The 72089-nt window shown below is 37.1% G+C and overlaps 1 long non-coding RNA gene across 1 annotated transcript; it reads right to left on the bottom strand.

Moving 5' to 3' along the window:
• Positions 1-42907: 42907 nt before the first annotated feature.
• LOC146758707 (uncharacterized) lies at positions 42908-58587 on the bottom strand. Its single transcript, XR_014933906.1, has 2 exons — positions 58511-58587; positions 42908-44098 (listed from the first exon to the last, which is right to left on the bottom strand). It is a non-coding gene; the product is annotated as an uncharacterized LOC146758707 (long non-coding RNA).
• Between the last annotated feature and the right edge of the window lie 13502 nt (positions 58588-72089).

Below are 72089 nucleotides of genomic sequence, written 5' to 3'. Positions count from 1 at the left end.
AATTCCAGATGAAATATATGAGAAGGCCTGAGTTAAACCTGGGGGCTGCACCATTTTTAAAGATTGTCCTAAGGAGAAATTAATAGGTCTTATTATTTATAGTGCTGATGATGATTTGCCTGAAATATTCTGAATTGTCAGCTTGGAAGGATCTCTGTACACTTTTGTTAGCTAATCTAAGACAGATTGCAGTCAGAAACCATATCTAAATTTATTAAGAAAATTAATAGACCATTTAAATTTTACTAGAATTGGGCTGAGACACAATAAGCATTTACACCAGCAGATATTCATTATCTGTAACATTGACCCAGAGCCCATATGCGTAATGAGAAATTGACATCTAGATTCAAACTGAGGCAATAGTACTAATAGCACCAGTCAAAATCATTAGGAAAAAAGACTAATATTATACATCTGTCATATTTTATTTTTCATATTAATCCCTTTATGAATATTATAGACTGCAAAGTCAAGGTTTGAGGTTTTGCGTTTACTCAATGCAGGATTTTTCTTCCATTTCTGTTCTGTAAACTTCTGTATTAAACTTCTGCCCTGGCAAGGCAGTATATGTCAGTAACAACAAACTGTGCAGGCCTTTTCTTTTGTTTTGTTTCCGTAAGTCTTTATTCACTTCTGTACCAGTAGTATGTGTGCAACTCCATGAGGCAGAGATCTCTAATCCTACTGAGCAATTATTCCATTGCCAGAGGAATGTTAATGATGTTTTACCACCTAAGAGGGGGATGAAAGGAAAGCATTGCGACACCTGAGCGTGTGTAATTTAAACGTAATAAAATCACAATATGAGTTCTAAGTAGGGAAATTAGCACCACTAATTAGAGCTTGCTGATTTTTGCTGAAAGCTTTTCTTTAAATTTATATATATATTGGGAGCTATTGGTAGCAGGTGAGCAGTTGGACTGGATGATCTTTTAGGTCTTTTCCAACCTTGATGATTCTATTATATATATTTATGATTCTATTATATATATTTAAATACGTGCATCTAGCAGATTCAAATGTCAGAAGAAAATTACCTCATGGCAAGCATACTCAAATTAATGGCTGGTACCAACTTCAGATCTATCTCTGCCCATCAGCTTTTTGTTGCATAGTTTGACATGGACATCTAAGAGTCCTTGTTATAAAAGAAAGTGAACCTATTTTTGCTTATTTTTTCTCTCTTGAAAAAATATGCAATGTGGAATGGACCAAACCATCCTAATCAGAGTGTTGTACAGGTAGGGTGAGATATTAGAATACTTATGTTACATGTGCTGCTCTCATACAAACATGCTCTTTCTTTTTTTTCTTTTTAAGGAACAAATTATCAATTAAGTATAAAAATCTCCTTTGCTGCCATAGGAAGTGCTTAAGGTTACTAACTGCATGTGTGACATAAATGCTGTAGAGCATTTTAATTAGATCCTTTCACCAGAACTCCTGACCTTCTGTGTAGCACATTAATGTATTTTACTAATTATAAATGCAATTAAAAAGTACTGAAATAAAATTAGGCTGGTCTATCTAGTTTACATTAAACACTTTCAGATTGTGCAGATTTTAAAAGTTTATTTTTCTTCCTCTCTTTCATTCCTTCATTCTTTTTTTTTATTGTTTCACTCATTCTTTCTCTTTTTTCCTTTCTCCCTCTTTCATGCTTAAATATCAGGAAAATATTGTCTCTCTTGTAACAGCTGGAAAACATCCCTGTAGAAAAGGAGATTTCCTTTATTCACAGTATATGAGTTAATTTTCTAGGCAGTAATATTCTTAGCTACCACTAGGATGACTCATGCAGTAGAACCCATATGTGCATTGCATGCAATGGTGGCTAATGCAGTAGGTGTGTGTGTTTCTTCATTTCATTTTCTCTTATAGCAGCCGTGTCCAGCACGTGGACTGTGTGAGGCCTGGCCCAGCTTGCACTGTGGCCATCCCTGCCTTATAACATCATCTTCTTGCTGAGTGGCCCAGCCCTGGGCACACAACCATCACTCAGCACCAACCGAGTATTAGTGCACTATTAATGCCAGCTGGGCTGAAATCAGAGCACAGGGTTAACAGTGCAGCGCTAACTCAAGTTATGGCAAATAAGTTTATGTATCTTGATGCATTGGCTAAAGGCAATCTTGTGAACAGCAAAAAATATGCAGCTGTGCTTTCTGTTTAGAGGAAGGAATTTGAGAATAGGTTATAAGAGTACTGAAAAAAATCATCAGTTTTTTTGTTTACTGCAATCAAAAATGATTGTATCTCTTTACCTGACTTTTCTAAGCCCTCTTTTAACCAGAGAGCAATATCCCTCACCTCGCAGACATGCTTTACTCATGTCATTGCTTTTGGCAGCATGCACATTTGTGCACAACAGTTTTCAAGCACAGAAAGAATGAAATTTCATCAAAAATCTCTGATGAGCAACTTGAGCTCACTGTAAATTGCATCATTGCTCATGCTGGATGCATGAGCTTCACAAAAACAGGATCATATGTCCCACTTGATTTATACTGTTGTTGCTTACTTATTAGAATAAGACTTGTTATTTATATACATTAACTATATTTTATGGGGGCTGCTCTGAAAGTAATGCCTCCTGTATTATGCTGTTTGCCCATGATGTCAGATGTGGATGCTGGTGGGATGGAATCAGAGGTTGAACCTTCTCACCAATATCCTGCTGTTCTGGTGCAATGTGACAGATGGCAGCAGAGGGGCACTCTGACATAATGGTGTCTGACGTGGGAGTGCAGGTGAAGCAAATACATATCACTGAATTCCTTCATGAGCTAAAAATGGCTCTCAGTGATCTTCATCAATGCTTGTTGAATGCTTATAGAGACCAAACAGTGGCTGTGAGCAGAATGAGGCAGTAGTGGTGCATTTCAGCAGTGGCCACAGCAATAGTGGGTCATCTTTGTTGGTTCAGGGGCAAAATGTTTTTAGTCATTAAAATAGTTTGCCTGTTTTCTCTTTTAAATCTCTGTTTAAATAACGTTATGAAGAGACTTTTAGATACAAAATGTTTGATTTTTTTAATTTTTTTTATTTTTTATTTTTATTTCCCATTATTGCTGGTCGAGCATCTAAAATGGTTGCAGGCAATGTGCAGGGAAAATAAAAAACACAATCCTTACCCGAAGGGATTTGATCTAATGTTAGATGGTTGCAGAAATGGAGGCTAGCGCTAAGCCATGAAGTGAGATAGAGAGGAAGAGTCTTAAAGTAGGAAAAAATGTCAAGCTACAGTGAGATTTTAGTTCATGTTGTTTATCCTTAATACGTTTTCTGTAAAAAATAAATAAAAGGATTAAGTTCTAATAAATGTGGATTTTAATACAAGTTCACTGTTTTTATTCACTGAAAAATGAAACAAAAGTGCTTCAGCTTTTTGTCCTGTTGTATCCTTTGCCTAAGGAAGCAATAATAAGTAATTGAGAGGAAATAAATTCTGAATATATCACAGCATTAGAATAACTGAAGAAATTTGGTGTTCCTTTCATGTCCAATATCCTGCACTAAGAGCTTGCTGTTTTTTTTCTGCATTGTTATGTTTAGATTGTGTGCATGTGTCTGCTCTGTTTGAGTCTGATACGTAGGATATGGATGTAGAAAACTGAGCATAATGCTTTGCACTCTGTTATTTTTCAAAATTCTATAAGGTAGTACTAACTTACCATTTTGATGGTCCTTTGGCTGTTTCTTAGATTTACAAGACTTTGAGAATTAAAAGGACCAACATTTGAAATTGTAAGAAGAACATTTTGTTGCTGATCACGTAGAAAGTTTACTCTCCCTTTTTTTTTTTCTTTTGGCAGCAGGAAGCACTGTGATAACGTAAAACAATGATCTCTCAGTTAGAATAACTTTTACCTTTTAATGGGATGCCATCTACTTATCTCTGTTTCCATGAGGACCATGGATGGTTTCCAGGAGTAATTTCTGTCGTTAAAACTCTAAGCATCTCCCCTCTCTATAGCAACAAAAATGTCTCACTAGTTCAGTATATAATAGATATTTTGAAGTAAATAGCTCTCAGTGGCAAAGTTTGGAACTACACAAATTCAGACATTTATCTAAAATTTGTTTTATCTTATGGCAAAGTCCAAAAAGAGTTTGCCTTTATTTTTCCAACCCAAAAAAGTGGCTGAGGTTTTTGGTTGTTTTTTTTTTTTTTTTTCCCTAACATTGACATTCTCAAAGCTTTAAAATCCATTTCTCCCTCCAGAACTACAGACCAATGTGTAAAAAGAACATAGAGGTGACACTGAGATTATCCTTCAGTTTCTCTAAGATACATACCTGATTATTAACTCCTGCTTGGTGGAAAGGCAGAGAGGAGTTTATATGAGATAAAAAAAACCTGCAGTAATAGCTGCGCTGGAAGTTAACTTAGACTTTACTAGAATTTGGACCCCTGGGACCTGGTTATTAGCTGGTATAAATTGGCACAACTCTATTCATTTCAATTAGGTCACACAATTTACACAAACTGAAGATATGGACCATTATTTCTTCATGCCTTTTCTATCAATGACTCCAGGTATGTGATTATGAATACAAGAATGCTCATTAAAGTTAATGCTGTGTGCTTAAAACCATGAACCTAATGTTAAGCTGGTATTTAAGTGCTCTGTGGTATCAACATCAGAATGTGGAGCTGCCTGGTGACAGCTAAAATGTTGTTATAGCAATTCTTTAAAAATGAATCTTCATTTATAGTGAGCACCCTTCCTGTCAGTCAACATACAGCCGGCTGGATTAACTGTTGTTTGCAATATCATCCTCTGTCTCAAACTATTTCTTAACTTGTGTTATGGATGTAGAAATAAGGGGAGAATTCAACTAACAGTTTCTTTATCATTAGCTTGTCTTACTTAATTGGATTTGTCTTAATTCAAAGCGGAACTCTGAAATTCTCTTTCAAATCCTGTCTTACTGAAACTCATTAAAACCTTAAACAAAAAATATCACCTTGGTAGCTCACATAATCCTGTAGGTAGAATATCTATATATATAAATATTTACATAAATGACAGCAGTTGCTATCTTTACTTTGTTAGTAGATATACATATAAGAGAATATACACTACAGTGAGACATAGGATTAATCTGGTTTTTTTCGCATTATTAAAGCAGAGCACATCATGCAGTGCTCAATGAGTCGGGCAGTAGCAGCCCAGGCAATGTCCTGAGATTCAATGAAGGTTGAAAGACCTTTCTAGAAATGTGTGTGTCTGTGATGGTTATGCAGGCAACTTAGTGGACCTGAACTCCATGTTGCTGTAGTGCTCCTGGTATCTGTAGCCTAACTGGCTTAAATTAAGCTTTGGTATGCCCTTAGGACTGCAGCCATACTTCTGACAACAACCAGCATCCACAGCATAACATGATGTGTATGGTATTTCTCATTAGGACTGGAATGAATTTGCAAAGCAAACCAATGACCAGGAGCCCATTCTCTTCAAACACGTAATTTTACAAGCAATTATGATTATTGTCATCTAATAAATTAGATTCATATAATCTTTTATGAATTATCTGCATTATCTTCAGCTCTTCTTTGCTCGCTAATCTTTGTGGCATTCACCCTCACATTTCTGTGACTGAGTCTCGCTTTGCCAGAAACAAACTCTTAGCAGGTGTTTTCATCGTGACATTAATAATAAGAATTGACATGCTCTAAATGAGGAATCCCTTGTTGTGCCTGGTAGCACTGATGGATATTTGGGGAAATTGACAGCTTCTGAAAAATGTTTCTGCCATTACCAGCACTTCTCTGACAGATTTTTAATGGCTCTGATAGAACTCTGAATAACTTGAGTACTTTTGCAGATGAAGTGGAAAGTGTTGAAATATGCTGCTTTAACACTTGTGAAAGTTAGAGAAGAAATATGGGCCAATTCTGAATTTTGCTTCGAAATCGTGATCATTTTTCTTTTCCCCTGCAAATAGTTTTTCCTCTACAAAACCTAAAAGATAGGGATGGATTAAATAAGAAGGCAAGCATTTGTTGTGGTACACCGGAACTGAGCTACACAGCTCCTGCTAACCCTAGTGGGAATCAAAAGGCTCTGTCTCTTGTAATCTAGATGGAAATATCCTCCTTCTTGCCAGAGATCAATTGCACTATGTATGACCTGTTTTCACAGCGTCTCATTCAGAATGGGAGTCATTTTTATGACCTTGTATGAGATGAACTATGAGAAAGGAAGAACAGATACAATGAGACCCTGAGGAGAAAAAACAAAACCCATCAAATAAAGATATTAGCTAAAAAAGGGAGAGAAAATAGAGAAGAAAAGTTATAAAGGATGGTGCATTACTCATGCTGGGAGTTCCAATGAAATGTAATTGCAGTTGAATCACAAGTGACTTCAGAAGTTCGATGTGATGCTGCAAAAAAACCCAACATCATTATGAAGACAATAACGTGTAGAATTCAGGTTCTGAGAATTCATAAAATTCAAATAATTTTACCATAAGAATATTATAACTCATTTTCAAACTTTAAGGAGACAGGAATAAGATAACTGCTTGTATTTTTTTCTTAACGAAGCTGCACATTGTGTACATAAACCTGAGATACTTATAGAGATGGTGCTATCAGAAAACCTCTTTTTAAAGTTAGCTACACCTACGTGTCTAAAGCACGTTCATGTTTTAATACCAGTCAATACTGAAAGAATTATTAATATTTAATATTACCAGTATTAAATGTATTCAAAAGCTGTATGAAGAATAAAGTCCCAAACTTTAGGCTACAGATAACAGTGATAAGCAAGAGAAAAGAAGCATCGACATTGAAATTTCCAGTTCTTTATTCTAACAAGAAGACATAATTGGTGTTGTATCTCCAATAGAGTCTGTTGTGAGATTATATCATTTTTCATCCTATCATGGTGGCTGAAGGTACACATACACCATTTTCATTTATGCCACTCTCTTCTCTCTCTGCAAAGACAGATCAGCTAGAAGCTTATGAAAGACATTGACATCAATCCAGTTTATCAGTCTGCCACCCAGTCCTGCATTAGGATGACTTCTGAATCAATTTATCCTTGCAGTTATATAAGCAGGTGTTTTAAGTTTGGCCTCGTTGCAAACAAACAGCTTATTGATGCAAGAACAAAGCCAATATTCCTGAAAATCTGCATGCCAGACTTGCACATCTCATTGATAGCAAGCACTCAATCCAGACCGTAGTGAAAGTCCCCACTGTGGGGGGTGAAGAGCCATTGTCTGTTGAAGGAGTTGGATTTAGACAAGATATTTAGTAAGATATTGAACACCCCTTTGAGCAGATTTTAACAGGGAATGGCAACAGCACTATAGAGCCAAACTCTACAGTAGTAACCACTTCAGGGCCTAAGTTACCATAGATGAGGTACCAGTATTTATGTTTTTCCATCTTAAATAAGCGAGGCTTTCCTTTGACCGCTGGAGGCATTTCATTTCTAAAATGCAGTAGAAGTACCAGTTGCTAGCGTGTAATCAGATTCCAATTCCTAAATTTCCACTTTAGCAGTGATATCTTTGGTTCTTATTTGAAAGATTTCAGTTCTAATAATTTCTCCTGTGGATATTCATTGGGATTTTATTTTACTGAGAAGTGGAATGCAGCAACATGTAAAGAAAAACATTTTCCATACGTTTATTTATTTCCTTTCAGAATATTTTCCAGAACTGGCCTTATCGTATCTGTTTCTTGTTTTTCTTCCAGTCATAAATAACTGCTGAAGACTGATGTGTTTATTTTGTCAAACCATGGCCGTTGTGTTGAGGACACGTTAAATCATCCTCAGACTCTTATTTGCAGCCAATTCTGAAAGTAACAGAGTAGTGACATAAAATTACTTCATTCTGCAGAGCTTTTATATTGGCCGGAGTCTCTGAAGTCTCTACTACTTTATATCAGGACATTAATGCTAAAACAGTGACAGCAGCGATGAAAGTCCATATTGAACTGCTTCGCAGACAACTCAGGGTTTGCTTAAGGTGCTAAGATTAAAAAAAAATGAGAGAATATTTTCCTATTGTGTTTTCCATCTATTTATTCAGATTTAAAGCCTATTTATATCTTACTAATAGTATTCAAATAATTTGTTGTGATCAAAAGAGGAAAATGATTGTAACAGTTACTACGAATACAGTCTATGTATATGTCTACATACATATGTGTGTATATTTGTGCTTTATCTTTGCTGCTGTTAAATAATTTGACTTTTTTTTTTTTAAATTAGATGCAAACAAATTTCACTGTTTATAATTGTCTACTGTTGTGAAAAGAAAAAGCCACTTTGAAACTTTAGCTTGTTATATGTTATACACAGTTGTAATGCATCTCCAGTCAGTAGCACATCAGCCCAGCATTTGCAGTGTATCTCCTTCTATTAATAAATTGACAAGGCTGCATCACTGATTTATTGCACGTAATTAGCAATGACTTATTGATATGTGTCTAAGAGTAATATCTCTATGAATTACATGCAAGGTGTGTTCCAATATTGTTTGGTGCTCACTCTAATGTAAATTGCAGAAATCAATTTGTAATTCTCAACTCTCTTCTTTCTCAGATGTCTGAGGAACAAGATGAGCTTTCCCAGTGGTTTTAAAAGTCTGAGCTCGATTATATCATGTTTGGAATGAACTGCAGAACACTTAGGGAAATCATTTAGATTCCATCTAATACTACAGTCCTTAAGTCAAGCTGTTTTTAGGCCAAGAATCATCTCCTGAGGGATGAATGCATTGCAGGTGCTAGAGAGTCATTTGTCCCGAGGTCTGGAAACAGGAAAAGATGATATGCTGCAGATTCTTTTTGTTGTATATGAATAATACATTTAAATTATCTTTCTTACCGTGACTTCAATCTCTTCTTTCAAGGGAAGTAACTAAAATGTTAAGGATCTTATTTAGTAATGCTGGTGGGAATATTAGTAATAACGCTTTGGTGTTTCTTGTGGGAAGTGGGACTGAACAGTGAATTATATAGAAAGCAGAAATAGGAAATTAAGCATGGTGAACATTGAAGTCAGTGTAATCTTGTTAGAAAAGTTATCCTTTATCCACTTGTGATAGAGAAGCCAAAGCAATGGACAGTTTGGTGGATTACTTTGAGCCATGAAATATGAAATATATCAGCAGCGTAAAAATGAAATTTTGATGTGAAGAAGCAATCAGTAACAATATATATGAGCAGGTGTCATGTTTGTAAGTTTAGGAAGTGGTTGAATTTGTAAGTTGGAGGTGGTTGTTGTTGATTTGTAGACTTTGAAGCTTTCTTTCTATTTTCTTAATGCACACGAATTCTAGATTAGAACACGCAAAGAGAAGAGCATATGCAGTACTGTAAATTGAGGTAATTAAAGAAGGTGAAAATGATAACTGTTTTGACAATGAATGAAGTGAACTTTTATAAGTATTTGATTGGCTACAGAAAGGTGTCTTTTTGAGAAAATAGATTTGGATTTCTCTTTTGTACGAATTGTGCAGGAAGTTGCATTGCAGGGACGACAGTGCAGTCCACCAGTGCACTTCGTGCAGCCAGCTGGCTTTCATTTGGTAATGGAAGGGCTGTAGTCAAACCATGACCCTGTGGTATGTTCAGCAGCGTGGTACCAAATCTGATTGAATCATTAAATTCTTTTTCAAGGGTCACTGTTAGTTTTGAGAATTAGACTGAACGGGGAGGAAATGTTTAAAATGAGTGTTTTGTGATTGGGGAAATAAACCAAACAAAGCAAATAAGAAATCATTTCAGCATCAGTTAATTCATTAGGCTGTTTGTTCTAAATGTTCTGAAAAAGAAGAAAAATCGAGAAGAAGTTTTTTGTTGTTGTTGTTTTTCCTCCTTTTTTAAGGTAGTAGAAATTTTAATTTAGCAAGGCATAAAAATAATGTTCCAGGAGAGCAGTTGCTGCTGTCCTACTAAATCATTGTTTGTTGGGTTCTGAAACCATTCTGAGTGACACAGTGCCCCTTTCTGCCTGAAACTGCCTCAGAGGGGTTTAAGTGGATCAGACAGTTAGACGAGCCAGTCCAGATCCATCACTTATCTGACATCAGTTTCTTACTTGGAGAAAACCTTGATCTCATTTACAGCAGTTAAGCTTTATCCCATAGCTCAAGCTTTTCTGACTGACAGTTTTAACAAAACCTCCATAAAAATTCTGGAAGTGTGTGATCCATCATCACTGGAATCATAGAATCACAGAATGGCTTTGGTTGGAAGGGACCTTAAGGACCATCTGGTTCCACTGCCCTGCCGTGGGCTAAGAGGCACCTCTACAAGTAAGTGCCAAATAAATTTGAGTTTCATTGGACTTTTAAGCCCATTTATAACTTCTGCAGTCATCTGCTTTGGGGAATGACTTTCTAAATGAATTTTGCTGTTCTGAATGATTCAAATAAAACTGTGCAATTGTGTAAAAGCACTTAAATGTTGCTCAGCTTCTTGTGGAAGTTGGCACGCACCTACAAGCATTTATTTACTACAGCTCTTGTATGCTCTGCTTGTCAGATAATTTTAAGTAGAGATGTATCCTTAAATGTGCAAAAGCTTCTGTTCTGTCACCATAAGAAGTGCTTTTGTGTGATGGATGGTAGGAGTGCTGTGTACACTGTGTTTTCATTGCAAGTTTCTGGGTAGTTCAGCTCCATGGCTCCCCTGCTATGGCCAAAGCCGTGGCCCCGTGCCATCTGGGCAGATGGGCAGGAATACAAGTAGCCAAGAATCTGTGGTGTCACCACGCAGGTCTCAGAGCGTGCAGCTGTACCAACTAAAGAGTTGCTTGTCCAGAATGCTTGGGCAGGCGAGCTGTAATTGCACCATGGCCATTCTCACTCTCTCCTGTGGGGTGACCTTAGGGATGTGGTAATGATACAGTGGCAGAGTCTGCAACTCAGTGCCTAATTGCAGACGTCTGTGCTACTCATCAATTTTATTTATTTATTTATTTATTAGCAGTTTTTTTTATTTTTTTCATTATATTTTTCTCCTGTCTTGTGACTCAGGAACTTACTGTTCACAGCTCAGGAGTTTAAAATTAAAACCCTGGATGCTGCTTTATTTTCTTTTTATCTCACAGCTGTGTGCTCAAATATGAATCAGTGCCCTGGAAAAGAGGAGGCTCAGGGGGATCTCATCAATGTCCATAAATACCTGAAGGGAGGGTGCAAAGAGAAGGGAGCCAAGCCTCCTTTCAGCATCTCCTGGCACTGGGCACAACCTCGAGCACAGCAGTTCCCTCTGCCCATCAGGAGCTCTGGCACAGGCTGCCCAGAGGCTGTGGGGTCTCCTCCATGGAGCTCTCGCTGCCTGTAGGGCTGGGCTCTGCTGGGGCAGAGGGAACCTGAGGTGCCTCTAACTTCAACCATTCCATAACCTGTAATTCTATGAAAGAAAATAATGTATATGATATACTGTGTGTGAATGGGGGGACTATTTGCCACAGTGTCTTCCAGTTCCACTGAAGTGATGCTAAATGCAGCTCACCACTTTCACTATCATTTTTACTCAAACAGTGTGTGCAGTATTTGTGGAGTAATTATATGTAAGACTATTTATCGTAAACAATTTATAGTTGCAGCTATTTTCTAACTCTTAATTGTGCACTGTTACAAGGGAATGCAGAAAGTGAAAAGGTACTGGCATTCAGCAGCGTACAATCCCAGGCTCTTGCAGAAATATTTCGCTTCTTTCATCCCATGTGCTTCTGGTGGAGTTTGGAGCTCTTCAGTTTTATGGATGATGGCCGTTGTCCATGAGAGCTTGAAGATGTCTATATAAAGTGACAGAATCTGCAGCACTCAGATAATCAGGAGAGAGGAAGAGAGATTAAGTTAAATTCTAACAAGATTTTTTTCTTATGTCTCATCACTTCCTATTTTCATCATAACAACTTATTCAGATTAAAAAAGGAAGTCTTCATGTTAGGTTTACTGCTATCTTTTGGTTCAGCAAGAGGTTATGTGACTAGGCACTGCTAGTCTTTTCCTGTTCTTAGGTAATCATTTTTGTCCATGAGGCCCAGGAGATTGGTGCGAGTGATGGAATTCTTTGGGCTCTCATTTCAGCCCAATGCCATATGCATGCAAATGGGAAATAATTTTCTTTCATACAGCCCTAATTCCCAGTCTGTGTTTACATGCTCTTTGGGGAGAGGACAACTACAAAGCTGAAGAAAAAGAGCTTAGCTTTTACAAGATCTGTGTCATCGGGGTGATGGCAGAGCCACTTGTTGCATTAATAACAATAATGACAATGAGAAGAGGCAGTATGAATCTAGCAACAACATTCAGCCATTTTGCTAATGAAAAATCTTGACTCTTTACAATTGTGCCAGACACAAATATACATAATTTCCTTATATCCAGAGATAGCAAGGGCATAAAATATTCAGCACACTGAGAACTGTGGAGTTCTGGATAAAAAATTCTCATGAAAAGAAAATCAAAGGTCTTTTTGGTTTCATTCATCACAGCGTTTTAACTGATCAGCTTTTGTTAAGGCACAGTCCACTTGGCTTGCAGAAGAGCTCTGTGTTACGGGCTGTATTAACTGCAGTCCTCTTCCAGTTTATTTATGAAATATCAGGAAAAGTGCAACTGTTATGAAATCATTCAAAGCAGCAAAACATTGACAGTCAAGTCAGATTCAGATCCTGTATTTTGTGATTTGGTTACTGTGATTTATTACAGATGCTCCATCCCTGGCAGTGCTCAAGGCTAGGCTAGGCTGGATAAGACTTTGGGCAACCCAGTCTGGTGGCAGGTGTCTCTGCCCATGGTGTGGGGGAGCTGGAACTGAATGGGCACTAAGATCCCTTCCAAGCTGTTCTATCATTCTGCATTCTGTTTCTAGTGCTATCCTCTCTATATCTTCTCATTGAATTAAATTCAACACAAGGTGCCAACACACGACAGTAAGAGAATTGGTCCAGAAAATAATTCATTGTATAGTATTAATAAATGCTTGGTGCAGTAATAGCAATGCCATCAATCACTTGTGGTGGTGTTTGATGGCATCATATCAGCTAATTCAAGGTGTATGTCCTTTGCTTTAACCTTGGTTGTATTTGCAACTTACTCTAGAGGAAAGTATTAATCCTTTGTTAATCTGTGGATGTGAAACATTCTCTTTCAAGATGGTAGAGAAGCTGGCAAATTAAAATCAGTATCGGAATATGTCATAAGACAAAATCAAGTCCTTTTCTGCTTTCTTGCAAACTGCATTAATTTTTTTTGTGTATTTTTTAAGGATATGTGAATGAATTGTTGTATTTTGCAGATTGTTCTTTGATATATTTTTTATTTTTCAAGGCATCCAAAATGTACATACTAAAAAATATTCAAGGGCACATTGGATCTTTAATCTTGCTACACCTTTAATTTTTAAGAGACTACGTAAGATTGTGTTTTACATTATGCATTAAGACACTTGTAATTAGGAACTTGTGGTAATGACCCATTCTCACACAAAGTAGCTCTGATCCTTGTTTTCCATTAACTGCATAGAGAGTTTATTTGCTGAGAATTGGGTTTAATTCTATTAGCAGGAATTGTGAGACATGTGCAAGACAAGGTATATTAGCATAGCACTTTGCTTTTAATGAGAGCCAAAAAGCATTTAGGGGAAGAGCTAATTATTGGAGATTTTCCTTTTTTTTTAATAAGGAAAGTTTAGCTGAATTTTAGTACTCTGCTCTCCAAGTCCCTTAAATTTTAATTACTGGCTGAGAGAAAATAAACTGGATTGCAGAAATTCTGTGGATGTTTTCTGAAAGTTTGTACACTATGTTTCTGAAGGCAAACTATGGGTAGAGAATATGCATAAGGTATGCAAATTATTTAATAATAGTAATTATAGTGATGAAAAATTTCAACCATTTATATATAGAGGGACATGCAGATTTGCAAATAAGAAAATAGAAGACTGTAATAATTTCACCTGTGAATCAGATATTAAGAAAAAAAACCACAAAACATAAAAGCTTTTGAATGCTTTGTGTTGCTAATACTGTTGTGTTCATCCAATGATACTGTTACAAGAGCAAAAGAGCCAGGTTTCTCTAAATAAATTGTCAACAGTGAAATGTTGTTTTTTTTTCCCCTGTAGTATAGGCCCAAATGATCTAATATATTAAAGGCAATGTTGATAATTACACATCGAATTTGATTGAGTATAGAGGACAATCCCAATAGATTCCAATATTCTCAGATTAATGGAAGGGCAAAGCGTGCAAAGAAAAGATTTGCTGAAGTCCGTATGCTGGCACTTCTATCCTTTCTGCGAAGAGGAGTCTGTCACTTCTATGCCTTTTTTTAGCAGTAATTCAAAACTAGACAGCAATAACCTTTGAACTGTATCAACAATGAATCTTACATTATGACTTCAATGAAGGATAATCTAGTGTGAAATTCTTTTGGTCATGTTTCAAAGATAAATTCAAACTATATGAGGTTTTCCGAGAACGAAGGATAAAAGATGGTGTTTTCAGGACCCATAGGCTTAAGCATGTCATTTTAAGACTGTGACTGGATGCATGCATAGAAATGAAAACTGAAAATAGTCTTTACAAAAGACATATTCATATGTACTTTGTTAGAGGATGACTTTGGAGAGGCAAATAAAGAGAAATATGTTGAGTGAGTTTAGTAGGTCAGCTGCTCAAAACCAGCTTGAGATTGAGCTTTATCTCAGTAGTATGTCCTCAAAATACTACTGAATCAGTGTGTTGGAAAAATACATTCAAAGTCACATAGTGCATATTTTGTTCATAAGCTTCATAAACAAAGATATTTATCTCCCTGCTAATTAATTATGAGATGTTTGCAATTTCCCAAGAAGTTCTGCAAGACATTAAGGTAGCTAATGGTCTTCGTCACATCTCATGAAACATCATCAGCATGATGTATCTGAACTAGCATTTCTTGTAACAGCGTTACTGGGGGTAAACAAAGTTCAAGGATTTTTCAGACAATGTTTTCTGTTCATGCTTAAGAGAAATTTAAAGCAACGCTTATTGTGAGGAATAAAAAAAGGATTCTTAGAATGTAAGCTGCCAGAATCTCCAAAATGCAGACTGTAAACATTTCACTTCTACGGTGACAGCAAGTGAAGTTGCCTTGTTCATTATCTGCAAAGAAAATGTGGCACAGATGAGCTCAGAATATAAATTCATAAGGAAACAGAGAGAACTTAATTCACTTTCAGGAAGAAATATGTTTATTTTTTTCATGCTGAAAAATTAATGGAATATTAACTAATGGGCACTTAGCAAATGTCTTTCCCAGGAGCAAAACATACAATGTTTTCTACATCAGTGCTTTTTTTTTTGTACATCTGTGCAGTGTTGGCTGTGAGTTGATGCATTCTTTGTTGCTTCTGAGATGTAAGAAAAGAAAATGAAGTGGTAACCTAAAACTGCGACGTGCGAGCCCTTTTAGGGAGAGAGGTTTTACATTTGTTATGTATTGGTGTGACTACAGAATCTCGTTTTTTGTTGTTGTTGTTTTTCCTGGGTTATCATTTCAAACTGATGGAGCCCTATATTGTTCCCTTGGTTTAAAAAGATGTAAGGGTCTGATTCAAGGCTCACTGACAAGTGAGGGAACTATTGCCTGTTTTGGAAGAGTCTTGTCGGGATTGAGATCAGCACACAGGTCAAACAGATTTTGCTTAAACAATCAGATAAAACTGTTTACTTGTCTGCTGGAATTTTGTTTATTTAAGAGTGTGCTTTGGAAAAACAGACAAGCTGAAATGCACAAAGGTCACCCTTGGTATTAGTATTACTTCAGGGACCTTTTTTTGTAACAAGTGTATTTTGGTCAAAATAAAACGTAACTGTCTGAAGATGCTATTCCATGACCCTTAGTGTTCTCTGGATAAAACGGAACTGGATGCAGTTACACACTGCTTTTCTGATCTGATAGAACTTTTCGATGAGGCCTGACTTCTGATACTTTACGTGTATGTAATACTGATGTTCAGTGGAGTTTTAAGAGGAATGTTATAATTTAAATGCTTTCACATAGACTTTTTTAATAATTTATGCATAAACTCTGGATTGTGGGGCAGAGAGCTTGTATAGAAATCTGATTATACTATATACATCATGTGTTGAAAATGTCTTTCGTGGAGGGAGAACTATTTTAAATTCCCTCATATTTAAGTGCTGGATTTTTCGGTTTCCTTGTATTTAGCAATCCCTTTTGTCTTACCTACCTTACTTCTTAAGCTTATACTGAGAAGCTGATGTGAATGGCACCTTGTTTCACGTTACAAAATGATGGGCAACAATTCTTTCACGCAGTAAGTCTCCAACTTTAGGAGGTTACAATTAGTATTTCCTCAAATAACGATTATTTACATAACAAAGGGTTTGTAAGATAGGCCTTAAGTGTTAAGCACTGAGCCCCACAGAGGCAAGCATTTGAAGTAGTACAAATGACAATGATTAGTATAAGCAGTCTGTTGGCTGATTCAGGTCATTTCATGTCTCCTTTAATAACTGCAAGATTGATTTAGAAAGCTGGGAATTTCAGCCTGATGCTATCAGTTTCCCAGAGAAAGTGACTGCCTTTTGTCTGTTGTTTGTTGTTTAAAAATATGACTCAAAATGTTGTATTTTCTGATACACTGACCCTGCATTCTCTATAGCTCTTAAGGTACTACTGCACTTTAAATAATGTGTGTTCAAGCAATATCCTTCAAAAATAGTAAAGCTACTCAAAAGAAAATACTTTAAATAATTAACTCTTAACCATCAGTGACCAAAAATCTTAAACATCCTTCTGAAGTAAAGCACTTGCTTTATCCTGATGCATTACTTCACTGCCTTCATCACACTGAGGTATACTCAGCCTATTTTTGATGTGCCGTCTAAAGTTTTGTTGTTACAAGATTATCAAGGAAGTGTTTATTTTGCTTCCCACCTATTTAAAACCTGCATCACAATCAGAAAGCTACTGCATTCTGCACAAAGTATAGCCTTTGGAAACATCAGCATCTTACTCCTCTCCAGGGTTCACCACAATAATCTCATGCAAGTTTAACGAAGCTCAGAATAACCATGAGTAGCTCTGAATACTTAGGAAAAAAACACGTGGAAAAATATACGATTGTTTCTTTCTCGGTGTAACAGAACAACATGAGCTACAGATATACTAAAGCTGTGAATGTCAGGGATAAATAAATAGCAGCTCATAAATGACTTCGAAAATATACTGCACAGAGGAACAAAGATTATGTTTTATTGTTCTGCTAGGTCTGATTTGAAGAAAAAAATCTGACTTGTGTGTTTTGATGAGGATGTAACTGAGTAATGGAATTTAAAATTGCAGTAGCTCTTCTCTTCTAATATTTGCATTTTAGGCTGAATTTATTAGGGCTTTTCTGTTTGTCAGGTTTTGCCTCACCTCGTACAATGACAACCAGAAGTAGCTCTAGTTTAGCACAGCACTGGAATGTGGCACTAATATGGTAACATCTGTTCACTGCAGCAGAGGTACAATGACCTTGGTGTATCACCATTAATTTCTTGAAAACAAACCATCCAGAACTATTGCTAGTAGAAACAATTTGAAGAACATCAGCATCTAGTCAAACTTATTTAGGCTTTGACATTGATAGAAGGGTTGTTGCTTTTCTGACTGAAATTCATCCAGACAACAAAGGAAGGGCCTTTGCTTTACCTAAGTATTGCAAAAATGTTTGGCAAACTGGGAATGCTTTTACTCACACCTGCAAAAGGTGTAAATGAGTGTAAAGACTTTAGAAAACCTTGGCAACTTCACAGGCTTCCTTTTTAATCAGAATACACGTGCATGTTGACAAAGAACTTTGTCTTCATTTTTGTGCGTTACAGACTCCAAGCACGAGCATATCAATTATGTAAGAGGCAATATGTTCCCTCGGAATATGGATATCTATGCACATATTAGGCCAGTTCTCCAACTAGTAGAAATCAGCGAAGCTCAGCTGGTTACAGCACAGCAATGCAAAGGGAGGGGATGTTGCTCAGGGGCCTTGTCTGGATGAGTTGTGAAAATCTCCAAGGATGGTTCTGGCAGTTCCTGTGTGGGCAGCCTTCCTGTCTGTTTCCCACCAGTTTGGCTACAGGGTTGTTACAGGACGTTGTACCAAAAACAATGTGAAAGTCAAGGTAAATAATGTGCTCTACTCTCTCAGTGTCCTTGGGTAATACTGATTGCATCACAGAAAGTATTCTGTTTTTTGAATAGGATTTGCCTGCTGTAAATCTGTTCTGGCTCCTTCTGATCATTTCTTGTCCTTTATGTGCCCAGAATTAGCTTCCAAAAAGATTTGTTCCTTTATTTCCTAGAAACCAAGGTAAGGCTTAGCAACACAATCCAGGTCTCTTAGCACCTAACTTGTCCCATATTTCCAGTCTACTTCAGAGGACCCTCATAGTCTTCCTCTACCATGAACTTTGCTGCTGGACAGACTGAGCTGGGAGAACTGAGAGGAGGTCCAATCAATAATGGCAGGGAGACTGAGTCAGTGAGCTGTAGGGTTATTGCTGAGATGACTTGGGAGAATCTTTCAGATTGTTTAAAGTATTCACATGTAACTGTCACCACTGTTATTTATTACCCCTGTTTTGCCCTGTGGTGTTTGGAATTTTTCCTTGCTAAGGTATCTTTATACAACTTTTGTTTTCTAAAGGATCTATTTTTGTTTGTTTTGTGATTTCAGAGAGAGGTGCTGAGATAAACATTGAGGAAGCAAAAGGTTATTCTCATCAAAGTTATTGGTTACTGGCACTTTGCTAATCATCTTTACAGACCTTTACCTAATAAACTTTACCTCTACTAATTATCCTTATCTCACTAATCATCTGCAACTGAATTCCAGAGCAACCACAGAGATGGAAAAGGTGAGGGCATAGGGAGGCTATTGAAATTCATTAAGCTCCTGAAAGTTTCCAGAGATGTGGACTTCCTTGGAGATCGGAGACACACAGTTCATTGTTAATGGGTTACTGGGTTAAGTTCATCATAATGTTTGACCTCCTGTTTAGGAGCCTGATGATGTGTGAAAACCTTGCTGTCAAAGAGGAGTGATAGTGGTACGATTGTAGGGGCTAATGATTCTGCTGACCTAATGTCCTCATACAGCTGCTTTCTATTACTGTCGCTTAACTGGGACGTTGTAGGCTCAAGGGACTAGCTTTATATAATGAGCTGGCTATGCAATTATTGCAGCTACTGCAGGACATTGGAGTTAAGTCTGTCTTCTTTTTTGCTTCATCATTTATTTTTATGTTATTCTGGCATAATGTGATCCTTTTAAAAAAGAACTTACTGCTTGGAGGTGGAACGAATGGTGCTGGTTGTGCTTCCAAGCTGCTCTGAAGCAGAGATGAGAAAAGAGTCGTTTCATTTCCATACTACTCTCTCACCTGTGTTCTGTATAACGGCACAAAATTATTGTTGTGAAAAGTATCATTTTCTAGTTCTTTCTGTCTGTTTTCATTGTGATTAATTTTATTCTTGCTAAGTTAAGAAGCTAAGCAGGGAGCACCAAGGGAATTTTTATGAGATTCCATGTAAAAGCTCTCAGTGGCTTAACAGTTTACTTAAAGATGTTTTGCTTATCCTGGATTCCAGATATGGCTTATTGCATATCGCTCTGAATTGTTCATAAACTTCTACTATCTAAGAAGCAGGAAATCCTTCTTTTTGGTTAAATTATGGAAATTGAAAAGATTGCCACAGGTTGCAATGCGGGAGCGTGTGTGGATATTTTGCTAGCAGTATGGATCAATCAGGCTTAGATTTATTTCTAGAAGGACAGCTAACAATTTCCAAACGTTTTTATTGTTAGCAATAGCTTTGTGCTTTGTATGGTCAACTAATTATGCACTGCTGTTTTCCCTTATAATAAGTAGTGGGATTTATCCCCAATATTAAAGGGAGATTACTGGGAAGTTCTACCCAGTGCAGCTTTTTCTATAAAAGTGCAGTTAAATTTTGAAAATCAATAAATTAATCACCTTATGTCTGCTTTGTAACAGACACATGAACATACAGCATCCTTTGGGAGATGCAAAAGGATTTGAGGATCTATTTTCCATTAATTTACTCATCTTGCAGAGTTTACTCAGATTACCCCATTGAAATAACAAAAGCTCTTGAGGAAATGGGTGGGTCTCAGCCCCAACCAGGGCAGAGATGTGAGCAGAACTGATGGCAGCTCCTGGAACCAGGTCAGGGCTGTGGATTCATGCACTGTGCTAAGTATTGGAGCCAATACTTGGGAGAGCCAAAGCTCTTTGATTCCAGGAAAGATCCTACAGACATTCAGCCCAGAGTGCACAGCCCTGTATATCAGTATATTTGCCTATATACTGACTGAGCTTCCTTATGCTTGGAGTGATCTAATGCTGTTGTGCATAGCAGTAAGTAAACAGAGCAAAATTTAATTAAAGATATGTATCTAGGAAATACAATTCTTGATTCTACCTGTTCTCTATTCCACTCATGTGTGTCTTTAATATATTGGATTCTGTTAATGGGCAGTCATGTGCAACTGATATAGACAGAATATTCTGTTTGGAGTTGTACAAGATCCAGTGAGATGGCCCTCAGGTATATTCAGAGAGCTTTTCAGATGGGCGTATAGGGGCAATTGCCTATGAAGAGTGTTTTATCCACCCAGTTTCTGTAATGATGAGGACTTGGTTAGTTTTGAGTCAGACAAGTTCTCCATGTGGCATCGTGGATATCCAAACTGTGGCTTATTCAAGTAGTTAAGATTTAATAGTTCTGGTTTGTCTATGTACTTCTTTATATGTGGGTGCGCACATGGATTTTGTTAGCTGGCTTAATTTGCACATGACGTTCTGAAGTTAAACTTCAGCTTTTAAACTCATAACTATTTACTTTCAATGCTTAGATGAGACCATATTTTCTACTTTTTACAGGTTATCAGTTTGGCCTGCTTGCTTACTGCTATGAAGGGAAGAGCTGATATTTAAATGCCTCTTTAAGTCTTCCTAGCCAGTTTAACATGAGTCAAAGTCTATAATTGCCAAATATTTAGTTCAGAGTTTTATCTTGGCATTAATCAACACAATATTAAGAACACAATAAAAGAAACCCTTACATGAATAATTGTTTGATCAAGTCTCACCTTCCTGGTAAGAATTAGTTTTTATAACTGGAGGTTTAGGGTTTCCTGGTAGTCCAAAGAATGAAGAGGTAAAACTTAATTTCAGAGTGCTTTCCAGTATTGCTTTTAAAAAGCACGAAGGCAGTGATTAGACCCTAATGAATCCTAACTGGCTTAGCGGGGAGGTAATAACTCTTGCATGCCTATTTATGTATGCTTATGGCGAAGGAGATATTTAAATGCGTTAAATGAACAGTTTAGATATATAGCTCTATTTGTCATGATTACTTCACTAAATTTGACTAGCTGCAGTTTCATGTTTCATAGACATGGTCCTTTAGGAAGTAATACAACATGGTTTTGCTTATTTCCTTAAATTTGATCAACATTTAATTGTCAGAACTTACATTTCAATATTATTAAAGGGGCAGCTTTTTTTCTGTTGGCTTTTATTTTTTTAGCTTGTTTCACTGCTAAATGTTTATCAGTGATATAACTTCACATAATGGAGTGCAGATGTAGGGAGGGATACTCAGCATAAGGCCAGTTTCTCTGTTACAAGATAGCTCCAACAACTGAAATTCTGTTCAGCAGCATGGAGTGTGAATCACAATTAGAAATATGTGATGAATCCTCTGGAAGCAGACTAAGGGCTGCTCCAGGCAATTGGAAGAGGGGAGAAAACAGTGAGCAATCAATCTTGCTTGTCTGTCCCAACTCACACATGAATTCACATATTAAGAAAAGGCTGGGATGCAGCAACTATCAAATAGTAAATTTAGAAATTTCCTGAACTTAGTAAGGTAAATTAAAAGTACTATTTCATATTGTTTTATATAAATACCAATCCATTCATAAAGCTCTGTCACTTCCCTGCCCTTGTGCAAATCATAGCTATCTTACAAGTGTGTCTGTCTACTTCACAGTTCTGGGGAATCAGAGCTATGGCTGCCTGCTTCTTCAGGCACCCTGTGAGAAAACCTTTCTAAAAGCTGGAAACAAACAAACAAAAAAAAAACACCTAATAGAGTTTAAAAGACTTCTTATTTTATTCGTGATGTTGTTCATTTTCATCAGTAGTTACAGGATTCCTTATGCAGAAAAGGGAGTAACAAAAAGTGTGCACAAGTCTTATGAGTAACAAACATTTCTTGAAGTATTTATAATGATGATTTGTCACAGGTATCTTCTACTGCATGTAGGCACACAGAACTATAGCTTCCCTGTGAAGGTGGTATATGACTACATTTTCTATGTCACAGAACATTTATTGTGGGAAAGGGAGGAGTCCCTCACCCAAGCTACAATTCCTCTTGGCTGAAGTTGCTTCATTATTTAGAGGTATAAGAAATGTCAGAGACGTAGCAAAAGAACATTACACTTAATACAAATCACTGCTAAGAATAGTGAGCCATGGCAGGTAGAAGGTGGCTACCTGCCTTAGAAAGCAAGATCAAGCAGTTTTGACAGGCACATTGCTTACACTCCAGTTCTTTCTTCTCTCCATGGCTTGTCCTCATCCCCACCTGTCTGTAAGAATGAGCTTGACATGTTAGAAACCAAAAGAGAGGAAAGGGAGGAGGGAGGTGGGGAGGACAAGAGGAAAATACTTCATGCCGTTAATTTAGATATAAGTACTTGTAATATCATAAATTATTGATGAACTTTGTCACTGTGTCTCCTGTTGAGGCTAAGAGTCAGGTAGCCATTGGTATGCTAGATAGGATGGTAAGCACTTATTGCCCAAGGGGGGGGAATAAATAAAGCAGTTCTGTGTTTTGGGTGCTTTGGCTATGGATCTTAGTGTGTGTTCTGCTTAAGGAGCAGGATATCTGGCAGCACTTTCCCAGAGGATTTAATTGAGCAATCACGCTGTGACATACAGACAGGTTTTGTAAAAGCCTACAGCAAAAAGTGAGTTCCAGACTGCTATTCTTTCCCAATCACACGTCTGTACTCTCCTGTCTTCATTTGCTTGCTTCTCAAGTGTGACAGAAGGTACAGCTGCTGGCCTACAAATCAGAAGTTTATGGAACTATGGGAGAGGAGCAGGGCTGGTGGGATTAAGGAATCAGTCGTACAAATAAAGCAGTAAATACCCATGTTAAAATACATAAGCTAAAATAAAAACCTTTTAAAACTTTTAGATAATTTTCTGGTTCTCATAGACTGACAGTTTGGTAATTTCATGTATGTAATTTGAGGTGCTGTACTAAATTAATGATGTCATTTTAAATTGAAAAGCTCTATCCCTGCCTCTGTTTATATGAAGATGAGTATCCTTCTAGTCTGAGAATCACTTTGCAGGATAACTCACAAATAACTTTATGTCTGTACCACTGTGCCTGGCTTCTCTGCTCTGTAGCTTGTCCTGGTTAATATTTCACTTGTGTATCTGGTATGACTGCAGAGTAACCTTCCCTGCTATACAAGTGTCAGTATAGTCCTGCATCGTTCCAAATAATGCTTTTCTTAGCAGCGTCACTATACTGGCACGGCTGTATTGAGTTATTTTTCATTTGATCTGATAATTTTTTAACAGTATGCTTGGCATAACAGTGTGCTAATGAAATTTGATGAAAAGAGAAGCTGTGAGGAACTGCTAAAACAGAAAAGCCTGGTGTGTTATCCAGGAAGAGATGGATGGTCTAGCAGATTGGAAAAAGAGAAGTGAATTAATGTTAGTAATACCAAGTAAAAGGTCATACTTCTAGGAATTAACAAGAATTCAACTGCTGAGCAGGGATTTATGAGATAATAACTTGGTGAAGAAAGATCTGGACATAATAATATATCCAGTGATCCAGTTGACCACTGCGGGACTATAAAGCACTGGGAAAATATGACTGTATAAAAGAGAAATACAATCTTTGGACATTGGAGGTGAATTATCAAAATGGAAGAGCATTTAATTACTTTGGAAGGCAATAGAGTCGTTGGTTGAAATTGTCATATTGTTCAGTTGTAGTCACATTACTTATGTAGCTGATAGAGAGATAAGCCCCTCTAAAAGATGGTTTAGAGGAGGATTCACGAGAGTGCCAAGGAACTTGCTTCAAATTCTAGCATTTTAAGTTAAACTAGATTTTGGGTGTATCCTCTGCTGTGTTTTTTCTAGTTATTTCTATTTTTCTATATAGTTATTTCTATATTTCTGTATTTACTAGTTATTATATTACTAGTTATTTCCTCCAAGAAAGATTAAATTCTAGTGAGCAGAGTGAGGCTCTAGGTGACTTCAACAGCTGTAATTAAATACATTTTTAATATTACCTTTTGGTAAAGTGAATTATATTAGTAATGAAACTAGGTAAACTGTGTTGATTGTGCTACTTGCTATACTTGAAGTCTTCATCCCTGTTGAGCTTGGAGTAGTTTTACACCATTCTTAGAATCCCTGGAGTTACTAGCACGAAGGTGGAGTGACATGACAAAGAAATCCTGTCTACACTTTGGGGAAGGCACCATTCCTTTCCATCTTCCTGAAAAAGGGTTTGTTACCAAAACAGAGAACAGAAAGCTGCTTATGTTTTCTGCTTTCCTTCCTGCCATGTGAACAAATGATTTGATGAAGTTCAAGGCCATCTTCTTGTGAGAATTTAGTGGCAATGTCTGAGCTGAAATATACGTTTACTATAATGATCAATAAGTTCTCGGTTGCTTTTATGCGAGGTATGTCAAGGCAGCCTTTTTTAACTGTCATAAAGAAAAAGCTGCCAACATCTCAATGTAAGTGGAAATCAAAATCAGTTCAAACCAATGAGGTTATTACATCAGAGCGTAAAGAAAACCTCCAAATAGCAAGCAGAATAATATGGCTCTAAGAACAACAAAAACCTGTGGCTGATTTATGCTGCAGTCCTTAAGGTACTTGGTTATCAGGAAATGTCATTGCTAAGCCCCCTACTTTCCGTGCATTGAATGAATAGGTCAGGCCTAGTGAGTAACACGTTTCTGAAAAGGCCAATAAATGTATTACACTTCAGTCGCCCTTTTTGCTGCTCTGTATGTGTGGTGGAGAGAAAAACCCTATGACAGCATTGACAAATGTTTGATTTTTTTTCTTCATAAATTGTTTATGAAAAATCATGGATGCTCGCAGTGCTGTGAAAATGTGTTTGTGTGGATGATGTATGAGATGCATATGCAAGGTATCTTAAGCAGATATGGTCTGAAAGCTGCTCAGAACATTTGTGGTTGCTGATATAATTGTTTGTTTGCATGACACTACAGCCTTGAAGCCTTAGTTGGAATCCTAGCCTTTCAGGTTTTGTACAGGCATGTGTTGTACAGCCAGAGTGAGAGAAGGTCTTACATAGTTAAGGCACAAGAAGTGGAGAAAATCACACAGAAGGTCAGTAGCAGAACCATGGGATTTCACTGCTAGCAGGACCATACAATGTTTTTGCTGCCCATTTTCTTTTTTTTCCAAGCAGTCAGTGGGAGAGTATGTGTACATAAGTGAGAGAGCTTTCTAAGAAAATACGTGCCAGCATATTTCTACCACAGCCGTTGTTTCAGTAGTTCACAGTGAGCTATGTACCTAGCAGTCCCACAAATCATTTTGCAACTATATGAATAATTTTTAAATCCTCTTGGCTTTCTGATTCATTTCTATGGGGAAACAGTGATGGAAAGTTCCTCTGGGGAGACATGAACGCTTGGTTGGGTGCTCTTAGGATAAATAGCAGGTGTTGCATTAAAAATCCATGGTAGATAAAACATATTTCAGTTTTCCTATGCTCTACTTTTTTCTCCAAAGTACATGCAAAATCTTAGTCTGCTATCACTCCAGGTAGATACATATTCAGGACACAAGATGTTTTCATTTCTATTGTTTTCATGGAATGAATTAATGGGTTGCGTTTTCTCCCATTTCTGATGCATCAGTTCTTTGCATCAGCTGAAGATAAAGGCATGGAGTCTTGATGAGTAATAAATATTTGATTTGGTGTTAGGTTTAATTTAATGTTTATACCTCTAAGTTATTTAAAGCAAGAAGATGCTTGCGTTTTAAAGAGCAGTAGCAATTTGTATAAAACTGTAGCCTAACATTTTCTGTGCGTTGATAGCAATCACTATGTTAAGGATTTAATCAACTTCATTGTTTACAAAGAGGACTTTGGAATTTATAAAGAAAGTAATAATTACAATGAGGTGGTCTTTGTTTCTTGACACGGCTGTCATAAGCTGTCACAAATTGTATTTGAATTGGAATATATCACTAATAAAATATATACATACAGTTACTTGCAATAAATTATTAGTGGATTGTATTGTCATACAGTTACTTATTCATCACTTTAAGTATAAATTTAAGAATTATGTGTCAAGGTCGATTTTACTTGTCAGATTTATAAAACTGAGCAGTTAAGGAACTGCAGGAGCTGTGATTTTAATGTTTACTTGTAAGCAATTTCCACTGAAAAGTATTTTACAAGCATGTAAGCTGAGTAAGGGTCTGAACTCCCACTGAAAGGTGTCTGCAGCTAATTCAATGTCACATATAAATCCTGCTGAGCACATTCCTGTGCCTTCAGATACCTAATAAACTCTCAGTTGCCAGTCATGGGAGCTCCCAACTGTAGCAATTATCTTGACAAGTTAATATTGGCATTCCAAATGTGGCAGAAAAGAAATTCATAGCAGCGCATGCCTGGTAGGTGACCTTTGAATGTGATCTGAGTGCAACTCCCTCTGAACAGTTGAAATATCTGCCTTCATTTGTAATTGCTAGCTTCCCTCCAACTTCTATTATCAAAGGCAGAATCCTGAATGTCTTCTAATACTTTAAAGGTTTAATGATGTTGGTTACATATATATATGTATAAAAAAAACTTAACAAAATGGATGGGAAGGAATTGTAGAAAGTTCTCATCCATTTTTTAAATTGAATATGAATTTATAGGATCATTCTCCTTCAACATGAAATCCTCTACAGTAATTTTAAGCTGTGCAGTAAGAGACTGTCTTGCTGTAGCTGCTACTGTAAAGTCTAATTTGCTGCATAAAGTATGAGAGTTATAATGAAATACGAGCCTGGAGAGCAACTCTTTTGATCTTGAGTAGTCAGAAGGTTGGCATATATAGTGCTGTGAAAATAAATGATGTCAAAACTGTAAAATATAATTTATGGTTTGGGGACTTTACTGATATAAGTAGAAGCTTCCTCCATTGGAAAAGCAAAATAGTTCAACATAAGTATATGAATAGAAATAATAGAATTTTGTAAATTAAATTTTGTAGTACATCACTTTGGACATAACCAGTTGACTAACAATTTGCTGATTATAGATTATGAAAATGGTCATTTGTAAGAGAGATAATTGGGACTTTAGCCTCCATTTCTATGTCTTTAAATAAGTATGAGAAGTTATCTGTCAGCTAGTTTGCTAAATACTTGCTTATGTAAAGTTATCTTCACTTGCACCCTCAGCAACCTGACCTAGCTATGGTGTCCCTGTTCACTGTAGGGGAGTAGGACTAAATGGCCTTCAGAGGCCCCTTCCAACACTAAGGGTTCTGTGATAGGGTTCATACAGGGGCTTCTTAAGATAATTAGATTTAATATAAATTAAAGGCAACAATAATCCACCATCTATGTATTCTATATACATATATGCCTTCTCTCTCTCTCTCTCTCTCTTTATATATATATATATATATATGTATATATATGTGTGTGTGTGTGTGTATATATATATATATATATATATATATATATATATATATATATATATATATAACCCACATATTTAGAACTAGTCTTTACCAGAGAAAATGTAGCTCCAGGACGTTTCAGCACTGCATGTCAGCAATTTGATGGCAACAGAAGTGAATATAAACCAGGTCTGCTAAAGAGTCAGTACTGACTTGAACATGTGCTTTCTCTATTGTTCCTGCTGGTTGGGCTACTTTAGTGTCTCCTTGCTAGATGCTGTAACGTTTCCCTGGTTAGGAAAGAATCACAACGTGCTTTGATGAAGATCCTGAGGATGCTGTATTAATCACACCCTCCCCTGTCCTGCTGAGCATTTTAAGAGCATCATCCTGGATGGTTAAATCAACCAAAGCAAACCTGATTTCGAAGCAAAAACTTAATATTCTCAAAGCTCAAATGTCTCCTAAATATTTATAAGTTACAAAAGTTCATCAAACACCTTTGTTCTGTGATCATTAAACCGAAGGGTGACAGTTCATATTCTTGTCATATATTAATGTGAAGTAGTAATATCTAAATTCACCTGTATGTGTTTTCAATCATATGAATACGCAGAGGTAACTTTTATTTTTTCTATCTTGGCAAGGCAAGAAGATAAATAGGTGAAAACGTGTATGTGTTTGAGCGATAAAGTTGGTTTAATGATTCTGGGGGAAATGTTTCCTATGGTACATACGCAAGTGACTTGATTGAACAGGACAGACTCATGCAGTTCAATTAATGTGCAAATATGTGTTCACTGAACTTTCATTCCATTTATCACATGGACATGGAAATAGGGTCATTTTTTATCTTCATATTATGTATATGACATCTTAGTTTGCTTCTTGCATGTTGTTATGTGAAAAAAATAGTAATGTGGCACACCATAGGCAATAGGAATTGAAGATAAATTCCTCAGCTGTCAGAGACATCTTTAAGCAGATCTTTGTTTGAAGATAAACCTCTTCCTTCTGCGGGGATTAACATTAAGAAAGCACGCTCTACCTATTAAAACTGTATGCTTCTTTTGGCCATATGCTGTGAAAAATCATTGGCAACAATTGATGTATTTATAAAGTACAAAATGTACAGAGACATTGCAACTCACAGGAAAACTCCAAAGGCAGTTTCAGTTGGAAGTACATTAGTATTTATCATTGATTATTTGAAATAGGGAGTCACCTCTTGTAAACTTATAGGCTTCCTTTCCGACCTACTGAAGTTTTTTTAGGAACTGTTTTCTTGGCAAACTTTTTTATGCCTTGGGTATCACTGAGAAAGCTTAAATTCCTGGCCTGGCTTTTTCTGTTGCTGTGGCCCATGCAGGCAGTAAAGCAGAAGGCAGATATACTGACTCTTCACCAGCTCAAATCTCTTACAGTCTATAATAACAACGGAAAGTATTGATAACAGATCCAATCCGATGTTTTTGTTTAGGGTTTCATAGAAGTAGCAGAGGAATCCACAAAATCTGGCCCTTCTGACTAACTGTTCCAAATCAGACTATCAAGGTTACAGTTGGTTAGTCAGTTTGCACACTGGAAGCATATGCAGGAACTTGCTGGAAGCATTGTGGATAAAGATTTTTCGTGTTTCTTTTTTCTTTTTCCAATAATAGAATACAAACACATCTTTTTGGTTATTATTGAGCAGAAATAATTCATAACAGTGGAAAAAATCATAGATACAGTATAGAATAATGTAATATAAAAATTCCTTTTCTAGTTTAATATAAGGATATAGGAATGCATTTAAAATTTTCACTGCTCTATTTCATTGATGGTCTAAAGACCTTTTGGCTGATACAGGCAGCCATATGAATCAAAGACTAGCTAAATTCTCCATGGAATTGTAATCTTCCCAGGCAAAGCTTATAACCTTTAAACAAACCACAGGGCAAATTCTCTACCATGTAAATTGGCAGAGCCTCATAAAATTTAATGGAACTGTGCCAGTTTTTAAGAACAGTGAATTTCATCATAGGTGGAAGGTAGCAGAAGCATTAAGAGTCTAAACTGGTAATTATCATACCAACATGCTTTGTTAAGCAGGGAGAAGTCCCGTTGGCTTGGGGACTGAAATATCTAGTCAAAAGTATATTATTTCAGCAGTTATTTAGTTTTGTAACTTAATGCTTTAATTTATGTAATCGGTTCATTTCTTCATCTCTATGTTAAAAGCTCCAGGAAAGAGCTGTCAGTCTGAGGCAAAACTATCAGTGAACTACAGTTACATTTTGGCCTGTCACCTGTTGATATTGAAGCATCAGATAAGATCAGTTTCCTCACTTACTGTCTGGGAGCTGAGGTAACAGTCATAGCAATGAGAAGTTACAAAAACCCAAGGAGAGTGAGAAGAATGGTGTGGCTATGTCTGGCAGAAAGTTAGGTTAACAGCTCTTTGGTGAATGGCTTAAATACTAAATTAGAGATACAGCATAGTCAAATGTGTCACTTCTGATTATTAGAAGTACTTTATGGTAGAGAGAATGTGAAAGATTAAGAACCATATGAGACTCTAATTGAGCTGCTTTTCCCACAGGTGATTTGGCATTTAATTCCTTATCACCAATGCTTGTCTTGCTCAGCTGCTCTGCTATAAATAGTAGGTGGCTTCATATCAGCTTTAGATTGGCAAAATTTCATCTGAAAATTCTTTCATCCCTTGGTCTCTGTACTGTCTGTTCCCTCCTCTTTTCTCCCTAATCTTTGCTTTGTCTCAGTTCTCCTATTTTTCCATCTCTAAAGTGCTCCTTTAGCCTGTATGTAGCTAAGAACCGTTATTTGTAGCTATAGTGTCAGAGTCAAGAGATAGGAAATACTGAACTAATTATTTTATTATTTGTTTATAAATTACTAAATTATAAATTACATATTATTAAATTATTTGTTTATATTACTATTTGTGGTTTGGAACTTCTGCAGAATTCATTTTTATTGGCTAAAATGAAATGGGGAAATGCAGAATAAAGTCATTTTATAAACAAATGATAGAAAACAATGTGCAATGGAAGGAGAAAGTATAAAGCCACAAAGCTATCAGCTTGGAATGACATGTCTTAAAGGTCATGTTTTGCTGGTGACCTTAAAATAACAATCATAAATGATCACTGTTAGTCAGGCTTCTCTCCCTCTGAGCTGTATAATAATTAAAGACTGTGATTTTTTTCCCCCCTTAAAATTTCTATTTATGCTATTTTGTTTAAAACATGAATAACAGTAGAAGACATGATAATATATACAACTGTAGAAATAATTATGAACAGAAACTATTAGAATACTTAAGTGTTCCAGCACTGTCATTTTACTGTTTGCAGTAAAATAGACTTGCAATTAGTTTGCAAGTCTGTTAATTAGTATCAGAGTAAACACCTAACACATTCTCCCTGTTGATTTGGTATATGCTAATCATGTCCTTCTCCAGCTCCCACTGTTGAGTCATTGCATCTCATTCCTGTACCTGCAATAAGGCTGCTGTGCCTCCATGGTATTATGTCAAACAGGAACTGAGTAACTCAAACTTTTTGCTGTAGAATGGAAGAGTACCTCGTAACATGATGATTAAGTATTGATTTCCTACAGCAAGTCTGTTCTTGTTTCTGCTCTTATGATCCGCTTATGCTTGCCTCTGTGTCATTCTAGAGCAATTGGGAAGGCGAATGGATTACACGGGTAGGTCCACTGATGCTTAATATCAAAAGTGGCTGCTAAGAAATAAAGGGACAGACTCTTTTTGCAGAGTCTGTGGCTAAAGGACAAGGGAGAATGGTTTCAAAATTAAAGAGCAGATATTTAGACTGGATATAAGGGGAGAGTTGTTTTTCTAGGAGGGCAGTGAAGCACTGGCACAGGCTGTCCAGAGGTGGTGGTGCCCCATCCCTGCAGACCCATAGGGTCAGGCTGGCTGGGCTGTGAACACTGATGGATCTGTGGGCCATAGAGTCCTTCAGTAGAATTCTCTGTCAAAATAAAAGCTCTTTGTAGAACAGGGAGTCTTTTTAGAAAATTTTTGCTTTTAAATAAATAAATAAAAATTATAATATAATATATATATATAGTGGAATTATCAGGAAAAGGAACCAGTCCTGAATTCTCTTTAATGTGGGATAACTTCTATTTTCAGTTAGTTTTGTCTGGGGGCTGGAAGAATAGAAGGGATACTGTTGGATGAGCTGATGTGTGGCCCTTACCATGGAGATGCAGCTTCCGATGGTCAGCTGTAGCTCAGTGTTCTGTTTCTGTTTTATTGAGCTTGACTGTGAAGAGAAACACTCTTAAAGTTCACTTTTCTTCTTGCAAAATCTGCTTTTATTTTTAAGACCCCAGATTCAGCTGTATAAGAATGCCCATGTCCACTTAATGGCAAAATTTGATGTTCTTGGCTGATCTTCACCCATCCCTATTCTGTATTCTGGTTCTATGACTATGACTGACAGGCATACACCAGAGCTGCATCAGCTACATGCTGCCAAGCAGGGACTGCTGATATGGAGATCTGAAGTGTTTAAATTATGTCACTGAGCTCACTAAAAAATAAAAATAATTTTAAAAGATTCCCCTCTTTGTGAAGTGTTTTAAAGTGAAGACATGATTGCATTCTGATTAAAAGTAATTACAAGTGACCTTAATTAGCTCCTGATCCCATGAGTCCAGAGGAATGCTCTATTTAAAATGAACTAAGATGAAAAATGAATATTGCTATAGTGAGACTTTTTTTTTCCCTGAGTGTTTTCCCGGTGTTTAAAAGTAAAGAACTTTGAATCAACAAATCGAATGTAAAACACTCAGAACAAGAATATAGACATAAAGTCACCGGGAACCTTTTTGTAATCATTCCCATAACTGATTTTAAACACTGGATTTTCATGGGTAGGTAACCATTTACTTTCAACATGAGTTGCTGTGATAAGAATTTATTACAGGACCTCAGGGAAATGTTGTTACATCTATTAAAAAAAAGTTACCATTAATTTTGTGGAATTAGAACATCGATTTAATTTGGCCTTCTTTAATTGATGTTAGGTAGCTTGGGAACTGATGTCCTCACTTTGTAAATGCATTTAATCACTTCTTGCTGCAAAACCTTGAACATAATTTTTCCAATCACAGCTGACAGTTCTAGGGTTAAAGCTCAGAGCTAATGAATTCACATAGACTGGGTACTGCACTACCTGGTGGTATCCTTAAAAATTGTTTACATTACAAAGCAAGTCTGAGTAATTTTAATTAGATAAGCCCACTAAGTTTTCTTTTTCTAAATAAATTTTATCTGCTCTTGTTAGTACAGTAATTCAATTTGATGCTGTTCTCCTTCATGGGTAAATATTCTTATGCTTGTAAGGTTGTCAGCTAGCAAACAGTAGAACACGGTTAAATATATGGTCAGAGTTCTTGGGGTTAAGTAGTACTTTGGTTGTTGTTTCTGAAGGCAGAGGATTTTAGCAGCATCTGGACAGACACTGTCAGATTAGAAGTTGTGCATTTCACAAGATCAAGTGTCAACGTGCTCAGAGTAACGATGGCACTTCAGATGAATAAAATGGAAATAATTGCTTTAAAAATTAGCCTGCTTATTCTCATCTGTGGTTTTTCTTCAACATTTTATGCTTCGTTTGGAGAATAGGAAGAGATTAGGAGGTGAGATGCTTAAATGACTTATTCCTATTGAATAGTCCTTGTTGCAACCATTGCTTTTGCTTTCACTAAAGATGATGCCTGCCACCCAGCCCTCAAAAAAAGAGAAGAGAATGGGGAAAGAAATAAGACATCCAGAAGTTTTCTTACTATTGAATATCACTTTTCACTTAAGTTATTTCTGCTCTTACTAACCTAGTTTACAACCACTCAGGCACCTGGTGAAAACAGATGAAGAAAGTAACTGTGTTTCAGAATGACTCCCAAAAGCTACTAGGTTTGGTAGGTTGCTTCTATGCTGCCAGTGAAGAAAGCTCTGATTATCCTTAATGGAACCTGCATAGATATAACAGTGTAGGAATCAGCATAGCATGCTGTATCCATTGCTTTTCTCTTTGTTCGTAGGGAAGGACATAATTTTATTTGTACTTAACCTAATGTGTACTGCCCAGATCTCTTAAAAATCAGTTGTAAGTAAATTCCTTTATCGATCTGATTTAGTACAGAAGTACGCAGAAATGCTTGTGGGATATCATTACTAGAGAGTCTGTCCTAGGCATTTTATTTAATTGGATTTGCAAAGTACACATTTCTTTGAACTGATGTTCCTATTTTTATTTTAAATATTTATCTTTCAAGTTGGTATCTTGCACTTACCATTTCGTTGATGAAACTGAGGACAGCTTGGGATCCTGTTATTAATGTCTGTGTTTAACCTGTGCCTGAGAGGAGGAAATTCATTGCTGAATATACAGTTTCCAGTATTTCCTTTTACTTTTTTTTTTTTTTACTCGTGCAGTAGTGCCACCTCTCCTAGACCTAAAGCCATCTGCTTATTTCATTTATTTAATGAGTTACAGCTCCTTTAGGGAAACTTAAAATGAGGACCAGATTTAGGCACAAGTTAGGCAATTATTTTCCGAGGACTGCAAGCCACCAAGAGCAATGAAATCTTGGCTGTAGGCTATAGGGAACTTCACTGCATCTCTCAGCAGCAGCTGTGGCCCCTTGCCTTGATTTCACTCATGCTAACAGCAGAGCAACTCAGTTGATAACCATGAGTTATCTGGGGATGGTGAGATGGGACACAGCACACCCAGCCCTAGTTTTGCCTCATGTCCTTAATCCTTCTCCTTCCGAGAACAGGAGGTAGCACAGAAAAGGTGTGACGTGATGCAGGGCTTGCTGGCTGATGCTGGTGACTGCCCACACGTCTCTTGTTGCGTGTCTTCTGCAACCTCTGTTGTGCACATCCATGTATTTCACATGGGTAGCACATCATTCCCAGCATGCACGCACCTATGCTTTTATGAGTCTGCATTTCCTCAGCTGATTTGTGAGTGAGCCTTACAGGAATGAAGGTGAAGTGCAGTCAGGCTCCAGTCTTAGATGGGGAATGGGATTGTTAATTGCTTTCCTCTAAATGACACGCTTATCTGTCTGTGAATATATTACTGTGCTATTAGTCTCATCAGACCACTATTCTGGACTTGAACCGGGTCTTATCATAACATGAGAAAATAGCTTCTTTTTTAGCTCAAAGAAATACAGAGATCTGGGAATTCAATTGCCATATTTTAGATCCTAGCTACCCCTTGCAGAGTGTCCCTGAAGAATTACTTTCCTGGAGTCCTCTTCCCATGGCTCTCTGAAGAGGAGTGCAAGACAGCTGGGCTCTCTGCATTAATTAGACTAAGGAATTATTTCATGAAAGATGAGAAAATAGACCAGAAATCATCCAATCCCCTGGTGGAAATGCTGCTTTGAATAGTATTGGAGGGGATTGGCCTATAGCTTAGGAAACTTCAGAAGGCCAAACTGCTGTCAGCTTTTCACCTACCATTTAAATTTCTGTGGTAAGAGGTGGGCAAGTTAGTCAGACAGAGAATGGCTGCATTTATGTGGTTTAAAACTGATGCTTTGCGGATATCTTGTAGACATGTGACATGTTTTCCCTATGATGGCTCATTAAGTCATTATTGTTGGGAAAATACATGTGAAATGGTTTCATCAAGAAATGTTCACATCAGAATCCTTGTTAGGACTGCATTGTTCATTGCTCACCCGTTCTTCTTAGGTAAATGCTCCAGTCACCGTGTCAGGATGCTGAGACAGTGCCTGTGGGTACAGGTGACAACCTGTGTGTAATGAATTCAGCCCTGACCAGGCAGCTGGGAGAAAAAGCAATAGCTATTGCATTCACAAAAGTCAAAAGTGAAGACCAGGTGATACAGTTTCTGGTTGAATGAGGGAAGGGAATTTAAATAAGGGAAGAAATGAAGAAAATATGGTCCCAAAAGTTTCTTCCAGCAAGCTAATTTATATAGATAGATATATTGATTGATTTCTGCAATGTTTGAGAATGAAATTATAGAGTATTTTATAGGAGAAGCTTTTTAAAGTTAAATAAATTCTCCCTGTTGAAGTTTAGAGCTGCAGAGTGCAGATACATCAGACGTTGATACTTGAGCCACTAAGTCTGGAAAGGAGCAATATTTTCATTATGGATATTCATATTATTGTGTAGTGATCGTCCCTGTAAATTGCTTATAGAAACTGAAAAGACTCTAGAGATGGAGCATGTTACCATTTAATGCAATTCCTTTCCCAGTAGAAACAATTCAGAACCAGAGGAGAAAGGATTACAGCTTGTATTCAGCTGTCTGCATTTCCCAGAACGTTCTGCCCTAGGCAGCAGGTTGTGTGGTTGCTCTTCCTAAAGACCTGTGTGATGTGATGGCAGAGTCACAGTGGGTCATACACTGCACTTAAACTACCCATCAGGGACTTAATAATCAAAACAGAGCAACAAAGCAATATCTGTTTATAACGAACAGTATTTATTTGCTACACTCAGATCAGATCTCATACAAAGCAAATACAGACTTCCTATTTAAAAACAAGCAAACAACAAACTTTGGGGGGTGGGCTGTTTATTTATTTTCTTGTAAGCTTTTGATAGAGAATCTCCTAAACTAAGAGAATCTGGCTATTAGCAAGTACATCTGCTGTGTAATCTGTTTGAAAATTAATGATTAGCATTATTCTGCTTTGTAGTTTCTGTGTGGTGAATGAATTGGTTGTCTCTTTTCCCTGTGTCACTGAGTTCAGCTGGGTAACAGGCAATGTTTAGTCATTTGTGTCTGGTATGTGTTGTGCAATATAATGAAAATTCTGAAAATTATGTGGCAAAAAATTGTCCAGTACCAAGCAAGGCAATGATGGAAGGAAGAGGCTAATACATGTGCAACCAAAGGATTTCTATTTCCTTTCTATTTTTAATGACATTGTCTAATACTATAGAGAAAGGTGAGTGAACAACAAAAAAATTCACGTTACTGTTTTATATAGGAGATACTCCAGCCACCTATAACTGCTCTGAATTCAATCTAAAATTCACAGTAGAGAATCTGCTTGAGTATTATCTATGACACGCTCAGTGAAATCTTTAGTTATTGATTAAAATAAAGCCAGGCCTGGATTTTTCTCCTTCATGAAATTATTTACTTCTGAATTTGTGGCACTGCACAGCATTTGCTCTGGGCTTTATGAGTACGTAGGTACACCAGCCTGGATCTCTAGGGCACTGTCACATCTTTCAGATCTCACCTATAAGCACTGTGAGCTTTAGACACCTCCCTTTGTAGATTATAATGGCTTAATTATTTTAAAAGATAGTTTTTAGAAGAAAGATGGAATGCCTTCTCATCAGACCCAATCTCAGATCTGTCTTTGATGTGCGATGTTTGTCATATGCTCAGGTCAGCCCTCTGTGTCCCATTGTAATTTCTCATTTCAGTCATCAAAGTGTGCAGAAGTGTACTCAGTTAGCAATTATTTTACACAGCCAACACCAAGCCCACTCTGGAATGGATGAAGCAGCCGCGGTTCTAGTAATAATCTAATAGATTTAGGAAAACGTCCACAGGAGCCTCAAGTCATTTTCAATTGCTTGTAGAACCCCGAGCTTGCATAGAAAAAAGAATTAGTTTTCAGAATTCTTAAACAGAAAGTTAGAAAAATATGCGTATAGGAAATGATTACTTTTGCTTCCATGAAAGAAAGCAAATTTGCTTTTTAAAATAACTTGACTATTCTGTCTTCCCTGAACAAAAGCAGCTGTACCCATTTCAGGTGTTTGGGTTGGGTGCTGTCAAGGTTTGTTTTCCATATTTACTCATTTGCAATGCACTCTGTGTAGGTCATTGTAAAGTGGCAGAGTTAAGGACAACTACTGCACCAATAGTACTCTGATCATGTTTCTGTTAACAGTGCTGGTCCAAACTTAACCCTAGTTAAGTGAGAGGAAAACTCTTAGAAGCTCTTTACTGGGCTAGGGTTTGTAATGTGTTGGATCAGTCAATGGATACTTCCTTTATAAGGCGGCAGGACATCAGATCAGTGGGTGTTCCCCACAAAATGCTGTTTTTTGTTCTTCCAGGCCTCATGTTTAATGATCAGAGTGATCTACTAATAAGTGGGATGTAATAATAAGTAGATACTGTAGTAATTTATTTATCCTTTGTTTTCAGACAAACTGACAAAACACATAGAACTAACTCTTTTAAGACATCAACATCTGGATTTATAGCGATCATTCCTGAGGGCAGATGACAGTTGAAATTGTTGGGATTTATCAGTGAGTCTTATGTGGGAAACAAGCTCATTTCTTGTTTCATAATGATGCTTATAAAAGTTGAAATAACTTCAGTCCTGTAATAAATGGGTTTTCTTGTGTAGTACGAGGAAGTGATAGAATCACACCCATTTTTTTTATTGCAGTGGCTCTTGTTTATTTGCGGCTGCAGAAAAAAGTAGTACGATTTTTACCAGACTCTTTCCTTCTAAGAGGATAATCTTATATTTATGGAGTATTTTGTACTTCAGCACTTTCCCCCCAATTGTAAATATTTTCCATTCTCTTTGGAGAGACTCATCATGAGGACAATCGCATATTATTAACGGCCTTGAAAAATAAATAATGCATCCTTTTGTTGCTAAGAGAGTACGTGCGTCTTATCCTTCTGTCCTCCTTCTGTGCTCCTTCTGTATTATTATTCTACAAACTCTATTCTTCCAGAGAATCTATTTGATGCTTTTTTTTTTTCTTTTTTGTCTTGTAAGAAGCTTACAGGATACAAAGCAATAGAAATTCACCTGAATATTGTTCTTGAAGAGTTATTTTCTTACTACCTTGAACAAACTGCTTGTATTAAAAATGAAAGAGAAGGAAAACATAATAACATCTGCCTTTTAGCTCTCATTTAATGAAGCAAAATTCTCCCTAAGAGTGCCTTGGAGTATTTAAAAGCATTAGTGATACAGTAATTACAATCTCAAGAAAATGTCACTGCTTTGTGTGGTACTCTGGATGAACCTTTGCAGGAGTAATGAAGATGAGTTTTGCCAACATCCTATTGGTGGAAGTTAGGGATTCTAGAGGCATGAGAGCAGTTCCTGCTGTAGGAGTGTATGAGAGTCCCTGTTGACATGGCATACAGATGTAGTGCTAAGCAGTTCTGTTGGCCTGCCTGGCTGCCCTTGACTCATAGGAGAGGTTACAGCAGCGATGACAATTTAAGTGAGATATTAAAGAGAAACTAGAGGGTTTTCTGTAAAGCCACAAGCACTCTATAATAAGTCCTATTAATCATGAGTAATATTTCATACTCATAGCTGTTACTTGGTTACGTGTGTACCACATCATCTCGAGCCAGTAATGCTGTCACTTTGGTTAATGATGAGCTCCAAGATTAATGGCTTGACATAGCGATGCCTTTTGATACTTTCCAAGTCCTTTGTTATTCTCCTCTCCTTGCCTATTTGAAGCATTGCTTAAGGTCACACAGTTTTGAGAAGAGAGGGCACTTTATGTAAATGCCTTTCTTGTTGGAATAAAAAAAAAGTGTAATTTATCACCATTTTTTCTTGGCTGAAAATAAAAAATAAGACATTGTAACAGTTAGGCCTAAAATTAAATGGTGTAGGATTTGCTTGAGTTGGTATGTATTTGAGGATCAGAATACTGACTAATGTTGGTGGCTTTTATGAGTTGAACCCCATGTGGTATGGGAGTTTTTGGTAGTTGTGGTCAGCTCTCTGGACTGTGTGCCCCCAGTTCCTTGTGGGCAGTGTAACAGTCCTTGATTCTATGCAAGCACTGTTCAGCAGCCGCCAAATGGTGGTTCTATCAGCACTATTTCCATTCTAAATCCAAGAATGAAAAGAATGCTCACAAAATAGGAAACCCAACAGCCAATACTCTAAATGCTGATATATCACAAATGGTCTTGCCCATGTCCATCTTTTTTATTTTCTTTTTCTTTTGTCATTCACCGAGTGTAAAACAGAGTAATTAATGGCATTTCTTTTAGCAAACAGAATCTTTTCCTTTTTATGGGAAGCAGATTTCCAGTTTCTGAAGATATTTCTTGTCTGAAAAATTCATTGCTATTTAATGTATAACTGTATCCAGCTTGAGAACTAATTCCTTCAGTTCGCATCGCTGAGCAACTATTCTGCATCGTGTGCAGTGGAAAGTTGACTTAGGCAATTTTCCCTATAGATTTGTGCATATGTCACCTTTGGGCAAAAGATGAGCTAATAGAATTGAAGTTAATGCAATTGACAGAAGGTCAAGCAGGGAGCCTTATAAGTCTAGAGCTTCCAGAAAAGCCAGCGTTGTTTCATGTTGCATATTGCTTGATTAGTATGCAGGTAAGGTGATTGTGCCTCAACAGAATAATTGGATCATTCAAATATCTGCAAGCCCTGGTGTATCTACAAAGCCAGAACAGTGATTAGATCCTGCCTGTTCATTGCGGCAAGCCTTGAATTTCTTCCCACTGTGAAAAACTAATTTTCTGTGGGAATTTATTAAATAAGAAATCTGCATGCCACTTTACCTTGTAAGCATTACCCGCAGAATACAGAGATTTCCCTTGACTTTGATGTATGAATTTTATGGCTGCTTTTATATCATTGTTTGGTTACTTTTCTGCATTCAGTAGAAATTCGAGTATTTCTTTGTTCCATAGATTTCTAGAGAAGAGTCGCATGTCCATTCAGTGATAAAGAAGTGGTTCATTTAAAGAACAGGGCTGGGGCCAGGAATGTGCTCTGGGAAAGGGGCACAACTGAAGAATGACAGTGCACTCAGTGTGCAGTGTTAAGGGAAATAGAACAAACATTGTTCTTCTTTTCAGTCCGTGTGTTTCTAGGCAGTAGTGGTCTGTTGCAGCATCAGTAAACAAATGTTATAATCTTGCCTGTCTTGTCTTAAAAACAGGGAACTCTAATTTGTGGCAGTAAGGAGCAACTGTTATTGTAGTGTAAGATTTCCCCACTGCCCAGCAGGTTATAAATATATATTGTAAAAAAAAAGGCAGAATAAGAAATACAAGGTCCTAGCAGACTTGCAGAGTGTGTTTCATTCACACATGAAAGCACTTTAAGGTGCAAAATAACAATGTGTTTTCTATAGCTGCAAAGTGAAACTATGCTGTATCTTGAATGCCTTGCAGCCAGTGCCTCTCTCAAAATACCTTTTCAGTAAGGGAATGCAGGTTTCAAATCATCTTCTGATCTCAGCTGATGGTAGTCAGCTCGATTGTAGAGGGACAGAATGGTCCCAACTTCTGCTCCATTTCTCTCTCCCTCTCTATTTCTCTTTAATGCCATAGTACTACTCCTGCAGACCAGTCTGGAGCTCTAAATGCTGTATCCCTTCAGCTACAGCATAACAGAACCACCTTAGTGGATAATCACTTGATAAGAGTAAATCCTCTTCAGTTAAGGGAAATAGTTATGTGCAGAGCTAAATGAATCATTCACTATAAATATGTTTTATTTTCCAGCTTGTAGAAAAACTTGAGTTTCTCTTAACTATGTATTAACTGTGTATCATTCAAGTGCTCTTTAGAAATGTTTTTCTTAAACTTTACTGTAAAAAAGAGAAATTTGAGCTTTGTTCTTGCTCTGATTAGTTTATGACACTGTGTGGACATAGCAGAGCACAGCTGGCTGGGCACACAAGCATCTGCACAAGTATGTTTCCAATAGAATCTTCATCTAATGAAACTTAGAAACTTCCTCTGCAAAAACTCAGTTTACAAAGTAAATCATAACAGCTTTAATTTTTACTATGGAATTGCTCATTTAGAACTCTCTAACATGACTGAAAGTAATTCATTTGGAGGTTTAAATAATTCTTAAAATATTTTTTTCTCCATAATTTGCACTGCTGTACTTGTGTGATAGTGAACACTGCTTAGTAGTGTTGTAGTTGTATTAGGCAGCAGGGAAAGAAACTGTCCCTCCTTTGCTACATCTGGTATTCACGTGGTTGGGAGACAGAATGTGAAACTCCCATGTATCTGTGTAATGTGACATGAATTGGTTTTTTTGCACAGCTATAAAGGATGGATGTTAACAAAAGGGCACAGAAGGTACAGGCATTAAGTGTATTAATGGTCACCTGCCCTGCTTTCTGTTACTATGATAGGAATTAAAGTCATGCTAATGATCTCACATAGAGCCTCAGATGTACCCAAATTGGAAGGCCCACCTAAAGGCTGGGCAATGGATCACAGGCAGGAAACCTGGGGACACTGTTCCTGAGACCACAGTGGGCTGGAAGGACACGCTGTGTTGAGTTAAACACAGCAGAGAGTGATTCTGCTCTGCCAGCTTCCAGCTCTGCCGAGGACTTACAACGAGTAATTGAAAATTCTTATTAACTCATTTCTGGAAGAGAGCGAAATCTCCCAGAGATGTTTTAAATTTAATTGTTTGTGAAGCACATCAGGACCCAGCACAGCAGTTTAAAGGGAACAGCTTTCAATTTACCTTGCAGCCTATTACGATACCACGCTACTGATACAGAAACGTCTGCGTACTTACATCTGTAGGTATACACAATGGAAAGACATAGCTGTGTCTGTTAGTGCAAAGCATTCACAGACACCAGCAGGAGGTGGGAGATGAGGGGAAGGGCAGTGTGTCACTCCTGAACAGAGCACCTCACGCACTCTCACCCTGTACCTCCAAATGTGCTTGTTACCCCCTAAGAATTAGTTAAGCATAAGATATTAAGACAGTGGTGAGTGTCTAAAGAACAAAAATATTTTAGCTTAATGTGTCTTCTATTCTACAGGCTACTAAGCAGGTTAAAATGCAAAGCAAACCAAATGAACCAGCCCATCCCAAAATGGAAAAGCTTCTAAAGAAAGTGGACAGAATTGCATTAGTCTCAGAGAAAAAAAGCAGAGAGCTGAGTGGTGTGAAATGCTTCATACCTAAAAAGGTGAACTCATTTACTTTGCTTCTTACATCCCAGTAAGGTAGACTGATAGTTAAACAATAAAATATTATTTGTTGCAGTACCCTAGAAAATATGTACGATTATTACATAAAAACAAATTGATAGAATAATTTTATAATCACCTTGAATTTTATTATTAATTTAATGATAGTATTGACACATTCTTAGTGTGATAATGGTGTAGACCCAATTTGCCAATGCACTCCTGTTCTGCACACGTTTATTTGCAATGCTATACAGCAGCCCTGGTGTACTTAAACAGGTATTTAACTACTTTGCTAAATGAGTCTTAGTGCACGGCTTCCGCAGCCAGAATGAAATGTGCCTTATTAAGAAAACTCCGGAGGGAATCTCGAGATTATTCTCTTAATGACTCTTATAATTTTAAAAATGAGATTAAAAAGTTAAAGAAATAATTTAAGCAATGAAGCACCTTACAATGTGGGGCTTCGCTGGGTCTTTGAATAAATGAAATCTGAGAAGGGATGACCCATGAATAATTGTCAGTTCATTTTATGACTTCCAGCCTTTCAATCTCGCTGTTCGGTCTCACTGAACTTTAAAAGTAATTAATTAAAAAGGGATTAGACCCAATCTTCAGAATCACGCTGTAGACTTTGAATGCTGAAATAGAAGTTATGGAATAAGGACATTGTTCCAAAAGCTTTAGCAAAAGCACTCAAAAATATGTTTCTTAAAACAAGCCATACCTAGGTAAGACTATCCATCAGGATCTTCTCAAATACAACACCAGCACTTTTGCTACTGAAAACATTACATCACTGCTTAACTTCATTTTGATGCAGCTCTTTATCCCAAGTCATTTATTACATAGCCACCAGTGGGCAGCTGGTATCTGAAAGGTGCCTGCAATTGCAACAAGTGAACATTGCATGGCAAGGAGTAGTAGGCAAAGCAACAGAGGCCTGTTGATATTCCTGCAAAAAGACAACAAGGAAGTATTTCACTTTTTGAAAACAGTGCTAAATTCTGCCCTAAATTTCTAATTAATCTTTTTCTGCCCGCTTTATATCATCACTTGTTAAAGCAGTATGTAGAAATGGCCATACTTGTAGACTAATAAGTTAAAGGTTCATTGTGCTGTCACTTGTGAGTGAGAATGACTTCCAGGGATGCTGTGATGTGCAGTGTTACACAAAGGATGATAAATGTAATTTTAATGCTGAATTCTTTATCTTCTGAAACATGCAGTCTGAAAGATCCATCTTGTTTAACCAGTCAGCAGATGCTTATTTCTGGTAGAGCAATGAGAGAATGATTTCTGCAATCTTCCTGATCTGCAAAGATTTAGAAAAAAAATAGCTTTAAGTTAAGAAAAAGAGAGGGATTTGGTTTCACTTAGGTGGCAATTCAATACAAAAGGAAGCCTACTAAAGCTATTAGAGACCTTAATTTCTAACAAGGCGGTTTCTATATACAGTTCTTTTAAAAGAGAAAGCAAAATGCCATCAGCACCAGAGCACCATTTAGGCTTCACACCAGTTATACAACTGGTCATTATGTGCCCCAGAGGTTGCAAAGAAGTGAAATGAAGCAGTAACATGCCTTGAGTCCTTTCCTCTGAGAGAACCAAGGTCACTGCAGTGGCTTAGTGAGCGATATCTGATCTCTCTCCATCCTTCTTGCCCTGACTGTTCTTTAATCCACTGACTGTAGTGTTCCGTCTTTTTTTGGAGTGCGGAGGAAATGAAAGCAACCTAAAGAAATGCATATTTATGTGCATATTTCTGTAATTTAAATTTCCTCATTGAATCTAACAGTACACAGACCTGCCACCAGTGGGAGGACTGAAATCTGTAAAAGTGCAAACACTGCTGATGAGAAGCTCTTTGCACTACAAGAAAAAGAAATGGAAGCCTACCCTATGGTTAATGATGAATATCATCAAAATGAGCAAATTCAGAGGGAAAAAATGTACCCTTAAATACCCCATGTATATTTTCCCCATGTTTTTTTGTTTCATAGCAGAACAGATAAGAAATCAATATTTTTTTATGCTTTCTAATGTACAGCAATGTGTGTGTATATATATATATAGAGAGAGAGAGCTTAGAAATACTGTTAATTAACTATAGGAAATAAAGGATAAGCCCAGTTTGCTTACCTGGGGGGGAGGCTGCAGGCATGGTAAAGGAAAAGATGTATTTTATACCAGTTTCTCTTTCTATAGTCTATAAACAGTGAAGTGTAACCTCATTTATTTATTTTTAAAGCAAAAACAGAACAGTGGGATGTCACTCGGTAATCCACGAGGTAGTCTTCATTAAAACCATAAATCAAAACCAAGCTGGGCCCACTGTCAGTGGAATAACAAAGCCTGACTGCTGATCTTGGGACACCTGCCCTATCACAGTCACAGCATTGCTGACAAAGGGGAATAGTGCTCTCTTCGTGTTCAGAAATCAGAGAGGTTCCTGAGGGTGATTATCAAAGGAAAACTGGGAGCTCTGCTGAGCTTACATTCATGTCTTGAACATTTATCTTACTCTTTTTTTTATTATTTATTGTCTACTTATTTACTCTAATGAGCAACCCCAGTATGTAACCTCATAATGAGGACATTACAGAATATCTCATGCTTAGTTGGAGTTGAATTTATCTCTTTGTTTAACCAGGAAATGCATTGTGAGGGTTATTAGAAAATAATGCACCCGATTTATATATTAAAATAATCGCTTGGCATGATGATTTGCAAACTATGGAAATTATTAGAAAACAGCAGTACTTCTGGAAATTCATACACATTATTATAACTACTGTTACTTCTAGTATTAGTGAAGATTGCTAGGAGCCATGGGACTGCATTAAACAGTAGCTGCCATATCAAACCAAACCAAACCCTGTTCTTACTTGACAAAGCTCATGACCTCAATATAAAACAAGAGATGACAATAAGAAGTGGCTACAGCCATAACACACCAACAATCTAAGCTTTATTTACTCAAGGGAGGGGAAAAAGGCGTTACGACAAAGGTGAACTTTAAGGGGGAAAAGGAGTGAGCTTGATGGGCTTTATTTTTCATTATTGCAGGCATGAAAGGCACTGTAATAGGGTTCCTTCTGGGACAGTGGCCGTTGATACTACTCACTGATCTGACTAGGTCATCTACCATCTACTAAGCTGTAAATATTGTTAGAATATCATCAGAGTTTTTGAGCTCTGAGATCTCAGGGACCTTTCTGGTGACTGGCATAAGCAGCTTATTAAAAGCGAGTTGTTGGCAGCCATGGCGGGGATGTCTGGAGATGCATCTGAAAAGTGTGACCAGGGAACAGCACCACAGCACCGTACTTGGTAATTATTGAACATTTTGAATAGCCTTGTAATCTTTAATGTAACTCAGACTGTACAAGATACTTAGCAAGTACAAAGTTAAAAACATGTAGTATCTGTCAGCTATATTTCTGACCTTTTTGGGAAAGGTGGGGCTCATTAAAATAGAGATTTACATAAACTAATGATGTGGTTACAGAAATATGCTACTAAAATGGGTTGTAAACAATGTTATAAATGATTAAGTTTCAAGCACCTGACAGCATGCATTGCCATAATAATTATGGCAATCTTTCTGTCCTCAGGTGGTTTATTTGCAAAGGTATATTCATACCTGTTTTGTAAGGAGTCATGAGGAATCTGTGACATAAGCTTGCACTCCTTGTAGAGTCAGCTCTCCATGACCCTACAGTTTGACTGCCTGCACTGAAGCACAGTTAGCATTCCAGATATCTCCCCCTTCCTACCCTTGGAGTCAGCATATATTTTTGAGGTGATGTTCCATGGTACCTCAGGAAACAACAGCAATATATTTAAATATGCATTTAAATATATAATATATATAATATATATTTAAATCAGTCTGTTTTTATTTTTCACTTCTGTTATAAAGTTTGGATTACAGTAGTTTTAAAAGGCTCTGTTATATCAGAAACTAGAAGGCTCAGTGGGTGTATGTTCATCACTTGTTAAGAAATTAAAGACAGATATTAGAATAGATTTAAAAAATAAAAAATGGGGGGGGGGGGGAATGATGTTCAAGCCAAATCTGTCCAAAGTGCTGCATTGTCACAGGTTTCCATTAGGCCCGAAGTCCCATGAGGCTTCCAGGCTTCAACTGAAGTGAAATTGAGGTAGAGATGTTCAGAAGGGCTTTTAAGCTTTCAGAGTATCCTGTTCTTACATATTATGATCCCTGCCAGCTGTTGCAGAGAACAGTGTGTCCTCTGGTTTAGTTTACCTGTCTGAGACAACAAAAATTCAGTAAATCAACAGTAAGTCATTATGTATCCTTTGTTTTCTTTTAAAAAATTTCTCTTTTTTTTGCTAAGTAGATATGTATGAACTTTTCATTGTGAAAAATCAACCTTTTGTAAAAATCAGGTGCAAGCAGTTCAGCATTTGGATGTTCTGGCATTGTTGTAAGAGAGCACATAAACTTAACACGTAATGGCTCTTGAAATGTTGAATAGAAATTTCTGTGAGAAATGCAAATTGCTTGGCTGGAAATTTGTCCATGTATTTTGAACTGACCATGAGAGATCAAGGAAATAATAATTGAAACTTAACAGAACTTGACAAAATGAGGAACAAAACCTGGGGAAATTTAAGTGAGCTCCTTTTATGCTCTTCAGCACTTCTGAGAAGTGTTTTTATTTGTTGTGTGAGAAAAGTTTCTCCTAATGTTGAATCCAAAGTGCATTGCTAATGTTACAGTATTGAGGCTTTGAAGCTGCTGTGATGGGCAGAGCATTAGAAATGCTGCTTAGTGCACATCCCCTACGTGCATTGAACGTGAAACAGAGAAGAACCATTGCAGTTTGTTCTCACTGTAGATCTCTGGTAACTGTTATCCCAAGAGTAGCAGCCACTAACAACTGGGCAGCATCAAGCCTGTCTTGCTGCAGGTGGTAACTGCTGAGCTACCTCCCTTTCTCCATCTCACCCGGGGGGATTCTTCCATTCTATTTCCTCTCCGTGTCCTCATGAGGGGTTGGTGTGAGAATGTGGCTGGCCCAGATCTCTCCACTGCAGGCACTGATAAAGCCTCAGCATGTCGTGATTCTCCTTATGCTGCAGGGATTGTGTGTATGTTTGTGGCAAGCCTACCCAGAGGACATGCTGCAAGGCAGCAAGTCCCCAGTGGGATGTAATAGAATGGAAGCAGATGGTGAGCTGAAGGAAATTTCAGGGGAGGATTACATTTTCCAGTTACTGTCTTTTTGATTTCACTGTTATTGTCTGATGAATTGTGTCAAATTTGATCCTTCAGATTGAGAAGCTGCTTCTCAATGTGCTCCCAAATGAACAGATACAGTAAATGGCTGCTGCCAATGTACTCTTCCAGAAAATTAATTTCTAAATGCATGTTAAGAAGGGAGTCTCATTTTGTCATGTCTGCTTTGTGATTTTTGCCTTCAGCTATGTAATTTTCATCTGCTATTAAACAATCATGGACTGAATCTATTCTTCTTCTAACCACGATTCTGTGCTACAGATGCAATAATAGCCAACACAGATTATTGAACGCACAGACATTATCTACATCCATCTTATCAATAAATGTGTCATCAGCCAATTTGATGCACTTAGATAGAGGTGCCCTTTCTACAATACTGGTAGATCACTTTGATGTGCAATTTAAAGAGTACTTTAAAATACCTATGAAGAAAAGGAAATCCTAGCTTATTTTCTATGAAATCCTATTCTCTAGGTATTCATTAAAGAGAAGGCTGATAGTTTAATTAAAACAACAACAAAAACAGCAGTATATAGTCCTTAATACAAATGCTGCAGAATCAGGACTTAAATCTTGGGTGTAATTAAACCCATCCTCCATGTATGGCTACAGTGTATTGTGCCTCACCCCATATCAGCTGTCCCTAGAATTAACAATTAGTGTTTCTTTTCACAAAATGGTCATTCAGATTTTGATGGCTGCACCAAATGGAAGCATAAAGAGCAACAGGCCAATCCTTTATCATTCCTTTTTGTACACTTACATCACGTTCAGTCTTATTTTTCTCTTTTTTCATCTAAATGCCCCGTGCTGATTTATCCCATTGTGGAAGATGAGTTTTCAAAGACTTTCAATTTCCTGAAGTGAGTACGAGGAGTGGGTAACTCTGAATTCCTCCTATGAAGTTGATGTTTGTAGTAGGTCATAATGACAGCTTTCTGAGTGCTTCCTTTTATTTATTGTTGCTTTTGTTGCTCAGGCTTAGAAGCTCCCAGAGATTGTAAATAAACATGTACATGTAATGGATTTATTATCTAGACTGTTCACCTTCCTTTGGTATGTTTTAAAAAAGTGTAATTTTGTACTGGCGTGGCAGGTAACTTGAATATTAGAGCAGTTTCATCTATCTGGCTTAGGCAGGGTAAGATAAGTTGTCTCTTTGGGTAGATGCATGTGGTCCTAGATTGCTGCTGTGATTGTGCATCTATTTTTTGAGTGCCAATTCTGCATTCATGCAGAGCTCCATGAATGTCACCTGATATTTGTGTGCATTTTGGCTATAACAAAGTGATTCCATGGGAAACAAAAAAAGCCAATAAGGAGGAGCCAGATTTGATGGTCACTGCGCGTCTCTTCCAATTTGGGATGTTCTGTGACTTCAAGCACTAGAATTTAACAGCAATTAGACTAAAATGTGTATTTATTTTAAATTTACATGTATGTCTTTGATAGAGCGCAAACAAACACTTGACTGTGTTTCACCTGATTTGCGATCTTCCTGAAGGATGGAATTCATGAAAAAATGTCTTGAGTTTACTCTCTGTGAAAGGAATTTGGGGCTGCATAAGGCCCGTTTCAGAGCTATCTCAAGTATTTCTATGTTTCAACAATCTCTATGCTTAGAAGGCCTCTTAGGATTTTGTATATATGTCTTTTAGTTCTTCTTGATGAAGCTATAACAAGGCATCAGATCTCTCAGACTCATTTTCCTAAAAAGGAGTACAAAACCAGTGCTGTGTTGCACTGTCACAGTACTGTCAGTGTTATGTGTTAAAGCATAGTATAAATATAAATTTCAGCAGGAACAGTATTTTCTGCTTAGAGATGGGAAATAGTACTTTTCTATGCAGGGAGGCTAGAACTAGATGATCTTTAAAGGTCCCTTCAAACCCAAATGAGTCTATGATTCTGCAATTTGGATTTAAATGTAACTGCTGATTGAACCACAGCAGCTGTGGGCATTATTTTAAATGAATGCCAGGAACAGTACAGTAGCAACTGAGCTGCATCAGCTAACTCTTATGAAGTTAATGGCAGGAGGAAAAGCAGACATTTGAGAATGCTTGGAAAAGTATTGGAAAATGAAACTGAATTGGTCTTAGGTTGGGTCAGAAGAATGTCCCAGTGACTCTCTGGGACTTCAGTAAACAAGTAAATCCTCCAGCTCAGGATTGCAGCTATTTAATTTAGTATTTCTACCATAATCAATAGTCTCATCAGAGTGTACTTGTTACCCTTTCCCACTCTTAGTGTGCATAGAACAGATGGGACTGACTTATCCAAGCTACTGTATGCAAGTCAAGGTAATAGACATTTCTTTCCATCTCACTTTGAAAAATAAGGTTATTTCAAAATGACCAGGTAATGATATTGCTCTAAAAGAACTACCTAATATTTTAGCAGCATGATTTCTCTTCTTAGTGGTTTAATGAATGTGGAAATATGGGATTTAAAGTGATTGTGGTTTATAATATTGCAGATAAATGCTACTTCCACTTGCCTCGTGAAAATTGCTTCTCATTGAAACTTCTAAATTGCTCTCTAACAGAACAAGTGGACAGAAAGATTTTTAACATGTTTTCATATTAGTTTTTTAACCAAATGTGTACATTATGTATATTTGCCTTTCTTATCCCAATGTACACATTGTCTAGAAAAAAAAACAACCCCATAAATTTCACTGGAACTTCTGTCATTTCATATGGCTTATTAAGGAATCATTATACTATACCGCATAAAACCATGGGGAAAAAAACAGACATTGGCATAAACATATACTTCATGATTTTTTGGGATTCTGTATCAGGATCAACTTACTTAATAATCTGTAATCTAAGTTCCTTAAAATATTTCTCTAAGTATGAGATAATACTGAATGCAAATGAATACAGTCGTGTTCTTGAAGCATGGAATGTGTCCATGTGTAATACTCAGCGTATTTTTCTCTACTCTCTCTATTTTGTCACTCTCCTTTTCCTTTTACCAGGCTCACATAACTTCAAATTTGTCTAACTTTGTTCAGTTTAATTACAGGTTTATATTTGTTATAAATAACAGCGTTTCAGAATAATCTTTTATTCTCCTTTGTGATATGTCAGTTTAAAGTACATGTTGCCATGAGTGAAAGCACTCAAAGTAGCAGACAAGTATCAGCAGATTTAGGTCAGTAAATTAACGTCCCCATACACGTTCTTATTACTCTACAAATCAAAGTCAAAACTGTGAGGAAAAACTGAGAAATCTTGACTTCATTGTTCTGTATGCTTTGTGAATACAAAAATGGGCTGTTCTGCAGCTTAGATTCTATACGTGATAAAATCCACAGGCTTGTTTTCAATAGGCTCTATTTTTCACTTGTTTTTTAATCACTGTAGCTCTGTGAAGGGCTTTAATGCAAAGGCAAAACAGTTCTGCATGTAAACATAATTTTAAATGAATGAAAACCACCTTGAGATGCCCATATTGAAACACCTTGGTGTAAAGGACTGAAAATATGGGAAAAATAATAACCCTGCTTAAACCTCAGGAAATGAAAGGCAAAGAGATATAATTTAATTTCAGTGATGTATTGTGGGAAAACCTTTGAAATTATCACTGTTTATGACTACACTGAAAAATGAAACAGGGTGGTGAAGATATATGATTTAGTGATAAAATAGAACTGATGATGTTACTCTTCCATAGAACAGTGGTTTTCTCCATGTCTGGAAAAAATTAACGTAGTTCAATGAGAACTAAGTTGTAACTTGTATTGAATAAGGCGTGGAATATGCAGGATTGCTGATAAATGAAACAAATGCCAGAGCAGTTAGGTGTGGATCATGTGAGTAAATTCCTTGGCCCAGTGCTGGGTGCGTTGTTCTGCTGCTCCACATTCCTCTGCTGAACCACCAGAGGAAGCTGCTCTGCTTCTATGTATCTCGAGGGGTTTCCTTGGCAGTAAATCTCAGTTTTCAGATGGGATGAGGTAACCTACCACCTATAGCAATTATTTGCATGGATGAGAGCATCAGAGAGGGTGCGTGTATGTGTGTAGTCATGACAAACAGTGAAAGAAAGCCTCTACAGACTTCCTATTCTGTGCTAAGTGCTTAGGTTTGGCCTAAGTTAGAACTCTGGGGAAGATCACAGAATCACAGAATTACCCGGGTTGGAAGGGACCTCAAGGATCATGTAGTTCCAACCCCCCTGCCTAGCAGGGCCACCAAACATACACCTTTACTAGATCAGGTTGCCCAGGGCCCCGTCCAACCTGGCCTTGAACACCTCCAAGGACGGGGCATCCACAACCTCACTGGGCAGCCTGTTCCAGGACCTAACCAAAGATGTGTGAATACTTATGTGATATGTTTCCAGAGTCATTATTGCTTTGAGAGCAGCATCAAGATTTCTCCAGTTCTGCCCTTTGCAGCACAAGAAATATGTTTTTCTAGCAAGGTGGAACAATATTCTGGTTGAGCCCCTAATATTACGCAGAGCTAAGATGGAAGTAGCAAAGCTACTTTCATGAGGGAAAACCAAGACTGTGTGTGCCAGGAGGAATTAAATTACATCATGATGTAATTTTCAAGTCTAAAGCCTTCAAAGATACACAGGTGTACAGGTACACATACACATATGTGGGCCTACAGAAGGAACAGGAAAAGGTGAAAAGGAAAAAAAGGAAGGGAAGAAGAATGGGAAGGAGACAAGGAAACAGAAAAGGAATCCATATGAGCTACCTGTTAGGTGTAAATAGGTAGGAGCTATTTGTTAGCAGAAAGGACAGAGAAAGGAAGCACACTGGCTCCAGGCCACAGAGTCTTAGTTGGTCTCATGAGGAACATAGAGGTAGTAGATAGGTGTCCCTGCTCTCTTTTAATAAGAGGATTGAGTGCAGTGGTACTTGTTTTATAAGATTGATGGAGATCCTTGAGTAATGTATATCTGTCATTTACAGAGCACGTATTTTTCTTTGCCTTTAGAGAGCATAAATAAATCTTATAAATCTTTATTTACATACAGTTGAAAATTTGTGGAGTCTGAATTGCCCAGATGCTCCTCAATGTTGCATCAAGATGAACTGAGCTCATGGAATAAATGTTTTTCTATGTATTTCAGTTCCACATATTTTGTTTTTAGCACGTGGTACAGAACAAACAAAATGATGTCCCCGAAATTGCAGCTTTTCCAACTTAAATATTTCCAGTGATGCTAAATTTTTCAAAGACAGTTTTCATAACATGTAATCATGCTTTTTTGGCTGCAGACTGCTAATTTTTCAATCATAGAGAGCTAAATCTAAAGTGTGTTCAATTTCTTTTGCTTTTCTGTTACTTTTTTATTAAGAATATGACATAAAATGTTTTTAAACTAGGTTACATACATTAAAAACAGAACATCTCTCGTATTGTTCTCCAAGGCACCTGGTACACATACTGAAAAATGAAAAGCAAAACTGTGTGTAGGCATAAACCTTAAATCTTTTTGTTAGTGACAAGTGCACACAGACTTCTCTGCTTCTGCACAGTTTTTGCATTGTAAATTGTTTCCCAAATTGTTCCCTACATCCATTCTTCAAGAACACTTTAACCTGTAAGGCATATAAACTGTGACTTCCTTGATGACTGACATAGCATAAAACACAGGTAAGTGAATTAATGTCATTTTTTCCCAGTGGCAAGAGTCTGTAATTTCCCTACCACTTGTTGATGTTTGGATGCACCTGTCTGTTGCTGTATTTCACGATAGTAGATTTGACTGAAATTGTATTTTGAACTTGCTAATAGGGCTCCTTGTAATTACCGTGTAATACTTCATTGGAATTCATGTAATTATTATGATAAACTAGTTTACGCATTCTGATTTGAATTTTTAATTGAGAAAGCACGTAGTCAGATCCTTGATCTGCTTACCTTTGGATCACTGAGGAAGGAGCATGCATTTTCATGTCTCAGGTTATTGGTATGCAACAGGATTTCCCAGACACCTGAGTGCGTGCTGGTATTTGTATATATACATGTGCACAGTCACCTGTAACTATCCATGTTCAGTCTAACAGTAAAATATTTTAGATGTGAGATATAGTTTATGGAAATAGTTCGGTTGGTGCTTCCCATACATCTTAAAGGCCAGCCTTAACATTTTAAAACTGAAGCTTAGGCACAGCTAAGCATGAGTCTTGTTATGTGCATGCATCTCTTGCGCTCACTGCTGCTGCTTACCCTGTCCAGCATTCAAAAACAAGGCCCTGTGCACTTCTTGACTTCTGCTACCCATAGAATAAAGTTTTTCATGTTTATCTTTCTGTTAGCCATGCCGAGTGGTGTGTATCTCAATGCCTAAGCTCACTTTTTTCTTCACTGATAATGGCTGATAGAGTGAGAATAGCAATGGCACAGTTTATGTGTCCTGACAGCCTCCACTTCTCCTAGGGCTTCCCAGAAGGACTGGCGTAAGTGTGAGCTCTGTGAAGGAATTTAGATCCCTAGCAGTAGAGTGAGAAGCAAAGTGGGATTTTAAAACTCTTACTATAGTCCAGATTCCTTTCAAAGAAAAACTAAGCCCAGAGTGTTGTCTTGACTATCTATCACACAATAATTTGAGGAGAAATATTTTTAGTTCTGCACAGATGGTATAATTTTGGCAGATCAATTACAGTATTGTTAAATACAAGTGTACATAGTTCCACTTGTTTCAAATGTTAAAACATGTTAGAACACCCAAGTACAATAATATCCTTGAAAATGCTGACTTCATATGTCAACATTTAAATGCAAGTCTGTCTTCCTACCAGATAGCTCTTCAAGTTCTTTCTTATCATAGTAGTCCTTAATTAAAGTAGTTCAGTCCAAAGGAATTGGCTCATAAAACTTCATTGTTTTGTTGTGCTAAAGTAAATTTCTGCACTCAGCAAGACTTCATCAGTTTTCATAACTCAGCAGTTGATTCAATCATCTTCTTTTCACAATAGTGACCCACACATTGGAAATGCTGTAAGCAGTTATTTAATCCTTGTATCTCAGGTTTAGTTCAGGACCGCAGTGGTCTAATTAAAAAGTTCTTCTGTGTATCATTGATTTCTTGATACGATGACGAAGTCCTACTTCATTCTGTGTTACTTGGAAGCCAATAAAGCTCACAGCCAACCTTTATACATAAAGAATGAAGGGTAGGGAAAGAATCACTGATGTCCAGTTTGTGGAGAAGAAAGGCAAGGAAAGAATCAAGAAAGATCAGAAAAGTGAGAGAATAATTCAACTTGTAGGGGAAAAGCAAGGTCAATTATATTGGTTAAAAATACTTGTTCAATCATCCAATCTAAATTCTCTGACAGAAGGCTTGTTGTTGTTTTCTCAAGATAAAGCTTTGCAGAAAATGCTGCATTGTTTGCATCAGGCATTGGACCCGAGTGATCTATTCGCTTGTCAAAACATCAACATCACAGATTCATTGCATTGCCTTACGGATGACCTCCTCTTAGCCCTGCTTTCTGTAGTTTAGAGTTTCATTCATTTGTCATGTTGCAATCCTATTTCTGGTTTAAATTTCCACTTCTGTTGAAGACATAAGTCCAAGTAGTAGGGTAAAAAAGCTCATAACCTCATTCATAACTGTCATGACCTTTAATTTGGAAGTCATCGCTCCAGAGTTGATGCAGTTAATAGTCTTCAAGAACACTATTTTCAGTCCTTGACTATAATTTCACATGGTGATGTTGATTGGGAAATCATAAAGCTCATGCAAAGGGTGAGTTGGAAAATGGGATTTTTCTTTTCTAAGAGAAAATAAGAACCTCAGTATGTTTCTTCCCCCCCACCCCCCCTTATTCAGCAGTCCTACCAGTGTGATTCTGCCACACAGTTTTGTGCTTTATTGCATTTTTATTGCACATGAAGGTGTATGTGTTACGGAATATTGTGTTTTGAGATGATGCTGTGTACTTGACTAACTCAGGAAAGAGAAAGATACAAAAGAATTGAGTTGTAACAACAGTGTTGGGCTAATCATGTGAAATACGCTATTTGAACATATGAGTTTCCAAAAATACTATCTTTACATAAATTTGCTGCTCAGTTGAAAACTGTTGTTCACACTTAAAACTTCAAAAACAAGCAAAAGAGACCCACCAACTGTCAATACCTATCTTGCTAACTTCAGTGGAAAATAAGATGGTATAACTTGCATTCATTTATGACAAACAACTGTGAGCAACTGTTAAAGGAAGGCCACCTTTATTGGCTCTGCATGTATTGAACTATTTATAATGACAGTACCAGCTCTAGCAGAAGAGAACTTCCCTGTTCTTTGGAGCTAGTTCCCCATCTGCTTTGTTAGAAACCAAAGTAGGTATCTTCTGTAGGATAGAAGGAACTCCATGTATTTCATTTTGCAGAGTTTTGGACGGCTGAGTTATGTGAAGGACTGGGAAAAAAAAAAGTTGTAAAACTAAATTAAGAGCTCAAGTCCACTGTCTTCTCCAGACTCCTCACTTGTTATTTAGAATTCTGCTTCCACCCAAAACAGCTCTGCTACTGTCAAAAGAATGGCATCTGTCAAAGTCAGAACAGTCAATGTGATGTGCCAGAAATCCTTTATGTTTTTGAATCTTTTCCCACATATCTGGAATTGCCTTGACATGTTGAAGCGAATGCCACCAAGCTCATTTTCACATAGTTTGGATATACTGAAATTCTTAGTATTCTTCAGCTTCGTGCCTATTCTGTAATGATGCGATACATTTATCATCACATCTATAGTGACAGAGGATTATCCTACTTCTATAAAGTTGAAATCAGATACAGCATCTTCCTGTTCATGGCAAATTCAGGATCATGCAGTGCATGTATTTCCTCCCTCTCTGACTATATTAATGCTCTTATATAGTTGGCCCTCTCGAGAGAGTTAACTGAGAGCCATTCATAATGCCAAATGCTTTTGAGTTATGTTAAAATAAAAGCTGCATTCTCATAGCCTTCCTATTTGCTCAGACTCTCATCTTTGCAGTAAAGAAGGAAAAAAAAAATAGTAATAAAAAAAGCTTGGCATGGCTTGTGTGAAGAACTTTCCCTTATTTCCAGAGAATTGATTCAAGGATTTTAACAGCTCCCTTCCTGCTCTTGGCTCACCTTGTCAAGCTGCTTAACCCCAAAGGACTGTGCAGCCTCTTATCATTTCTCAGCCCCAAGGACTCTGACAGAGAACTGCTGCCAGCGTCACACCAGCGGTGCCTAAAGTCACTGCCACCCTCACAGTCTGCCCTCTGATGGCTTCTCACTGAGCTATATGAGAAAAAAAGCAAATCTCGTTATTTTCTTGCTAAGTCTGTAGTGTTTAAATTGTACTGACTCAGTGGTCAGAGTTCAGCGCAGCAAACTGTAAGGAATGTTTTTTGACTGAGATGAAGTTTTAGGGGACATACTTTTTATTGTGTTCCATTTTGAAATGTGGCCATTGCTGTAAGATGCTTTTCCCTGAGCTAACTCAGAGCCGTGACTTGTGTACCTTGCCTGTTCTTGGTGGAATGGAAAATACATTTAGAGGAGTCTTTTGGTTGAATTTTAGTTTTAAAATCAATACCTACATGTACAAGTTGTTTGAGATGTGTCTCTGGCACCAAAATTTGGAAGCATTGGAGTTTGCTATGTTAGTAAGCATTAAAAATATAGAGAATTTTTATTTTTTTTTTAATCTTAAAAAAAGCCCATAAAACTAGCTGTGCAAAAAAATATACATTTTGAACTCAGGAAGTGTGTCTTTTTTCATATGTGAGTATGTGTAGATTTTATATCTGCGGTTCACAAGTCTGAAGTATCGTTGGCAGCTGTTGTGGATGGCTCCAGCAGGGATCTGGGCCCCATCAACTCCTCATCCTTCCTATCTGGAGGGATGGGGGAGAGAATTGGAAGGGCAGAAGTGAGGGAACTCAGGGGTTGGGTTAAAGACAGATTAGTAGACAAAGCAGAAGCTGGGGATGCGAGCAAAGCAAAATAAAGTGTTCAATCACTGCTGCCTATCAGCAGGCAGGTGCATCCCCATTTCAGGCAGTTCACTTGAATATAGAAGGCTGTTATAAATGTGTCTATTTGCATCATAGAATTTGAGGATTGTCTTGGGATACTGCATTTTCATGTAGAGATGAAAGACAAAGGACTTGGTGCCCTAAATTGGGAGATTTGACAGCAGTCTGACCTACAGCGATTTGTGCACAGTACCTAGCAAAAAGTAGCTTCTTTCTTAATTAAATCATGGCTGAATCCAACTTGTGTTCATTGTACTCTGCTTGGATGGCAGAAATAAAGTCTGTCTCATCCCTCTTCAGAAAAATCAGATTGTTGATCATGTGAGATTTACAGAGTAGTGTAATATGTTTTCCTGTAAAGCTGAGAACATTTCTAGATCTGTACTACTTAAAGATAGATTTATTTCTTAGAGGAATTGCACTGGCTTAAGTTTGTGTGTGACAGTATAGCTTACCTTGGATTTCATGCAGGAGGCTATCATGGGAAGAAGTCATCTTCCTTTCAGCTCTTCATAGAACTCAATTTCTGAAACGACAAGATTTTGTGGGGGGAAAAAAATTGAGGTAAATATGATGAATCTGATACAGTGGATTGTTCAGCAAACTGGATCCAGCTGCTATTTTGTGATTGAGCAAGGAAAATACTAAGGAATAAGCTGCCTGTGACTTCTAAACATATACATAGTAATTCATTATGACTGTATTTCAGGAAGCTGAAAGGTATATAATTCCTTCAGTGCAGCAAAAATCAGCTGTTTCTAAGGTGCATTACTAAGTGGGTTCATCATCATCTCAGTAAAGCGCGCACTCCTCGTTCGCTCATTCATTCATTCATTTTCTGTGTGTTTCATGATTCCAGTTCAATACAGAAGCTTTTTTGTTTCCTACTCTACAGAAAATATTTTTGGTGCAAAGGGAGAAGTGCACAGCATTTTTCTGTTCCTTCAAAGGCAAATACCTGACTTTTGATATAGAGAAACGTAATTGTTTTATAGGCTTGCATGTATTCTTCTCCCACGGACCCATCGTATCTCCTTATAGATGTATATTTCGCTTATAGTGATATTTACTGGGGTAACAATCTATTGACCCTAGTTATGTCAGTACGAGGGACTGGACTATTTGACTCTCACCAGGTGAATTAAAAACTATGTAATGCTGAAGGTTTCTAATTTTTTATAAATAACCAAAGCACTGACCTCATTCTAGCGCTATAACCATACCCTCTTCTCCATGTACTATTCTTTTAACCATGTCATTGATCTTTCATCATTCTTTATACCATATTCAAAAGCTTTGTTCTTGCCAAAAGAGATGTACATGGATTCTAAACTCTGTCCTGAAACCATGGAAAACGATAAGGAAATTTGAAGCAAGAGTAGAGTGAATATTTTGCGGTTGCCTATCATTAATTATATGTAGCTGTGCTTATGATTTTATTCCTCAGGTGCTTATGCAAGCTGTGGATCTTCAGAATATGCATTATTTATGTATATCACTTATCACGTGGTAGAAACCAGCATTTAGCTAGACTTCAATCTGCCTTTCACTTAGCTGTCCTAAAAGTGAACTGCAGGTGTGCAGCTGCAATTGCTCTGTGCAAGTATTGCTCACCTTTAAGAGGAAAGGTACTGTGCTACAAAAAGTCCATCACCTTCAGCAATGAGAGTCTTCTCATTGACTTTAATGGGCATTAATCAGGCCTGGTGCCAGTGACTGTTCATGTATATATTTATATTTAAGCAGTAAACACCGCAAGCATTCATTAAGCTCAACAGTAAAAGTGCTTGACCTTTTAGCATCAAAAACAGTCACATGCAAATAGTAAATTAAATCAGGCATTAATCAAAACTGTAAAATAGCCTGTTTAATCCTTTCAGGAACAACACACCCTCAACCTTCCCCCAAACCCTTGTCAAACAAATGGTTTTTGCAGCATATCTGGAAGGTCATCAAGTCCTGAGCTATTTCAGGAGCAAGTTCCAGATGGTCTCTAACATGCTGAATAATGTATGTCTATATGGGAGTGGGGAGAGTGGGGCTCGAAGGAGTTATTATACTGATATGGGAAAAGTCATGTGTTTTATATCCATACCTAACAATATAGGTGTTATAATTAAAAAGCTCTTTCAGCCTTTCTTTCAAGAGGTAAAAATAACTTGTTTTGAGGATCTATACTGAGAATATTGATTTTGAAATTTCTTTAAGTTGCATTAAAGTCTACATTTTGCAAAAGCTTTTTCAGACAGTGTTTCATCTTGGCAATAGGAGTGCCGCTATTTTCATTACATGTGAGTATTCATCGCTTGGCATTCCATGAATAGTAATCTTTTCTCTCGTCGTTCTTAGTATGTTATAAAATGAAATTCTATCAGCGCTGAAAAGCTATGTGTTATTATATATAATTTCATTACATTGTGTAAAGCAAACATGTATGTTTAGTATTATTTTGTATTAATTTATTTTAAATGTGCTGAAAACCACTAAATGTTTATTGAGCAAAACACGCAAAACTTCAGCTCTCTGTACTCCTCAAATCGCATCTCTGCCTTGAATGAGGTTGTTCTGAAGCTACCTGTCTGCCCAAATTATGTGTAACAGGGAAAAGCACTGACTAGATATTATGTTAAGAACAAAAGCGGTCAGACTGAGGCAGTTTTTTCCCCTTGGGCAGAGCAGAAAATGGAATTCTTTAACCAACGCTCCTTTTCAGCTTTGGAGCTCTTAGGTCTGATGTTACATTCAGGCCAATGTTTCTGTATAAGATGAAGGATATATAGAGTAAATATACTTTTTGTGGTTTCATTTCTGTATGCAGGAAGTGAGAGATGAAACTATCGATATAATCATAGAATAAAAATGAAACATAGCCAAATACTCTACAGTGATGTTAAATAATAGTAAGAAAGTTAATTATATGATAGAATGAAACAGTCCTTTTCCCATTTCTATCTTGTGAGTTCTCTTCTGGTCACAGCTGTAAATCCATGATCGTGGCTGAATTCTATTCAGATATAAGGAGGCCAGGGATATGGATGAAATTGCACATAGATAAATCAGTACAACATTTCTGTCCTATGGAAGTAGTATTTCAAAGCACTTTAATTCTCATGGTTTTCAGAATAAGCATTTGAAGTGAATTGTTGGCCTTGGACAAACTCCTAGAGGAGAGAGTGACATCCGTGTCACAAAAGAAATCATTGTTATGGGGCATAGCCGGGGTAGTGCATGGTGTAGACAAACGAGTAAGTTGACACAAAGCCTACCATTTGATTACTGGTATAAAGAAGTCTCCTCTAAGACAAGATTGAATGCATGTCCTGTGGCACCTCAAGTTTGAACAATAAAGCTATGGTATAAAATTGACAAGAATAGCAGTGATGCAGTAAAAGAAGAAATTAAGTCTTTAATCTTTATCCTGTGCACATTCAGTTAATAAAAATATTTAATTTCCTGTACATTCAGCATTTAACATTTGTATTTTCAGAACTACATATGCATAACTAAAAATGCATTTCCAATTTGACACTTCGACTCATAAGATACGTAATATTTCTCAATTTCATTACAGTTTTATCCTCCAAATCTGTCAGTGTTCATGAGCTCCGAACTGCACTGGTGTTGCTTAGCCAATCAACATGTGCAGAGGAATACACAAATCCATTCACAACTGCCGATTATCTCCTAGAACATGTAGCTCAATAAAGTCAATAGACTATTGACAAAACGTTATTCAGAAGAAAAGTAAATAGAACCAAAATAAAAATCATTCTCAAGTACATCTTATTGCTATAGCATAAAATAATTATCTGGCTTAACAGTACTTTAAGGTGACTGAAGAAAACTAACTGCAAAAATTCTCTAATATTATGTCCTTCAAAACACAAATCTAATGAAAAAGCAAGGAAAATATGAGTTTCCCATTGATAACTAGCAGTAGGTAAGTAGTCTTATGGAAATATATATTAATGAAAGAGAACTACAGAATGAATTACATCACGGTCATGATTAATGGACATGTGAATTTGGAAGTAGACAGTAGTATGTTCAGAGAAGCCTTTAGTGATCATACACATCCCGAAGTCTTAAAAGAAATAGGTAGCATTCCAGGAACACGAAAATGACATGAAGATGCCTTCTGCTCTCTCATCGGTCAGTGTTACTTCACTTCCCACTGCTGCAGAGTTCTTGATGTACATCTCTGCTTTGGAAGTTATTACAATTTTTTAAATGATCCCTTTTTACAACATAAATTCTATAGAAGAGGAGAAACTAATGATGTTATCACTTATGAAAGTTTTAATTTAAAAGACAGATACTTCGTTTAAAAAAAAGAAAAAGAAGAAATAACCAGATCATTAATTCAAGCCATTTGATTCTTTCTGCCAAAAACCAGATAGTTACACAGGAGCTAACAAAAGTAACTCAGACCATTTCTGCAGAAGCATATCTGTCCTTGAGGTGACTTTTATCTACAGCTTCCTGCCTGCACTGGATGCTTTGTAGGTTTTAACATATGGTTTGATTTTTTTTTTTCTTTTGTTTTATTTACCTTAAAATCTCTCACAGTTTTCCATGCCTACAAGTATGGGTAGTGAGTTTGATTCCAGAGCATTTAATATTTTACAAACAGTTGAACAAGAAATCGTTTTTTTTCTTTGCTTTTCTTTTTTAATAGAAGAAGCTTAAAGATTGATTTTAAGTCAAAAGACTTCCCAACACTACACAAGAGGATTGTGATGGATTAACTGAGTGCATAACTGATATTGTTTTAGTGCATTAGCCCTTATTTCCTGTTCAAAGTGATTGATTGAGCCTCAGTCAAGGCACTGTCCACAGCAAATATTAAGCAAACTTACCCAGACACTATCAATCACTCTTATCAAAGAATCACCACTTTAGCACAAAAAAAGAGAAGAGCTCTCTGCTTTTCACTGAATTCATCCAGTTGAATATGTTTTTCTTAAAAGCACAGAAAAAAAGTCGCCCTTGTAAACTATTTGCTTCAATGTGTTTCTTCAGGCTGGTCAGTTCAAATGCAGAGCTGTCATTTACTTATACTTCAACTTGTTAGGTATTTCAGAAATCATCTGACTCAAAGCAAAGGTGGGCAAAGCATCATATGCCAGCTGGAGCATTCAGGAAATCACTTGACAGCAGGAAGGATCATTCATCTATAAAAGATCCACCTTGGTGGTTTCAGCCGTCACCGATTAGCAACAGCACTGCTGTTTCTTCCCTGCTCTGAGAACTGAATTTCTGCATAACTGTTACATTAATTCTGCTGGTACTTCGCTTGCTTTATGTAATAACTATGTCAGCACCTATAAATATTATTTAGATGTAACTGCTTATGGGAGAAATTATGGAATTAGGATTTCTGCTTGGCCCACAGCTTCCCCACTTCACAGCAGTACGTGCTTATCACTTTCTCCACTGGTTTAGAAGTTATAAAACAGTGATTTCAGACGTATTTCCCTGAAGGAATTCTCGTAATGAATCTCTGCATCACCTTTATAGACACTACATGCCATACAAAGCAATTGAGTGAGTTTTTCTCAGTTTAATATCAGTACTGGCGTACCCTTTTATAGGACGGTTGCTGGTAGCTCAAGGCACTGCTATCTAGTGTTTCACCTCTCACTTTTTTTTGCAGATGATCTATTAAGATCACTTCCTGAGACCAAGCACTACTTTCTGGCAAAGAGTTTCCTCCAATCCTGTTGATATTCTAGATAAAAATAAGAGTTTTCCCCAGTTTTATGATGCGAGATTTAATTCCATGCACAGTTAGGCAGGTTTCAATTACCTTCCATCTGAATAACTCATTGGAAGGACTGTCTAGAGTCTAATGTTCCATCAACTTCTAATAATTCTGGTTAGTTGGGTTTTATGGTACCAGCAAAGTAAAACAACTTCTCACAAATCAGACAAGAAAACAAATGCTTGTCCTGTTTACATCTAAAAGAGCATCTGTAGCACACTTTAATTCTCTCAGAACTTGCAGTGGGAATGCCTTCAAATGAATTTAAATTGCAAGCTTGGTCACCTAAAATGCTTTTAATTTTACACTGGCAGCCATTCAACCCAATTTTTACGCTGATTATAGTGCATAGCTACTTTGGTGTGTATGTGTTAATAATACACAGATAACTCCATCCAGAAAACATCATTCAAATGCATGTGGTGTCATGTATTAGGTTCTGAAAAAAAATGCAGTCAGAGAAAATATATTATTCAAGATCCATCTCCTAAGTAAATACTTTCCCTTTTCTATGTATTCATTTTCTTCCTTCACCATAGCGTGAGAGTGGAAGGAGGGGAAAAGGAACAACTGCTCTTAGCAAATGGCACTGCTCCACTCCTATCTGCCTCCTTTTATCTCCTCCCCCCTCATATGCTTCTAAGCCTTCTCTAGTGTACGTAGAAGATGTCTGATGTCTCCTTCCCCACTTCTCTCCCAGGGAAGCTCTTTCCCCTGGGTGTGGTAGCAGAAGAGTAAGTTTAGGAGGAAAAGCAACAGAAAGCGTCAGCACAGAAAGCCGCACCGGTTGTCTCTGCATGATTTTGTTTTCTGTTATGCGAGTCCTAGAGAATCAAGCCTGAAAAGTTTATCACAAAAGTATATTTTTGACATGTTGTCCAATTTGGACTCATCATAATTCTGCAGTTCTTTCCCTTGAGGCACCTGCATTTTTCTTGTACTAAAATACACAATAAATCCCTTGAAGTTCTTGTTTACAAGGTACCAGTGAAATCCGTGTTTCCTTATTCTTAGGCCTCATCATTTGAAACATTCAGACTAAAAGTGGAAGTTGCCTTTCTGTGCTACTGACCCAGTTACAGCAACACGTGGTAGATGATTTATGTGATTAAGGAATTTCTTATTAACCTCATTGAGGCCCTCATTGAGGACCTCAGTAATTTTTTTTCTGTTATATGCTGTCTGTGTGAAATATATTCTCTGCAGCATTGCGGAGTTGTCATTATGATTTGTGAAAGCTTTGCCAAGGTATTCAAAGTGACTGACTGGCTCTAGCATTTGATTATCTAATATGGTATTTATGGAGTCATCCATTCCATTGGAGTAGAGAATTTTGCTTTTCTGGATTCTTGCCTAATGTTTCTTTTATGTTTATATGTATATATCTTCTTTCATTGTATTCAGAGCATTCCTGTTGATACCAAAGAGGATAGCATTATGTGAAGCATAATGTAATCCCGTAAGTAAAATTTAGAGAAAATTTCTGCAGAATGTGTGCTTCAATAATCCTCATTAAGTTGTTACTTTTTATACCATGTTGAGACCACCTAGAAGGATAAAAGTGTAGTAATAGCAGAGTTGTTCCTTTGTGTGAGGCGATGGCATTTATTGCAACCGTTAACAGTTAATATTGAAATGAAGCAGTTACAATAACTTTTTTTGCAGGCATAAGTAGCATTAAACTGTGTTGAGAATCCACTGCTGAAAAATAACTGAGAATTTGCTTTAACAGCTTCTTTTATTGTGTTCTTTGTTTCTGTTGTAGTTTCTATGGGAGTAAATAGGAGGCATTATTTTCAGAGCAACTTATGTATTCTAGGGTTTTGTCAAAATAGCCAAGCACAGAATTACATCAACATCAGGAAAAAAAGACTTCAAAGTCAGCATAAAAAAAACCTGTGAGACTGCAGTGATGGCTGTTTTGGGGGCTCTGACGAATATCATGGCTTGGATAGGTGTTATTTTCACAGTGAATTCAGTGGATAAAGACTTTCCCTTTAAAGTCATCCAAGCTCTAAAATATTTCTTAATATCCAAATCAAGTAGAGTTTTTAAAAATTATTTTAAATGAAGATATTTTAGAAACTTCCCAAAATGTGATCTGTTAATTTACTTTCTTTAATGGACTAATCCAAGTTAAACCATTGGAGATCAGTGATCTGTCAGTGAAATGTTCTCCTCAGCCAGAGATTAAATTAGGTTATGCTGATAACTTGATTCTGTGGTCCAAATTGGTATGTGATAGTACTTCCTTTGAGTTTTGAATTAAAAATAGTGAAGTAGTAAAAGAAAGTATCTAAAAGGAATTTTGCATCTCAGTGGATGCTTTTCCTTTCAACAAAATGATGTTTCATTTTGTGATTGAAATATAGCTTGCCTTTAATTCTGTAGATTTCTTAAGAGCTTTCCTCCAGTGGAATTAAACCATTCAAAACCAAAGAATAAGAATTAAAATCCAGGTCCTCATTCATCACTGCTCTGCAGTTCCTTTGTTTTCTTGCAGTGCAAAGAACAAATAAGGAAAATGGAAGAACACTTTGGAGAATAATGTTGCTGCTCAGTGCTAAAATTGTGTCAGGTCCACCTAAGAGCTCCTTAATGCAAAAATGACGCACTCTGTGGTGGCTAACAATAGAATGAGGGACATTAGCAATATGCCAGAGCAGGGTAGGAGAAAGAGTGACTGAAATAAATGGTTTCACAGAGAATCTGCATTTACAATAAGTGAGTGAATTGATGGTGAAGGTCAGATCTGTGCAAGTTAGCCTGCATTTAAACTAACAGTGCTGTATTTTCTAGCTCGCAAGTCTGTGGGGAAGCCGCCCCAACCCCCTCCCTCCCAAAAAAGCATTGGATGGTAGTGAAAGGAAGATGAGACATCAGAACATGAGACAGAAGCATGTGTTTCTTCAGAGATCTGAGCAGGACTGTGGGGTGAATTGACCCCAGCTGCTTGCTCGCTCCCCACAGAAGGATGGGGGAGAGGACTGGGAGGGTGAAAGAAAAGAAAATCCAACACATGAGTCAAAATAAAGAAAGTTAAATAAGTTCAGCTAAGTGCCACTTGCTAGCAAAGCAAGGTAAGCAATTAATTCACTCCTTTACATCAGCAGGCAGGAGTTTAGGCATTTCCAGGCAAGCAAATCTTTGCCTTATGTGTTGCTGGGAGCACAAACACAGTCACTCAGATGTCCCCACCATCTCCAGATATCCTGTTGAGGACTGGTAGTGAAAGCAGCTGTGGGACATCTTGATGCTGGCCATTGTCACCACCATACCCATAACCTGGAGACATCTTCCTTCTCTACCACATGAAGATGTCTACAAGTGTGGCTCCATTACTGGCCTCCATTTGTAGTTTTCAGTTTTCCCTCTTTTAAATCAGAAGGAAATAACATAATCTCAAGCTTCAGTCAGTCAGAGCTCACTTTTATTTAGCAGACTGATTTTCAGCTAAAAGTATTCAGGCTTTTTTTTTTTCACATTCAGTTATTTTCTTTGCAGTTAATGGGCTCATAAATCTGTCAAAACAAGAACTGCAAAGATGACATGTATGAGTTAATATTCACCTTTTTGGAGGAGACGACATTTCTGAGTATGGGAGGAGGATTTGGGGCTGAATGCTAACACTCAAAAGTTTAGCAAGGACAACTGTATCTTTTAACCCTGAGGACTGTTCTGTGTCTCTGCACCTACAGCAAGGCTCCATCTTTGGAAATCTACATCTATCTTTGTGGTCATGTTTTGAATTTATGAAAGAAGGCACCTTTCTGGATACCAGAATGGTCTGTCCAATATGAAGGCATTTTATTTCACAGGAGGGCTTTATGTCATTTTTTCTGTTAGGGCATCCTGCTAGGTAGGTTTTATTATAAAGTCATTTTTGCCATTTAATGATAGGAGAAGATGTGATCATTATATGGAACAGATGGCAAGTGTGTTAGAGCAAGGCTGAATCTCAGGAACAGCCCTCTGAAAAGAATCTAAACCATCATGCTGTTTAATATGCATCACATACATACTATATTTCAATGATTATACATCTTAGAAATATAGTGAATACTTTTCTCATCTATTTTCACTCTCACATTATTCAGGTTTTTTTTTTATCTTTGATTGGGAAGATCACAGGAAAACACTGTGAAAACATTGTAAACATTTCCACAAAGACTTTTATTTCTTAACCTTTTCTGGGTCTTCATCTACACTCTTAAGGTTTTGATGGCTTTTTGTGGTTTGTTTTGTTTTGTTTTCCTTCCTATTTGTCCTACATGTCAGGCAAGATGGGAGAAATCCTTCAGCTGTTTGTACTCCCATGTCATGCACTTCTCAGGATTCAGTTATTTCCAGTCTTCCTCTTTCTTAGTTCTTGATGTTCTGATATTCAGATGAGTCACCACTGCTTTTTTTTTTTTTTTTTTTTTTTTGGTTCTTAGATTGATTTCACGTGTGAAATTCATTTCAAATGCCTGTTCTGAATATATTTGTCTACCTTCAATTTGCCTGGCATACTGAACGAAATCCGATTGGATGTGTTTATAAAATGACTTATCTTTCAGGCCTGCAATTCAGCTGAAAGTGTGCAATGACTGGGAAATTCATAGCTTGCAAGCTTCAATTGCTGGAACATACTGAGTCATCAAATGCATATTCCTTTGTAGATGCTAAGCAAGTTTCTTCTTAGGTATTTAATTACAGCACTCAGCATAGCTAGGTAGTGTGGGTGTTATTTAGGTCAGCTAAGTCTAAAGCAATACCTAAACAGCCTTGTTTTGACTATCAGACTACATCTATTGTCTATTAAGATACCCATGTCTGGGTTCAGTTCCCTAACCTGTAACTTGTATTTGAGAGTGATGTGATAAAGCATTAAATCCCTTGCACAAAACTCAGCCATAACATGCAAAATATTTGTGATGCATTTCTGTTTCAATTTTTGCTCCTAAATATAGCATTTGTCCAGCAGGATGCTTCCTTTCAAATTGGTTGCAAAAACTTGATTTCTCTGTATAGCATTGCATTAGTTTATCTTCTTGATATTTATGAGAGATGATTGAAATTGTTGTTTTAGGCTTCTTTCCAACATTACCTTGAAAAACAGCTGTGATTGCATGCTGCAAACTAGAATAATCAGCATGTTCACAGGCATTTATAGTATGCTGTGATAATAGAAAATAAACAGAAACAATTTAGTGCTATGAAAAGTAGTATGTGTTATGACAGTAGCCATGACCAAGTATCTGACAGGAGGAAATGAATATTAAAGTGTTTTCTCTGTATTATCAGAGCAGGAATGTTGTTCTGCTTATGTATTAACACTTCACTTGTCTCTACCAGCTAGAAATGATACACTCCTCCTCCTTTCCCCAGAGCCTTCCCACCCTTTCAAGAACTTTTCTGGATGTAACAAAGTGCAGTTGCCTTTATAGAAATGGAATCTATGTGCTTTCAACCACCAGGCTTTCTCCAGATAAGCAAGGATATTCCTTTGCTCCTCATTTCCCTAGGACTTATTAAGTTTCAATTATATTTTTGTGCATTAGAAACATTTTCATGGGTGTGATAATGAAGGCCAGGAAGATTAACTTCAACATTACAAAGATTGTTTACACCTAACACAGTCCAGAAGTACTGATATTGAAATAGGCAGCAAAATATCTGTGTTCATCTTGCAAGACAAATATAATATTAAGTTGTGCAAATCTCACTTTATTGGGCTAAGCAGTAGAAAATGAAGAGGACAGAGTACCAGAATATATTCCAGTGTGGTTTCTTTATTTTTTATAAACAACTGTGTTTCAGTTCAAGGCCTAAGTTTAAGTGTTAAAATGAGTACTACTTCATGACACAGCTAATGACGTAAGTAGTTCTTCAGCAATTCCTAATGAAATTTTACTGTGATTTTTCTGGATCCATAAAGCATGTTATGTTTTCCAGATCTATCCAAACTGTCTTTTTGTTTCTCCTTCTTACTAAAGGGGAAGTTACTGTAGGGGTACCCTACTTGGGGTTTTGCTCACCTTGCTGAAAGCTGAAGAGCAGATTGTATCTGATTCAAACAGAACATAATTTTTGATGTACCTGGTTTTTGCTCTTCTAACCAATTATGATCATGACTCACAAGGACCCTGTACTGAAATGAATTTACTGCTCGTTATGCTCCAGATGCTGAACTGGCGATCATCTCCTTTTGCACTCTGCTTCTCCTCCCTTTTCATGTTGTACAGACAAAGATTCACACTGACAATGAGAAGGAAATTGAATTCTGCTGGATTTCAGCAAATCAAAGCAGTCGCTTCTCAGCCCCAATATGTAGGAGTGAAACATAGCAAATAATTGCATTATAAACTGTTCAAGCTACAGATGTAGTGTGCATTTGTACATAATACTTGTACCTGATTTTGTTAAGGTGTCAGAAGGTATTTCTAAAGGATTTTTAACATGAATTTCTGCATGCAGCAAGCTGTGTTTGCTGTTATGTCAGTCATAATTCTGTTTGACTTTACTTATGTTCTCGGGTTGGTATGTTTAAGATTAATGAGGCATTAGCCCTCAATCAAGGGACTGCTTGAGAATATCCATTCAATTTCAATGAGTTGTGTAGCTGTATTAATTAATATCATTTGACCTTCGTATTTGTGTGGAAAGACATAAAGCATTTTTTTTACATAAGCAATGTCATAAAACTGAATTGATAGCTGGAATATTGTTCTCTGTACAGCCCATCAATTAATGTAAGTTGCATCCTGTGTTTTAATGCAGATTTGAGAATATATTTCTGTAGTAACAAGAGAGAACTCAGTCATTTGGGTAACTTGGGAGGCAAAGGACCATTCGTAAGCTTTTTTTCTTTTGTTTAGGGCATGGTGAAATGGAGGTATTTGAGAAAATAATGTGATGCGTAAAAATTCCTCCAATGTTAATACCTTATTTCATTGAAAATGTGGTATGTTGGTACTTCTGCCTACATGGCTGCATGCCTTGTGTACAGTTGGCACTATGTGTGCTATGTAGCTAGAGAAATAAAATATTTAAATTAATGAAGACATATTTTAATATAAGTCAAAGCAAGTAAAAGCTTCAAAGATAGAAAAAAAATCTCATCAGCATTGTTTCATCATAATTCAAAAGGCTGCTCAGATGTTTCTTTCATTAAATGGCTGCTTCGTGCACAGCTGCTGGCTTACTCCCAGCAAGGTGTAAATGTAAATGAGCATTTCTAGTTAAGAAAGTAACAAAGGTAAAGTAACCACAAAGGGCAGAAAAAGCTTCCAATGAAAAGGAGATCTTGCCAAAACCAATTCTTAAAGACAGCTGGGGAAACAAACAAACTTTTGTCCAAACGGTGCCAAATGCTGGCTCTGTCGAGTGCTCAGTGGGTGAATTTTGCATGCTTTGTCTATATGTAGAACTTGATCCTAAACATAAACTAATTTGGAAATTAAATTATTCATGACTTTGATATTTTCTCCTCTCTAAGCAGTGCTGTGGTGCGAGTGCTCCGTGGGCCATGCAGTAGGAGTGTGGCTGCTCCCTGGGCTTGATCATTGCTCTCCATGTCTGCACATCTTATTTCAGACATTAAAAAGAAACGTACAAGAGGTGCAAACAGAGGTAAGTGATGCAGAGGTGTAGAACCTTTCCAGGATATGTTTAGGAAAGCCAAAGCTGACCTGGAGTTGAATCTGGCAATAGACAGGAAGGACAACAAGAAGTATATAGGCAGCATTCACCACTGAATACAGGATTTTGAAGTCCCTCGCTGTTTTTTTTCCTTGGATCTTTTAACGTCCATGGCAGAAATCAAAGATAAATTATTTAAATATGAATAATGAAAAAAGTGAAATAATAATTTACCTATATATTTATAAGAATGAATAAGCAGTTCATACTCATGATAGGAGATTTAGCTTTTAAAAGATTAAATTGCACATTGTGCATCTTTGTAATGCAATGTGACTGCAAAGTGCATTTATTATAGCGAAAGCGTGTAGAATATATTGTGAGAATGTGACATGAATAAATTCTATCCAGCTTCCAGCCATTACTAGAAACGTGACCCTTGCTGAATATTCACAAAAGATACCTTACAAGAATTTTCTTTCCTCTGTATTGTGATGTAGATTATTTGAAGAAGTACTTTACGTGACTATATTTATCTAATGTTTGCCCTTCTTTGTTGTTAGCAAATTATTCTGTTTCAAACTACCCACCTTTAAAACAAATGTACACAGTCTGTTTTGTAAAGGAGTGACCAGATGAAAAGCTAA

This window comes from Coturnix japonica, chromosome 13 (genome assembly GCF_054131305.1).
Source record: "Coturnix japonica strain WE chromosome 13, WE-NBRP24, whole genome shotgun sequence".
Lineage (NCBI taxonomy): Eukaryota > Metazoa > Chordata > Aves > Galliformes > Phasianidae > Coturnix > Coturnix japonica.
This window is presented reverse-complemented; position numbering and strand designations above follow the sequence as displayed.